This window comes from Carcharodon carcharias, chromosome 21, assembly GCF_017639515.1.
Source record: "Carcharodon carcharias isolate sCarCar2 chromosome 21, sCarCar2.pri, whole genome shotgun sequence".
In the NCBI taxonomy this organism is placed as follows: Eukaryota; Metazoa; Chordata; class Chondrichthyes; order Lamniformes; family Lamnidae; genus Carcharodon; species Carcharodon carcharias.
In genome coordinates, this window is record NC_054487.1 from 90,134,554 (window position 1) to 90,195,501 (window position 60,948).

The 60,948-nt window shown below is 47.1% G+C and overlaps 1 protein-coding gene across 2 annotated transcripts; it reads left to right on the top strand.

Moving 5' to 3' along the window:
* Window positions 1-18,136: 18,136 nt before the first annotated feature.
* On the top strand, window positions 18,137-54,466 carry LOC121293238 (transcription factor E2F7-like). Of its 2 annotated transcripts, none has more exons than XM_041216095.1 (14): window positions 18,137-18,276; window positions 18,942-19,040; window positions 21,062-21,346; window positions 26,609-26,777; window positions 27,743-28,042; window positions 29,795-29,956; window positions 31,490-31,627; window positions 32,738-32,917; window positions 34,735-34,819; window positions 38,234-38,819; window positions 40,486-40,695; window positions 45,034-45,136; window positions 47,748-48,133; window positions 52,103-54,466. In XM_041216095.1, the coding sequence occupies exons 2-14, from the start codon at window positions 18,942-18,944 to the stop codon at window positions 52,262-52,264; spliced, it is 2,865 nt and encodes a 954-aa protein (XP_041072029.1). In that variant the 5' UTR covers window positions 18,137-18,276; the 3' UTR covers window positions 52,265-54,466. The 2 variants fall into 2 exon arrangements, with proteins under 2 accessions (XP_041072029.1, XP_041072030.1); XM_041216096.1 differs by having other exon boundaries at window positions 29,798-29,956.
* The last annotated feature ends 6,482 nt before the right edge of the window (window positions 54,467-60,948 follow it).

The following is a 60,948-nucleotide window of genomic DNA, read 5'->3' on the forward strand; positions in this document are numbered from 1 at the left end:
GGGCATTGAAGCGATTGTTTTGGCTCTGCATTCAAGGACCCAATTATTATTAATTATTCTGTTAAATCATTTTTGGAGTATGCAAATTCTTGTCATATAATGTATTCAATTAAAAGGGTTTTTTTAAATTAAAGAACTTGCATTTATCACATTTCTCAATGATATCCCAAAGGAATGGAATTGTAATGAAATGCCTTAGAGATTTATGCAGACAAATTAAGCTACCTTATATTTTCAACATTTTTTACTGTCTCTTCAGCCAATGAAGTATATTTTGAATATGCTACCCAAGGGGTGCCTTCACTTTGAGGTCATTAATTAATCGTGTCCCATTGCACAATACCAGGTCAAGTATAGCCTGCTCTCTGTTTGGTGCCAGAATTAAGTTTTTATTTTATTCATTCACAGGATGTGGGCTTCACTGGCTGGGCCAGCATTTATTGCCCATCCCTAATTGCCCTTGAGAAGGTGGTGGTGAGCTGCCTTCTTGAGCCGCTGCAATCCATGTGGTGTAGGTACACCCACAGTGCTGTTAGGGAGGAAGTTCCAGGATTGTGACCCAGTGACAGTGAAGGAACGGCGATATATTTCCAAGTCAGGATGGTGAGTGTCTTGGAGGGGAACTTCCAGGTGGTGGTGTTCCCATCTTTCTGCTGCCCTTGTCCTTCTAGATGGGAGTGGTTGTGGGTTTAAAAGTTACTGTCTAAGGAGCCTTGGTGAATTCCTGCAGTGCATCTTTAGATGGTACACATTGCTGCTACTGTGTGTTGGTGGTGGGGGGAGTGAATGTTTGTGGATGTGGTGCCAACCAAATGTGTTGCTTTATCCTGGATGGTGTCAAGCTTCTTGAGTGTTGTGGGAGCTGCTCTCATCCAGGCAAGTGGGGAGTATTCCATCACACTCCTGACTTGTGCCTTGTAGATGGTGGACAGGATTTGGGGAGGTGAGTCACTCTCCGCAGGATTCCCAGCCTCTGACCTGCTCTTCTAGCCACAGTATTTATATGGCTAGTCCAGTTCAGTTTCTGGTCAATGGTAACCCTCAGGATGTTGATAGTGGGGGATTCAGCAAGGGTAATGCCATTGAACATCAAGGGGTGAGGCTGAGATTCTGTCTTGTTGGAGATGGTCATTGCCTGGCACTTGTGTAACACAACTGTAACTGGGCACTTGTCAACCCAAGCCTGGATATGGTCCTGGTCTTGCTGCATTTGGACATGGGTGGCCTCAGTATCCAAGAATTCCTCATCTAGGCTATCTTTGCCCATCTGATTTTTCCAGTATGTAGATTAAAATCCCCCATGATTATTGTCATACCTTTCTGACAAGCTCCCATTATTTCTTCTTTGATACCATATCCTATTGTGAGGTTACTGTTGTGGGGTCTGTACAGGTCTCCCAGAAGTGACCTCTTGCCTTTACCATTCCTCATCACTACCCAAACCACTTCTACATCCTGCTTTCCTGAACTTAGGTCATCCCTCTCTAGTGTGCTAATACCATCATTAATTAACAGTTCATCCATTTTGTTTCGAATGCTTTGTGCACTCCAATACAGCGCCTTTATTTTTGTCCATTTATTATTTTTGTAACCTCTTTACCCATCTGGTTCACTAATGTACTTTAAGGAAGGAAATCTGCTGTCCTTACCTAGTCTGGCCTACATGTGACTCCAAACCCACAGCAATGTGGTTGACTCTTAAAATGCCCTCTGAACAAGGGCAATTAGGGATGGGCAATAAATGCTGGTCTAGCCAGCGACGCCCACATCCCTTTAATGAATATTTTTAAAAAGCCTTATCTGCTGATTTACTCTTAGATTTATGCTCTCTGTTGCTTCCTGTCATGGTCTGCTTATCATTTCCCATATTAACAACTTTCTCTCTTGCCTTGTCTCTACTCTTTGATTTACCGCATCTTCCCAAATTTGACAGTTTAAAACAGTGAGAGGAGAGCCGGGATTTTCACAGTTTAAAACAGGGAGAGGAGAGCTGGAGTATTTACAGTTTAAAACAGTGAGGGGGGAGCTGAGATTTTCAGTTTAAAACAGAGAGAGGAGAGCTGGAATATTTACAATGTAAAACAACGGGAGGGGAGCCGAGATTTTCACAGTTTAAAACAGAGAGAGGAGGGCCTGGATTTTTACAGTTTAAAACAGCGAGAGGAGAGCTGGGATTTTTACAGTTTGAAACAGTGAGGAGAGAGCCGGGATTTTTTCAGTTTAAAACAGAGAGAGGAGAGCTGGGATTTTTACAGTTTAAAACAGCGAGAGGAGAGCCGGGGTATTTATAGTTCAAAACAGGGAAAGGAGAGCCAGGATATTTACAGTTTAAAACAGAGCGATGAGAGCTGAGATTTTTACAGTTCGAAACAGTAAGAAGAGAGCCAGGATTTTTACAGTTTAAAACAGTGAGAAGAGAGCTGGGTTATTACAGTTTAAAACAGTGAGAAGAGAGCCGGATTATTACAGTTTAAAAGAGTGAGAAGAGAGCCGGGTTATTACAGTTTAAAACAGGGAGAGGAGAGCCAGGATTGTCACAATTTAAAGCAGTGAGAGGGGAGTTGGGAGCACACAGAGAGCGGACTTGTGTGAGAAGGGCAACAATGGCGGGAGGTAAAAACCAGCGGCAGAGAGCCCTTTCAACCTGTTCCTACCTGTCAGAGCCAAAGTGCAGGACCACGGGAAAACAGGTAGGTGATTGGTGGGTATTTCTTCTGTGTCTCTTTTGACTGACCAAGTGGGTTAAATCAGGAGACATTATAGCAGCTGTAGAATACAAATAAATATTCACTTTTAAAATATTTAACATCCAAATTAATTAATTAAATAGAATAGGGATGGCTGGGCAGGTGATGTGTTGCAGCTGTGGTATGTGGGAGCTGGTGGGCACCGGTGTGATCCACGGTGACCACATCTACAGCAAGTGTTGGCTGTTCGAGGAACTTCGACTCAGAGTTGATGAGCTGGAGGCCGAGCTGCGGACTCTGTGACACATCAGGGTGGTGGAGAGTTACCCGGACACTCTGTTTCAGGAGACAGTCACACCCCTTTACATCAAATTTGGACCTATGTCAGTGACAGGAGGGTGTGACTGCAAGTGAGGCAGGTATGAGGATCCAGAATTTAGCTTTGCAGGAGCCTCAGCCAGTGCCCTTGCCCAATAGGTACGAGGTTCTTGCTCCTGGTGTGGATGAGGCTGCAGGGAGGATGAGTAAACTGACTACAGCACCGTGGTACACAGCGCCATTCAAGGGTGGGGGGGGGAGGGTTATTGGGGGCAGAGAGTCCCGAAGGCTGTGTTGCCTACCTGGTGCCAAGGTTAAGGACATCAACTCTCGGCTGGTGAGGATCTTGGATTTGAAGGGGAAGGATCCAGTTGTTGCGGTCCACGTAGGACTAGGAAAGAAGTTCTGCTGAGGGACTACGAGCAGCTCGGGGCTAAATTAAAAAGCAGAACCACAAAGGTAATAATGCCTGGATACTACCTGAGCCACATGCAAATTGATGCAGGGTAAATAAGATTAGTGAGGTAAATGCGTGGCTCAAAGATTGGTTTGGGAGAAATGGGCTCTGATTCACGGGGCACTGACACCAGTACTGGGGAAGGAGAGAGCTGTTCCATTGGGACGGACTTCATTTGAACCGTGCTGGGAGCAGTGTTCTGGCAAATCATTTAACTGGGGTTGTAGTTAGGACTTTAAACTCATTAGTTGGGGGGAGGGTTCAATTGAAGGGAAGCTCAGAAAATCAAAAATAAACGAGAGAGCAGAGGTGCAGTGTAAGAAGAGGCGAACGATAATCAGAGTGTGACAGGAAGGGGCAGAAAATATTAGCAGAAGAATGCACCAGAAATTAGAACCAGAATGAGTAATAATGATAAAAATTCAAAGCTTAAGGCTCTTTATCTGAATGCACACAGCATTTGTAACAAGATAGATGAGTTGACGGCACAAATAGAAATAAATGGATATGACTTGATAGCTATTACAGAGATGTAGTTATAGAGTGACCAAGACTGAGAACTCAATATTCATGGGTATTTGATGTTTCAGAAAAATAGACTAAAAGGAAATGGAGATGGGGTAACTTTGTTAATAAAGGAAGGCATCAGTGCGGTGGTGAGTAGTGAAATAAGTGCAATAAATCATGATTTGGGTGGAAATAAGGAATAGCAAGAGGAAGAAGTCACGGGTGGGAGTTGCCAATAGGCCCCTGAAGAGATGCCTCACTGTAGGACAAAGTATAAATCGGGAAATGATGGAGGTGTGTAAGAAGGGCGCTACAGTTGTCATGGATGATTTTAATCTGCACGTTGACTAGACAAATCAGATTGGCGGGGGTAACATGGAAGATGAATTTTTGGAGTGCATCATGGATTGTTTCTTAGGGCAATACATTGCAGAACCTACTGGGGAACAGACTATTTTAGATCTAGCAATGTATAATGAGGTGGGATTAATAGGAGATCTCATAGTTAAGGATCCTCGAGAGGGTGGTAATCACAACATGGTAGAACTTCAAATTCAGTTTAAGGGCGAGCAACTCAGGTCTCAAACCAGTGTCCTCAACTTAAATAGGGGCAATTACAGAGGTATGAAGAAAAAGTTGTCTAAAGCAGACTGAGCAAATAGACTAAGGGGAAGGTCAGTGGATGAGCAGTGACAGACATTTAAGCAGATATTTCATACTGCTCAGCAAAAATTTATCCCAGTCAAAAAGAAGGACTCAGTGAGAAGGATGAACCACCCATGGTTAACAAAGGTGGTCAGGTAGATTATCTAATCAAAAACTAAGGCATAAAAAGTGGCATAAACTAGTGGCAGGCCAGAAGATTGGGATTTCTTTAGGAACCAGCAGCGGATGACTAAAAAGCTAATAAAGACAGAGGAAATTGACTATGAAAGTAAATTGGCAAGAAATATAAAAACAAACAGCAAGAGCTTCTATGGGTTTATAAAACGAGAGTGGCTATAGTGAGTGTGGGACTCTTGGAGGATGCGACTGGAGAATTGATAATGAGGAACAGGGAAATGGCAGATAATTTAAACCAATATTTTGCATCGGTCTTCACAGTGGAGGACACTGTAAACACCCCAAAGATATCAGATAAGCAAGGAGCTAATGGGAGGAAAGACCTTGTGACAGTCTCTATCGTGTGGGTCAAAGTGTTTGAGAAACTAATGGGGCTAAAGGCAAACAAGTCACCAGGACCTGATGACCTGCATCCAAGGGTTTTAAAGGAAGTGGCTGCAGAGATAGTGGAGGCATTGGTCAAAATATTCCAGAATCACTGGATTCTGGGAGGGTCCCAACGGATTGGAAAACCGCTAATGTGATGCCCCATTTGAGAAGGGAGGGGAGACAAAAAGCAGGAAACTATAGGCCAGTCAGCCTAACATCCATTGTTGGGAAAATACTAGAGTCCAATATTAAGGAAGAAATAGCACATTTAGAAAAGCTTAACCCAATCAAACAGAGTCAACATGGTTTTGTGAAAGGGAAATCATGTTTGACAAATATTCTAGAGTTCTTTGAGGATATAACAAGCAGAGTTGATAAAGGGGAACCGGTAGATGTAATGTATTTGGATTTCCATATCTCATTCGATAAGGTATTGCGGTAATGTATTAGCATGGATTGAGGATTGGTTAACACGCAGAAGACAGGGTCAGGATTAATGGGTCTTTTTCAGGTTGGAAGGATATAACTAGTGAAGTGCCACAAGGATCAGTCCGAGATCCTCAAATTATTTACTATCTATATTATGACTTGGAGGAGGGGGCAGAGTGTAATGTATCCAAATTTTCTGATGATACAAAAATAGGTGGGAGGGCATGGTGTGATCAGGACATAAGGAATCTGCAAGGGGATATAGATAGGTTGAGTGAATGGGCAAAAACTTGGCAGATGGAGTTTAATGTAGGAAAGTGTGAGGTCACGCACTTTGGAAGGAAAAATCAAAAGGCAGTCTAAAATTTAAATGGAGAGAGACTCCAAAAAAGTGCGGAGGGATCTGCGTGTTCTTGTGCATGAAACACAAAATGTTAGCATGCAGGTGCAGCAAGTAATTAAGAAAGCAAATGGAATTTTGGCCTGTATTGCTAGGGGGTTGGAGTTTAAAAATAGGGAAGTCTTGTTACAACTGTACAGGGTGTTGGTGAGGCTGCACCTGGAATACTGTGTACAGTTTTGGTCCCTGTATTTAAGAAAGGATATACTGGCATTGGAGGCAGTTCAAAAGAGATTCACTAAGCTGATTCCTGGGATGAAGGGGTTGACTTATCAAGAACGGCTAAACAGGTTAGGCTTTTATTCATTAGAGTTTAGAAGAATGAGGGATGATCTTATTGAAGATTCTGAGGGGGCTTGATAGGGTATGTGTTGAGAAGATGTTTCCACTAGTGGGGGAATCTTGAACCAGGGGACATAGTTACAGAGTAAGGAGACACTCATTTAAAACTGAGATGCAAAGGAGTTTCTTCTCTCAGAGGGTAGTGAACATTTGGAATTCTCTACCCCCAGAGAGTCGTGAAGGCTAGATCACTGAAAGTATTTAAAGAGGAGGTAGATAGATTTTTGAAATATTGGGAAGTTGAAGGCTATGAGGAGCTGGCAGGAAAGAGGAGTTGAGGCCTGGGGCAGATCAACCATGATCTTATTGAATGGCAGGGCAGGCTTGAGGGGCCAAATAGCCTACTCCTGCTCCTATTTCTTATGATCTTATGATCCTTGCCCCCACTATTCAATTTAAAACCTTCTCTATTTCCCTAGTTATATGACTCACTAGAACACTAGCCCCAGCCCAGTTCAGGTATAGACCTTCCCAACGGTCCAGATCCCACTTTCCCCAGTGCTGGTGCCGGTGCCCCACAAACCTGAACCCACTTCTCTCACACCAGTTTTTGAGCCATGTATTCATCTCCCTAATCTTACTTGTCCTCTCCCAATTTACACGTGGCTCAGGTAATAATCCAGAGATTATTGCCTTTGAGGTTCTGCTTCTTAATGTAAGGCCTAGCTCCTCATACTCCCTATGCAGAATCTTTTTCTACAAATGTTGTTGGTACCTGCATGGGCCACGATGACTGGATTCACCCCTCCCACTGCAAGTTCCTCTCTAGCCCTGAGCGGAGGCAACACAGCTGTTTGGACTCTCACTCTTTGCTACAGAGATCAGTGTCAATTCCCCCTCACTATCCTGTCCCCTAATACAACTACATTCCTTTTTTCTCCCCTACACCTGAATGGCTTCCCATGTCACAGTGCTCTCATCCACCCCGCAACCCCCACCATCATCCAAACAAGCTGAGAGAACTTCAAACCTATCGGACAATTGCAGGGGCTCACACTCCTGCACTCCTGACCTCTGGGTCCCCTTACCTGCCTCATTTGCAGTCACACCCTCCTGTCCCTGATCACTGTCCAAATCAGAAGACCCTATCCTATGGGGTGTGACAGCCTCCAGGTATAAAGGGTAACTTTCCCCCTCCCTGATGTGTCACAGTGTCTGCAGCTCAGCCTCCAGCTCAATGACTCTGAGCCGAAGTCCCTCAAGCTATCAACGTTTACTACAGATGTTTTTGTCCTGGATCACAATGTTATCCAGGAGCTCTCACATGCTGCAACCTTGACACATCACCTGTCCTGCCATCCTTAATGTGCATTAATTAATTAATTATATTATTCAATTAGTTATTTTCTTTTGTATATGTTTTATTAACCTTACCACCAGTTCCTGTACTGTTTTAAACTTTAGGAATAGAAAGGACCTGAACCACTTACCAGATATTCACCAAACAGCTAGCTCCTTCCTCTGTAGTAAAGTAAGAACCAATTTGTACAGGGTGAAAAAGTTAGAAAAAGCAGAAGGAAACGAATACCTCCTTCCTCTCCCCAACTAACTCCCCCACTCACCAAACTACCAGGTAAACACTCAGTTCCAAGCTTCAGTCAGAGCAGATTCAAGGGGCCAAGTGGCCGACTCCTGCCCCTAATCCGTATGTTTGTTTGTGGTACCAATGTGGACCACAACCTCTGGCTGTTCACCCTCCCCCAGGAGAAAGCCTTGCAGTACCACTGTGACATCCTTGACCCTGGAGCCAGTGAGGCAACAAACCATCCTTGAGTCATGTCTACAGCTGAAGAAATGGCTGTCTGCAGCTCTAACTAATGAATCCCCTATCACTATTGCCATTCCATTCTTCTTCCTGCCCTCCTATGCAGCTTAGTCACCCATGGTGCCATGGAATTAGCTCCTATTGCACTTCTCTGAGGAACCATCGACTTCACCAGTACCCAAATTGGAAAACCAGTTAGTGAGCAAGGTAGACTCAGGGGACTCCTGCCTGGTTCTCTTAGGCTGCCTGGCGGTCACTTATTACCTTTCTACCTGTATGCTCCTACTGCGACATGAGAAGCTCCCTAAATATGGTATCCACGTAGTTTTCTGCCTCACAGCTACACCACAGTGGCTCCAGCCACTGCTCGATCTCCAAAAGCCGGAGCTCAAGCTCCTGCAGTTGGTGACACTTCCTGCAGATGTATTTGTTTATGACACATGGCACAATTCAAATTAGTAACAATACTGTAGAGGAGGAATTCCTGGAGTGTATACAGGATGTTTTTCTGGGCCAATACATTAAGGAACCAACTAGAGAACAGGCCATCCTAGACTGGGTATTGTGTAATGAGAAAGGAATAATTGGCAATCTAGCCGTGCGAGTCCATTTGGGGATAAGTGACCATAATATGATAGAATTCTTCATCAAGATGGAGAGTGACACAGTTGATTCTGATACTTGGGTCCTGAATCTTAATAAAGGAAACTACGATGGTATGAGGCGCGAGTTGGCTATGATGGATTGGGAAACATTACTTAAAGGGATGACAGTGGATAGGCAATGGCAAACATTCAAAGAGTGCATGGGTGAACTGCAACAATTGTTTATTCCTGTCTGGCACAAAAGTAAAACAGGAAAGGTGTCCAAACCATGGCTTACAAGGGAAATTAGAGATAGTATTAGATGCAAGGAAGAGGCATACAAATTGGCCAGAAAAAACAACAGATCTGAGGATTGGGAGCAGTTTAGAATTCAGCAAAGGAGGACCAAGGGATTGATTAAGAAGGGGAAAATAGAGTATGAGAGTAAGCTTGCGGGGAACATAAAAACTGACTGTAAAATTTTCTATAGGTATGTGAAGAGAAAAAGATTAGTGAAGACAAATGTAGGTCCTTTGCAGCCAGAAACAGGGGAATTTATAATGGGGAACAAAGAAATGGCTGACCAATTAAATACATACTTTGGTTCTGTCTTCACAAAGGAGGACACTAATAACATACCAGAAATGTTGGGGAACACAGGGTTTAGTGAGAGGGAGGAACTGAAAGAAATCAGTATTAGTAGGGAAATGGTGTTGGGGAAATTGATGGGATTGAAGGTCGATAAATCCCCAGGGCCTGATAATCTACATCCCAGAGTACTTAAAGAAGTGGCCCTAGAAATAGTGGATGCATCTTCTGAGATTCTATAGACTCTGGATCAGTTCCTACAGATTGGAGGGTAGCTAATGTAACCCCATTATTTAAAAATGGAGGCAGAGATAAAACTGGGAATTATAGACCAGTCAGCCTGACGTTGGTAGTGGGGAAAATTCTAGAGTCCATTATAAAAGATTTAATAGCTGAGCACTTGGAAAACAGTGGCAGAATCGGACCGAGTTATCATGGATTAATGAAAGGGAAATCATGCTTGACAAATCTACTGGAATTTTTCGAGGATGTAACTAGTAGAGTTGATGAGGCGGATCCAGTGAATGTGGTTTATTTGGACTTTCAGAAGGCTTTTGACAAAGTCCCACATAAGAGATTGGTGTGTAAAGTTAAAGCGCATGGGATTGGGGGTGGTGTATTGAGATGGATAGAAAACTGGTTGGCAGACAGGAAACAAAGAGTAGGAATAAACAAGTCTTTTTCTGAATGGCAGGCAGTGACTAGTGGGGTACCGCAGGGTTTGGTGTTGGTACCCCAGTTATTCACAATATATATTAATGATTTAGACAAGGGAATTAAATGTAATATCTCCAAATTTGCAGATGACACAAAGCTGGGTGGGAGGGTGAGCTGTGAGGAGGATGCAGAGATGCTTCAGTGTGATTTGGACAAGCTGAGTGGGCAAATGCATGGCAGATGCAGTATAATGTGGATAAATATGAGGTTATCCACTTTGGTAGCAAAAACAGGAAGGCAGATTATTATCTGAATGGCTATAAATTGAGAGAGGCAAATGTGCAACGCGATCTGGGTGTCCTCGTACACCAGTCGCTGAAGGTAAGCATGCAGCAGCAGCAGGCGGTAAAGAAGGTAAATGGTATGTTGGCCTTCATAGCAAGAGGATTCGAGTACAGGAACAGGAATGTCTTGCTGCAATTATACAGGGCCTTGGTGAGACCACACCTGGAGCATTGTGCGCAGTTTTGGTCTCCTTATCTGAGGAAGGATGTACTTGCTATAGAGCGAGTGCAGTGAAGGTTTACCAGACTGATTCCTGGGATGAAGGGACTGACATATGAGGAGATTGAGTTGGTTAGGATTATATTTGCTGGAGTTCAGAAGAATGAGGGGAGAATCTCATAGAGACCAATAAAATTCTAACAGGATTAGACAGGTTAGATGCAGGAAGGATGTTCCCGATGGTGGGGGAGTCCAGAACCAGGGGTCACAGTCTGAGGATATGGGGTAGACCATTTAGGACTGAGATGAGGAGAAATTTCTTCACCCAGAGAGAGGTGACCCTGTGGAATTCGCTACCACAGAAAGTAGTTGAGGCCAAAACATTGTATGTTTTCAAGAAGGAGTTAGATATTGCTCTTGGGGTGAAAGGGATCAAAGGATATGGGGAGAAAGCGGGAGCAGGCTATTGAGTTGAATGATCAGCCATGATCATAATGAATGGCGGAGCAGGCTCGAAGGGCCGAATGGCCTACTCCTGCTCCTAGTTTCTATGTGCATCCAAAACATCCCACATTCCACAGGATGCACATTCCACTCAGCCGATCTGCCCTGCCATACTTGGACCAAGACTTTTTCTTCTGTTTGCTGAAAGCTGTAGGCTTTATGAATGTAGAAAATATATTCACACGGACATCATAAAGTATCCAACCCGAAGGTCAATTTTAATGGTCCAGTGGCTTCATAAACATGTGTGTGTGAGAGGGATATCTTTACTCAACAGAGGTTACGCTGACAATTTCTAAACAGCCAATTCCATCACTTCCTGACTCCAGTGATTTTAAAGACACTTTCCACTTTCTCCCGTCAAACCAGCAGCTTCATTGGATATTTTCCGAGCGGTCGAAGCAGCTCATCTGGGAAGGGAGTCAAACTGCTCACTCTGAGCTGCAGGAAGCCGCTGGGGAGGGGGAGAGGCAGAAGAGGAGGGTGGAGGAGGAAGAGGGCGGAGGGGTGAGGAGGAAGAGGGTGGAGGGATGAGGAGGAAGAGGGCAGAGGGGTGAGGAGGAAGAGGGCAGAGGGGTGAGGAGGAAGAGGGCGGAGGGGTGAGGAAAAAGAGGGCGGAGGGGTGAGGAGGGTGGAGGGGAGGAGGAGGGGGGGGGAGGGGAGGAGGAGGGGGGAGGGGAGGAGGAGGGGGGAGGGGAGGGGGAGGTGGGGGTGGGGGAGGTGGGGAGGGGGAGGGGGAAGGTTAGGAGGGGGCAAGGGGGAGGGGATGAGGCACATAAAGGGGAGGGACATGAGGGGAGGGGGATGAGGGGGAGAGATATGGGGGAAGGGAGAGGGATTAGGGGGCAGGGGAGAGGGATTGGGGGCAGGGGAGAGGGATTAGTGGGTGGGGAGACGGATGAGGGATGAGGGGGAGGGGAGAGGGTTGAGGGGGAGGGGAGAGGGATGAGGGATGAGGGATGAGGGGGAGGGGAGAGGGATGAGGGGGAGGGGAGAGGGATGAGGGGGAGGGGAGAGGGATGAGGGAGGCATGAGGTGGGAGGGGAGAGGCATGAGGTGGGAGGGGAGAGGGATGAGGGGGAGGGGAGAGGGATGAGGGGGAGGGGAGAGGGATGAGGAGGAGGGGAGAGGGATGAGGGGGAGGGGAGAGGGATGAGGGGGAGGGGAGAGGGATGAGGGTGATGGGGAGAGGGATGAGGGTGATGGGGAGAGGGATGAGGGGGAGGGGAGAGGGATGAGGGGGAGGAGAGAGGGATGGGGGTGATGGGGAGAGGGACGAGGGGAGAGGGACGAGGGGAGAGGGACGAGGGGAGAGGGACGAGGGGAGAGGGACGAGGGGAGAGGGACGAGGGGAGAGGGACGAGGGGAGAGGGACGAGGGGAGAGGGACGAGGGGAGAGGGACGAGGGGAGAGGGACGAGGGGAGAGGGACGAGGGGAGAGGGACGAGGGGAGAGGGACGAAGGGAGAGGGACGAAGGGAGAGGGACGAGGGGAGAGGGACGAGGGGAGAGGGACGAGGGGAGAGGGACGAGGGGAGAGGGACGAGGGGAGAGGGACGAGGGGAGAGGGACGAGGGGAGAGGGACGAGGGGAGAGGGATGAGGGGAGAGGGACGAGGGGAGAGGGACGAGGGGAGAGGGATGAGGGTGATGGGGAGAGGGATGAGGGGAGAGGGATGAGGGTGATGGGGAGAGGGATGAGGGTGATGGGGAGAGGGATGAGGGTGATGGGGAGAGGAATGAGGGGAGAGGGATGAGGGTGATGGGGAGAGGGATGAGGGTGATGGGGAGAGGGATGAGGGTGATGGGGAGAGGGATGAGGGTGATGGGGAGAGGAGATGGTAGAGAGGGTGATGGGGAATGAGTGATGGAGAGGGATGAGGGGATGGGATAGGTGAGGGGATGGGGAGAGGGATGAGGTGAATGGATAGGGTTGATGTGAGGGTGAGGGAGAGGGATGAGGTGATGAGAGGATAGGGGGATGGGAGAGGGATGAGGAGAGGGATGAGGTGATGGGGAGAGGATGAGGGTGATGGGAGAGATGATTGAGGGAAGATGAGTATGGGGGAGAGGAGGAGGGAGAGGGATGAGGGTGATGGGGAGAGGGAGAGGGGAGGGGAAGGAGGATGTGGGGAAAGGATGAGGGTAGGTAGGAGGGAGGGGAGAGATGAGGGTGTGTTAGGAGGGTAGAATTGTGGAGGTGGGGTTTGAGGTGGGGTAGGGTTGTGAGGGAGAGGGTGAGGGTGATGGGGAGAAGGTTGAGATAGGGGATGGATGGTTGTGGAGTTTGGTGTGGGTGAGGGGTGAGCGATGTGTGTGTTTTTGGGTTGTTGTGTAGTGTGGGGAGTTTGGGTTGTGTGGGTTAGGAGGTGTGGGGATGGTGTGTGGGTTTTGTTGGTTGTTTGGGTGGGGATTTGTGGTGGGTTGTGGGTGAGGGGTGGGTGTTGGGATTGGAGTGGGGGGGTGTGGGGATTGGGTTTTGTGTTGGTGGAGTGGTTGGTTGAGGGGTGGGGTGATTGTGAGGGGTGGGTGTTGTTGGTTGTTTGGTGGTTTGAGTTGTGTGTTGAGGGATTGAGGTGGTGGGAGGAGGGTGTGTGTGGTTGGTGTTGGGTTGTTGTTGTGGAGGTTGGGAGTGGGATGTAGGGAGGTTGGATTGGTGTGGGTGAGAGGATGTTGTGTGTTGTGGATTGAGTGAAGGTGGAAGGGAAGTGGTGGAAGGAGGGGTGAGGGTGATGTGTGGGGATGGAGATTGTGTTGATAGGATGGAGAGGATGTGGGAGTCGGGATTGTGGAGGGTTAGATTTTGTGGGTTTTTTGGGGTGGGTGTGGTGGGGGAGGATTGAGGGGTGGTGGTGAGGTTGTGGGTGGAGGGGGTGGGATTGTGTGATGAAGTTGTGGATGGATGAAGGAGGGAAGGGTTAGGGGGAGGGAGAGGATAGGGGGAGGAGAGGGATGAGGGGATGGCGAAGATAAAAGAGGGAGGGAGAAAAGGGAGGAGGGAGAGGTATAGGAGGGAGAGATAGGGAGGGAGGGAAATAGGTAGAAAGATAAGGAGGAGGGAAGAGGGAGGGAAGAAGGGAGAAGAAGGGCGAGGGGAGGGAAGGGAGAAGAGAGGGAGGGATGGAGAGGGATAGGGAGGGATGGAGGGGGATAGGGAGGGATGGAGAGGGATAGGGAGGGAGGGAGAGGGATAGGGAGGGAGAGGGATAGGGAGGGAGAGGGATAGGGAGGGAGAGGGATAGGGAGGGAGGGAGAGGGATAGGAAGGGAGAGGGATAGGGAGGGAGGGGGAGAGGGAGGGAGGAGGGAGAGCGATAGGGAGGGAGAGACGGAGGGGGTGGGAAGGATAAAGAGGGGGATGGAGGGAGCAGTGCTGGTGGTGGGCAATGGGGTATTTACATCACCTCCACCGTCATTAATACCCCTGGACCTCACTGCAAAAAAATACCCTCTCATTCCTCCCCACCTCTCTCCCTCTCCCTCACCTTCCCAATATCTCTCCCTCTCCTAACTCTCTCCTTTATCCTCCCCCTCCCCTCCCATTATCCCACCTCTCCCCCTCCCACTACCCCCCTACCTCCCCTCTCACTCTCCCCCTACCTCCCCTCCCTCTCTCCACTTCACGCCCCCCCACTTCTTCCCCTCTCCCCCTCCCGCCGCCCCCTCCCCCTCTCTCCGTCTCCCCCGGTCCGTCTCCCCCCTCCCTCTCTCTCTCCCTCTCCCCCTCCCTCTCTCTCTCCCTCTTCCTCCCTCTCCTTCTCCCCCCTCCTCCCTCTCCCCCTACCTCGCCCTCCCTATCCCTCACCCCCTTCCTCCGTCCCTTTCCCCCATCCCTCTCTCCCTCCCTATCCCTGTCTCTCCCTATCCCTCTCCCCCTCTCTCCCGCCCTCCATATCACCCTGCCCCTCTCTCCCTCCTTCTCTCTCTATCCCCCTTCCTCCCTCTCTATCCTCTCCCTCCCTCCCTCTCTCCTTCCCTATACCTCATCCTCCCTCTCTCCCTCCCTATCCCCCCTCTCGCTTCCTCCCTCCCTCCCTATCCCCTTCCCTCTCTATTCTCCTCCCTCTCCTTCCCCTCCCTCCCTCCCCTCTCCCTCCCTATCCAACTCCTTCCCTTCCCTCTCCCTATCCCCCTCCCTCCCTATCCAACTCCTTCCCTTCCCTCTCCCTCCCTATCCCCCTCCTTCCCTATCCCCCTCCCTTCCTATCCATCTCCCACTCTCCCTATCCCTCTCCTGATCCCCTCCCTCTCTATCCCCCTCCTTCCCTCTCCGCCTCCCTCCCACTCACTCTACCCCTCCCTCCCTATCCCTCTCCCACCCTATCCCCCTCCCTCTCCCTCATCCCCCTCTCCCTCCCTTTCTCCCTATCCCTCCCTCTCTCCCTCCCTATCCATCTCCCTCCCTCTCTCCCTCCCTATCCCCCTCCCTCTTCCACTCCCTCCCTATCCCCCTCCCTCCCTCTTCCACTCCCTCCCTATCCCCCTCCCTCCCTCTTCCACTCCCTCCCTATCCCCCTCCCTCTTCCACTCCCTCCCTCTCTCTCTATTCCCTTCCCTCCCTATTCCCCTCCCTCCCTCCCTATCCCCCTGTCCCCATGTCCCCTCCCCTCCCCTCCCCATATGCCCTCCACCTCACCCTCCCCTTATTCCCTTCCGTCCCCTTCCCCATAACCTCTCCCCCTCCTCATATTCCCCCCATATCCACTTCACCTCCCCATATCACCTTCCACTCCCTCACCCTCTCCCTCCCCCTCACCCTCCCCATATCCCCTCCCTGTCCCCCTCCTCATATCCTCTCCCTCTCCCCATACTCTCTCCTCCTCTCTTTCCCCTCCAGTTCTATCCCCTCGCTTCCATTTCATTACCCCTCCCCTTTGCCATTCACTCCCCTCCCATTCCACCCTTTCTCCATCCATTGTCCCCCTCTCACATCCTCCTGTCTACTAGTAACTCGTGCTCTCTCTCTATTGCTCATCTTCTCTGTCACTCTCTCCCCTCTCTTTTCCCTCTCGTCTATCTCTCAATCTCCACTCTCTCTCTCTCTTCTGTGTCCCACCATCTCTCTCACCTTTATCATCTCCCTCTTTCCTCTTTCTCCATCAGTGTCTTTCCCCTCTCTTTTTCTCTCATCTCCTCCATCTCTCTCCTCTACTCCCTTCCATCTCTTTCCTCCTCCATCTAGCTCCCCACCCTCTCTATTCCCTCTCTCCATTTGTCTCTCTTCATTCTCCCCTCCACTGTTGTCTTCTCCTCTCCCTAACTCCCTCCCTCCCCCTCTTTCTCTGCGTGTCTCTCTCTCTCTCAGATCTGTCTGTCCCCCTTCTCCGCAGTCCCTCTATTCTGCTTCCTCTCTTTCCCACTCCCTCTAGCTCCACTACCTCCATGTCTCTCCCCTCCTTCTCTCTTGCCCTTCCTTCCTCTGTTTCTCTTTCATCTCTCACTCTTTCTCCTGCTCTCTTCCATTTTTTCTCTCTCTCTTCTCCTCCCTTTGTGTCTCTCTCCCAAGCCTCCCTCTACTTCACTCCTCCCTCTAACACATTATAAATCTCAGTATCTCTCCCAGTTCTTCTCCTCCCCTCTCTCCCCTTCTGCCTCTCACCCTCACTGATTCTCTAACCACTCTCCCTGCCTCTTCTCATTTATCCTTCTCTGTCTCCCTCTCTCTCTTCCTCCCTTTCCCTCTCCCCCTCCTCCCTCTCCCCCTCAATCCTCCCTATCCCTCCCCCTCTCTCTCCCCCTCTCCCTTTCGCCCTCCCTATCCCCCTCTCTCCTTCCCTATCCCCCTCCCACCCTATCCCCCCCGTCTCCCCCCTCCTCACCCCCCTCTCTCTCCCTTTCTATCCCTCTCCCTCCCACCCTCTCCCTCCTAATCCCCCTCCCTCCCTATCCCTCTCACTCCTTCTCTCTCCCTCCCTATCCCCCTCCCTCCCTCCCTCCCTCCCCATCCCCCTATCTCTCCTTCCCGTCCCTCTCTCTCTCCCTCTCACCCCCCCTCTCCCTCCCACCCCATCCCTCACCCTCCCTCCCCCTCCCTCCCTATTCCACTCTCCCTCCCTCCCTCCCCATCCCCCTATCTCTCCTTCCCGTCCCTCTCTCTCTCCCTCTCACCCCCCCTCTCCCTCCCACCCCCTCCCTCCCCCTCCCTCCCTATTCCACTCTCCCTCCCTATCCCCGTCCCTCCCTCTCCCCTGCCCCCTCTTTCTCCCCTCCCTCTCCCCCATGTCACTCCCCACCCCCACTCGCCCCCCCCCATCTCTCTCTCCCCCACTCCCCCTCTTACTCCCTCTCCCTTCCCTCACCCCCCACTCCCTATCCCTCTCCCCCTCCCTTTCTCCCTATCCCTCTCTCTCTCCCTCTCCCTCTCCCTTTCTCCCTCCCTATCCCTCTCCCCGCCCTCTCTCTCCCTCCATATCCCCCTCTATCTCCCTCCCTGTCTCTCCCTCCCCCTCTCCCTTTCGCCCTCTCTATCCCCCCTCTCCTTCCCTATCCCCATCCCTCCCTCTCTCCCTATCCCTCCCCCTCTCTATCCCCCTCCGCCTCTCTCGCTTCCTCCCTCCCCATCCCCCTCCTTATCCCCTCCCTCTCTCTCTCTCCCTATCCCCCTCCCTCCCTATCCAACTCCTTCCCTTCTTTCTCCCTCCCTATCCAACTCCCTCCCTATCCCCCTCCATCTCCTACTCTCCCTATCCCTCTCTATTCTCCTCCCTCCCTCTCCATCCCCCTCCTTCCCTCTCCGCCTCCCTCTCCCTGTACACCTCCCTCCCTGTCAAACCCTCTCTATCCCCCTCCCGCCCACCCTATCCCACTCTGTCTCCCCCCCTCCTCACCCCCTCTCTCTCCCTCCCTACCTATCCCTCCTTCCCTATCCCTCTCCCTCTATTTGGTTATTTCTTTTCTCCCGCCGATTAACGCGCCAAACAAACCCGGAAATGCGCCGGCTGCTCGAACGCTATTGGTCACCTGCTCGGAATGTATCCCCTGCCTCTGAATCCCATTGGCCGGCGGACCCGTGACGTCATTGGAATATCGGAGCGCGCCAGAATTTTCGATATTCCGCGGCTCAGAGACGGAGGAGGAGATGGGGAGAGAGATAGGATAGAGTGAGAGGCAGAGAGAGGGAATAGGGGGCTTAGAGAAAAGGGGATAGAGAGAGACAAAAGGGGAAGACACTGGGATAGAGAGAGACAGAGAAACAGGGAGAGAGAGAGAGAGAGACAGGAAGAGGTCGGGCACAGGGAGAAGGGTTGGGAATTGGATGGGATGCAGTCATTGCAGATTTTATAATTAGTTGGAATTCCTGTTGCAAGTCCCAGTCCGCGGCAAAGGTGAGTCCAATTCAGTCACTAACACTCTCCAGAACTATTCACATAAAACCATTTGTCCTCCTGTGTCCAGCTGTTTCTCCTTAGATTTTCCTGTAATTGGTTTAATTTTGGGGATCGCAGTGAAGAATGAAGCTCATTGAGACTCAGGGACAGGGACACTTGGGGATTCCGCTCGCTGCTGAGGCTCTGAAATCCCTGACCCGCTGGGAATGATCCTTCCTGAGCGGAGTTCCTTCAGGAATCGCCCTGCCCGTCCACCGTGCGGCTCGACCCTCTGACTTTGCGCCAATTTTAAACATTAATTTAAAGGGGTTAAAAATGATCCAGCCCTTTAGACTTTCCAGTAACATTTAAGGCGGGGATTTCAGAGAAACGCGGTAGTGGGGTTTTTTTTTAAAAAAAAAACAAAATCCGATTGATATTAGAGGGGGAAAGAAGGATTTTTCCAAAGGTTTGCTGGAGATTTCGGCAGGAATTGGCTGGTGCTGGAAAATGGGAATGTGAATATTCCCAAAAGCTCCTGCCTGCGTCAACTCTCCCTACACCAGGGAATGAATTGGAGCAGGAAGACTTCACCATCCTGTGCCCAAGTGACGGTTATTGAATTAAGAATGAGTTTGACTTTTTAAAGTGTGTGTTTGTGTTTTAATTTCATCTTTTTCTAGATGAGCTGTTTGAAACTGAAGGATCTCGTGAGTCCACGAATAGGAAAATGTGACACTTGGCCAGAATCGCTCAGTGAAGACAAGAGGGCAGCTCGGAAGGTAAAGGAGTTGTTAATCTGCCGATTCCTTCAATCAGTTTTATTTAGAATTAACACGGAGGGTATATAAAGCAGGTCAGATACTCACCCTCCAGATCAGTAGTTTAGTCAATAACCCGACCTTTCCCAGTATTATAGGTAATTTTGGCATCAAGCATTGTCTGTGTTTTTTTTGTTATACCTGTGGCTTCAACTGTTACAGGAACAGGAGGCCATTCAGCCCCTCTAGCCTGCTGCACAGGAACACGAAGAGGCCATTCAGCCCTTCAAGCTCGCCACTATCCAGTTAGATTCTAGCTGATGTGTCTCAAATCCATTTACCTGTCTTTGCTCCCTCAACAAAAACTGATCAATCTCAGTATCCAAAACTCCAAACTGTCTCCCAACAGCCCAGCCTTTTCCTGATTTCCACTACCCTTTGTCTGAGAAGGTGCTTCCTGATTTTTTTCCACAGCTGTTGTACAAATTTACTGTCGCTGGGTCAAAGTCCTGGAACTCCCTCCCTAACAGCACTGTGGGTGTACCTACACCACATGGACTGCAGCGGTTCAAGAAGGCAGCTCACCACCACCTTCTCAAGGGCAACTAGGGATGGGCAATAAATGCTGGCCCAGCCAACGATGTCCACGTACCATGAACGAATAATAAAGAAATCTGCCCTGCCCAGAGCTCCCTCCAGGTCTGTTCTTCCTGAATTCTGGTATTTGGGAGTAACTCTGGAGAACTGCCCCACTGCTCACACCACAGTGCAGTTCTCTGTTTAGCTGGTGCGTAACTGTTGGCAAACCCCCTAAGAACCCACCAAAATAATGAGGTAGTATGAGAGGGATTTGGAAATTGTGTCCACTGTGTTTTGATTTATTAACGAGTGCCAACTTTGAAAAGACTAGGACTAAAATGTGTACTATCTGATTGCGTGAATTATTGTGATGTACATTGTGGGGAAAAGTCAAATTGGCCTCTCACAAGCATGTGTTTTCCAACTGGCCATTTAACAGTGACTGATAATTGCAGCAAAAGTATTTGGATGCGCAGTAAATACTTTTGTGCCAAAAATTTAATTTGTTACAACAGCTTGCATTTATATAGCACCTTTTAAAGTAATAAAACATCCCAAGGTTCTGAACACAAGCGTTTTCAAACAAAGTTTGACACCGAGCCATGTAATTAGATATAGGGTAAAATTCTGTGTTGTTCCCCATGGTGAGTTGGTGTAGGGGAGTCGTTTAACCAGTTGGGAGGGTGGTGGGTGGGGACCCTGCCTTAGGATGACCTATGGGCAGACTTTCCACCCCACTACCAATCGAGGCCCTTAAATGGGCAGTTAATGCCCACTTCAGTGCCTCATCTAGTGCCACCACTGTTGGTATTAACCCAGTAGCGTCAGGGGCTAACCACAAGTAAACCCCGTGCGGGGCTGTGGTGGGTAGGTGGGGTGGTCCCTCGTTCAGAGGCACCTGGCATCAGAAATGGGGTGGCTTGCGGAGAGACGATCCCCCTGCCCCCCACGATCCCCCTGCCCTTGGCCTGGAATCCAGCGATTATCCTGGATCTCTGGTGGGTGGATTATTGGCAGCAGCAGCCTCCGTCTCCCGGCGATGCCGCTGTCAGTGGAGTTACCAGCCTCTGATTGGCTGACGGTTTTTGATGGGTGGATCTCCCATCCCCCAGGGTCCTTGCTCCTGGGCGAGCGGCTGCTACTGGCTTGAGTGGGACAAGGTGTTGTGAAAAGAGGTAACGTGGAACTTTCACTGGCTCTCCAGCTGGCAGACAAACCACCCCCACCACCTGTCACCTCCACAAGATCCCCCCCATCAGGGCCGATGGCCAAAAGCTCGGTCAAAGAGGTAAATTTTAAAGGAGAGGGGAGAAATTTAGGGGTTGAATTCCAGAGCTAAGGGCCCAAGGAGATGAAGGCACAGCCACCAATGGTGGAGTGGACTTGTCTTTGGCTAATAATACAAAGGGTAGAGTTGTTTCTCCTTGATCAGGTGATTTGTGAATCTCTTATTTTTGGTTTAGGAAAATCTCTTCATGGAACCGAAGAGGATATCACCCAAAACCCCGGTGAAAAACGAATTGACGCCGAGTGTGCTCTCGTGGCGCAAGTGCTGCACCCCAGATCGAGTTCCGGTCACTCCCGTTAAACTCACCGACAAGTTATCTCCTGAGCCCTGGTCACCCACCGCAAACCTGAAGATGCTGATCAGCGCAGCGAGTCCGGACATCAGAGACAGGGAGAGGAAGAAGGAGCTGTTCCGCCAGATTGAGAACGAGACTCTCGGAAGCGTCGGTGGTGGTGTTCAGGTACCAGGCTTCTCGCTTCACTGAGCCTGCTCGTTCCCTCTCCATCCCCCTGTTCAAATCCCACCGCCATGGCCTCTCCTCCTCCTCCAGCCTTAGCTGCTCTAGCTCTAGCTCTGGCACTTGGCCTTCCCTCCCTCCATCCCCCCCCCACCCCCCTCCCGCCATCCCCCCCCCCATTCATCCCCCTCCCCCTGCCATCCCTTCCCCTTCGTCATCCCTGCATCACCCCCCCTCACTTGAATCCTGATGACAGTAATCTACCAAAGCCTGGACTAATGACCACAGCAAACTGAGTTCAGACCCCCACCATGACAGCTGGGAAATTTAAATTTAATGATTTAAAAGCTGCTCTCAGTAATAGTGGCCATGAAACTACCAGATTGTCGTTTTAAAAACCCACCTACTACACTAATGTCCTTTAGGGAAGGAAATCTGCTGTCCTTACCTGGTCTGGCCTACACGTGACTCCAGACCCACAGCGATGTGGCTGATTCTGAACATGTCACTCCCAATGTCTCAAATTGAGCAACGGGATAGGATTAATTGATAAACTCCTACTGAGGTAGGAGGTAGCAGCCATCATAATCTGATTGAATTTTACATTCATTTTGAGGGAGAAACGAGTGCTTCCAAGACTAGTATATTAAACAAGAGCAATTATGAGGGCGTGAAAGCAGAGCTAGCTAAAGTAAACTGGCTAATGAGGTTAAGGGATAGGTCAATAGAGGTTCAGTCGCAGATATTTAAAGCGATATTTCAGAATACACAATATACATTCTAATGAGAAAGAAAAATCTAAGGGGAGGGCCGACCATCCCAGGCTAACTTAAAAAAGCTAAAGACGAAAATCAGGACAAACCCAAGCCAAGCAATTACTGTCCCATCAGTCTATTCTCCATCATCAGTAAAGTAATGGAAGGGGTCATCAACAGTGCTATCAAGTGAAACTTGCTTAGCAATAACCTGCTCACTGATGCCCAGTTTGGGTTCTGCCAGGGCCACTCAGCTCCTGACCTCATTACAGCCTTGGTTCAAACATGGACAAAAGAGCTGATCTCCCGAGGTGAGGTGAGAGTGACAGCCCCTTGACATCAAAGCAGCATTTGACCGAGTGAGGCATCAAGGAGCCCCAGCAAAACTGGAGTCAATGGGAATCAGGGGGAAAACACTCCGCTGGTTGGAGTCATACCTTGCACAAAGGAAGATGGTTGTGGTTGTTGGAGGTCAGTCATCTCAGCTCCAGGACATCAGTGCAGGAGTTCCTTATGGTAGTGTCCTCGGCCCAACCATCTTCAGCTGCTTCATCAATGACCTTCCTTCCATCATAAGGTCAGAAGTGGGGATGTTCGCTGATGATTGCACAATGTTCAACACCATTCACAACTCCTCAGATACTGAACCAGTCCACGTCCAAATGCAGCAAGACCTGGACAATATCCAGGCTTGGGCTGACAAGTGGCAAGTAACATTCACACCACACAAGTGTCAGGCAATGACCATCTCCAAGAAGAATCTAACCATCGCCCCTTGACATTCAATAGCATCACCATCACTGAATCCCCCACTATCAACATCCTGGGGGTTACCATTGACCAGAAGCTGAACTGGACTAGCCATATAAATACTGTGGCTACAAGAGCAGATCAGACACTGGGAATCCTGCAGCTGGTAGCTCACCACCTGACCCCTCAAAGCCTGTCCACCATCTACAAGGCACAAGTCAGGAGTGTGATGCAATACTCCCCACTTGCCTGGATGAGTGCAGCTCCCACAACACTCAAGAAGCTGTACACCATTCAGGACAAAGCAGCCCACTTGATTTGCACCACATCTACAAATACTGTGGCAGCAGTGTGTGTACCATCTACAAGATGCACTGCAGGAATTCACCAAGGCTCCTTCGACAGCACCTTCCAAACCCATGACCACTACCATCTAGAAGGACAAGGGCAGCAGATAGATGGGAACGCCACCACCTGGAAGTTCCCCCTCAAGCCACTCACCATCCTGACTTGGAAATATATCACCGTTCCTTCACTGTCGCTGGGTCAAGATCCTGGAACTCCCTCCCTAACAGCACTGTGGGTGCACCTACACCACATGGGCTGCAGCGGCTCAAGAAGGCAGCTCACCACCACCTTCTCAAGGGCAACTGGGGATGGGCAATAAATGCTGGTCTAGCCAGTGAAGCCCACATCTCATGAATGAATAAAAAAAACTTAATGAAAATCGTATATAATTACACAAAAACAATAGCAGGTGAGAAGATTGGAAAGACTATAAACAGCAAAGAATGACTAAAAGATTAATGAGGAAGGTAAGGTTAAGAGTATGAGAGAAAGCCAGCTGCTAATTTAAAGATGGATAGTAAGAGTTTCCATAGTTAGTTAAATTAGAAAAGAGTTAACAAAGTGAGTGTCGGTCCTATAGAAAGTGCATCTGGGGAACTGATCATGGGAAGTTGGGAGATGGCAGACAAATGAAACAGGTATTTTGCTTCAGTCTTCATCACAGTAGACACGAGTAACCTCCGGAAATAGCTGTAAATCAGGAAAGGGATGGCAGGGAGGAACTCGGAAAATTACAATCACCAAGTAAGTGGAATGAGCAAATTGTTTGGACTGCGGGCTGACAAATCCCCAGGTCTTGATGGACTTCACCCTAAGGTCTTAAAGGGAAGTGTCTAGTGAGATAGTTGGTGCATTGGTTTTAATTTTCCAAAATTCCCTAGATTCTGGGAAGGTTCCATTAGATTGGAAAATAGCGAATGTAACTCTTTTCAAAAAGGGAGGGAGACAGAAAGCAGGAAACTACAGGCCAGTTAGCCTAACATCTGTCATAGGGAAAATGTTAGAAGCTAATATTAAAGATGTTATAGCAGGGTGCTTAGAAAAATTCAAGACAATCAGGCAGAATCAGCGTGGTGTTGTAAAAGGGAAATCGTGTTTAACCAATTTATTGGAGTTTTCTGAAGGAGACACATGTGCTGTGGATAAAGGGGAACCGGTAGATGTTCTGTACTTAGATTTCCAGAAGGCGTTTGATAAAGTGCCAATCAAAGGTTATTGCAGAAAATAAAAGCTCATGGTATAGGAGTTAAGACTGGCATGGGTAGAAGATTGGTTAGCTAACAGGAAACAGAGTTGGCATAAATGGGTCTATTTCTGGTTGGCAGGATGTGATGAGTGGTGTGTCACAGATGAGCGCTGGGGCCTCAACTATTTACAATTTATATAAATGACTTGGATATTATCTAAATGGTGAGAGATTGCAGAGCTCTGAGATTCAGAGGGATCTGGATGTCCTAGTGCAAGAATCACAAGGTCAGTATGCAGGTACAGCAGGTAATTAGGAAAGCTAATAGAATGTTATCATTCATTGTGAGGGCAATTGATCACAAAAGTAGGGAGGTTATGCTTCACAGGGCATTGGTGAGACCACATCTGGAGTATTGTGTACAGGAGTGATCTTATTTAAAAAAAGATGTAAATGTGTTAGAAGCAGTTCAAAGGAGGTTTACCAGACTAATACCAGGAATGGGTGGATTGTCTTATGAGGAAAGATGGACAGGTTAGGCTTGTATCTACTGGAATTTAGAGTAAGAGGAGACTTAATTGAAACCTTTATGATCCTGAGGGGACTTGACAGGGTGGATGTGGAGAGGAAGTTTCCTCGTGTGGGAGAATCTAGAACTGGGGGGGTCACTGTTTAAAAATAAGGGGTCAGCCGTTTAAGACAGATGAGCAGAATTCTTTTCTGAGGGTATTGAGCCTTTGGAACTCTGCCTCAAAAGGCGGTGGAAGCAGAATCTTTGAATATTTTTAAGACAGAGCTAGATAGATTCTTGATTAACAAGGGGGTGAAAGGTTATCGGGGGTAGGCAGGAATGTGGAGTTGAGGTTAGATTCAGATCAGCTATGATCTTGTTGAATGGTGGAGCAAGCTCGAGGGGCTGAGTGGACTACTCTTGCTCCTAATTCGTTTCTTCATAAGAACAGCTACAAAAATGATAGTTCACATGGACTGCAGTGGTTCAAGAAGGCAGCTCACCATCACCACCTCGAGGACAATTGGGATGAGCAATAAATGCTGGCCCAGCCAGCGAAGCCCACATCCCATAAACAAATTAAAGAAAATGAGTTTGCTTCCTATTTGGTGCACAAGATGCAATGAGCAGCATATCCTTCTGGACCTGGATTATGAAATCCTGCAGCTTTACACTCAGAACTATCAGACACAGGCTATGGTGATAGGGTGAGGTGTTGACTCTTTGTGTGGGCTATCCAATTAATCCCTTCCCCATATCCATATTCACATTCCATTTTGAAATATTTATCCAATTCCCTTTTGAAAGGTATTATTGAATCTGCTTCCACCGCCCTTTCAGGCAGCGCGTTCCAGATCACAACAACTCACTGGGTAAGAAAAAATAAATAAAGAATCTCATTTCCCTTCTGGATTGGTTTGCAGTGTGGGCCATGAGAATGGGTTTGATTATCTGTGTTTCACTTCATTAATAAAAGTAAATAATCAGTAAGTTTGTGTTCATCTAACATCTTGTTTACACTGTTAAATGGATCCAAGCCAGATAGTGAAACAGGAAACAGGACTTAGATCTTTTCCTCATAGGTTTATTTACAAGATACAGTATTACAAATCTCTGCCCCTTGACTTCTAGCCCAGCGTTCCAGCAGCCTTTCTTTGTATTTGCTCTCAGTTCTTAGTCAAAGAATGACCATCACTTGTGTATGTTTAACAACATATTCAACCAGCCATTAACATGTGCTTTATATGAACCTCCTCCCATCCCTCTTCACCTCACCCTATCACCATATCCTTCTATCCCTTTCTCCCTCATGTACTTCAAAGATGTTAGATAAATACCTTCACTTCAGCCATGCCTCTGTGGTGGCGAGTTCCACATTTCCCCCACTCCCTGGGTAAAGTTTCTCCTGAATTCCCAATAGGATAGTCACTAATAAATCCAAAGTTTATGATCCCTATTTTTGGGCTCCCCACAAGTGGAAACCTTTTCTCTGTCCACCCTATCAAATCCTGCATTATTGTAAAAGCCCCCATCTGATCAGCACTGTCCTTTCTCTTCTCCGGGATGGAGAGACTCAGCCTCATCGCCCTTTCCTTATTGGCTGGAATGAGAGTTTGTGAGAAGGAAAAGCAGCTCCTGACAGACAATTGTATGGTTGTGGAGAGGGTGATGGTGGGACTCTTGAAGTACAAACAGCTTCTTTATTTTACCTACAGCTTGGTGCGATCGATGATGGTGTCACAGATGAATTTGAACAGCAGAGGCCAAGCAGAAAGCAAAAAAGCCTGGGCCTTCTCTGCCAGAAGTTCCTTGCCCGCTATCCGATTTATCCCATTTCAACCGAGAAAACAGAGATCTCCCTGGATGAAGTGGCAACTGAACTTGGTGAGCTCGTGGTGAAGGGGGACTGGGGTAAGAATGAAGAAAGTTGGGTGGGGGGAATATATTGGGCCAGATTTTTGCCGTTGGAATGGAAAATCTAACGTTTACCATTAGTTAGACCTCACCTTTCATCTCAAACCAGTTTTGCACAGTTACTGTTAGTTTGAACTGGTAGCAGCAGAGGGGAGTCTGGGATTTGAGCGAACAAGGAGTAACTAAGATTGAAAGATTAGGAAATTAACAGTGCAAGGACTGAAAGTAAAATGTTGTCCCAGCCAATCGTCATCACTCAATCAACAGCAATAAAAACCAACTATCTGGGTCATTATCACAGTGTTGTTTGGGAGTTTGTGGTGTGCACAATGGCTGGTGTGTTTCCTATATTACAACAGTGACCCATAGCTCAGACATATTTCAATAGTAGTAAAGCTCTTTAGAATACCTTGAAGTCATAAAAAATTCTATATAAATTCAAGTCTGTATTTTAAATTAGAATGGGAAGATTTAATATTAAGTAAGAAAGGAACAGTAAGAAAAACAAATTTAAAACTTTACATTTTAAAAAAATCTCTGAAGCCTTAAAACCAGAAGGGCTAAGACTCCACACTTGTAAATAGTTCATTTTTAATACTCATTATGATTGATTGACCATCATTAACTACTATCACATTGTTGAAAGGCTAGTGTTTGTGTCCATTATGCAAATACAGGAACTTCCTGCCACTCGGTGCTTGTCAATGTAAGTTTGGCCGTGCGATGCTGATTCTGTGTAGCAGCTTTTGCCTATTGACATTTAACACTGGATCTGCTTGCCTGAAGTTGCTGCACTGTTTGCAGAGAAATAACCGGTGGGCACCATTAGCCTCACTATTATTGTGACAGCAAATTCTGCAGTCACCAGGTTGGTTTATGGGGGTTTGAGCTATTGTTTAACTCTCTTGGGGTGATTCTGAATTTTACTTTTATAGGAGTGGAACGCAGACGTATTTACGACATTGTGAACGTCTTGGAGTCTCTTCAACTGGTCAGCCGGTTGGCAAAGAACCAGTATTCCTGGCATGGACTGCTCGGTCTCCAGCAGACTCTAGCCGCATTGAAGAAACGTGGAGAGCAGCACAGGTATGCAGAGCAGCTGTCCTACATCCATCACAAAGAACTAGACTTCATTGGAGAGGAAATGGAGAAGAGAGAGCCAGCCCAGGAACCTTGGACCAGCTGCCAGGAGCTGAGCAGGGAAGGAAAGTCTGTGGAGGCTGAGAATAAATCAGGTAAGACTTACTGTGCAGCCATGCAACCTGATAAAGGTTTGACTTCCAAACTCTTTCGGTTTAAACAGCAGTACCCGGCATTGCTGCTTTTATCCTGTGCAATCTCTGTCGCTGTGCACAATCTCTTAGAATTGAAATAGGAACAGGAGTCAGGGCCGTGAAACCTGCTTCATCATCCAATGAGATCCCACTTGATCTTCAACATCAGCTCCACTTTCCTGCCCAAGTCCCATATCCACTGATTCTCTTTCTGTCTCACATCTGCCTGCTTCACTGAGTATTTCCAGCATTTCCTGAATTTACTTCAGATTCCCAGCGTGTGCTTTATTTGCTTTACTTTTGTGACTGAAACATATAAGATGTAGGAGCAGAAGTAGGCCATTCAGCCCATCAAGTTTGCTCTGCCACTCAATGAGATCATGGCTGTTCTGATAATCCTCAACTCCACTTCCCTGCCTTTTCCCCATAACCCTTGATTCCCTTACTGATTAAAAACCTGTCTATCTCAGCCTTGAATATACTTAACAACCCAGCCTCTACAGCTCTCTGCAATAAAGAATTCCACAGATTGATTACCCTCTGAGAGAAGCAATTCCTCCTCATCTCTGTTTTAAATGGGTGACCCCTCACTCTGAGATTATGCCCTCTGGTTCTAGACTCTCCCACAAGAGGAAACAACCTCTCAGCATTTACCCTGTCAAGCCCCCTAAGAATCTTATATGTTTCAATAAGGTCGCCTCTCATTCTTCTAATCTCCAATGAGTACAGGCCCAACCTACTCAACCTCTCCTCATAAGAAAATATCTCCATCCCCGGGATCAACCTAGTGAACCTTCTCTGGACTGCCTCCAATGCCAGTATATCTTCCTTTAGGTAAGGAAACCAAAATTGTTCACAGTTTTCTAGGTGTGCTCTAATTAGTGCCTTGTATAGTTTTATTAAGACTTCCCTATTTTTATACTCCATTCCTTTTGAAATAAAGGCCAACATTCCATTTGCCTTCCCTATTAGCTGCTGAACTTTTAGCTTTTTGGGATTCATGCACAAGGACTCCCAAATCCCTCTGTGCTGCAGCTTTCTACAGTCTTCCTCCATTTAAATAATACTCAACTCCTCTATTCTTCCAGCCAAAATGCATAACCTCACATCTTCCTACATTATATTCCACTTGGCACGTTTTTGCCTTAAGCCTGCCTATACCCCCCGTAGACTGTGTGTCATCTTCACCACTTGCCTTCCCACCTATTTTTGTGCTCAAGCTTCTTATCTTATTGCTATTTGTGGAAGCTTGCTGTGTGCAAATTGATGCTGTCTTTCCTATATTACATCATTGACTGCACTTCAAAACAAAAGTACTTCTGAGGTGGTGAAATGCACTATAGAAATGCAAGTCTTTCCAAAAAAAATGTTAGTAGTAACGGGTTGCTGGCCAAGCAGCTTTTGAGTCCCAGATTTGTCTGGTGCTGGTGTTCAAGGTGTCTCTAGGTCCCAGTTTGCACTGAGCAGTGTTAAATAAAAGTGAAGGTGCCCAGCGAGCCGATTGGCAGTGGCTCTGTCTTGTGCTGTACTCTGCTGCTCCCTTCTGGCTATTCAGTGAACAGCATCTGTTGGAGATGAAGACGATTCCACTCGCCGCCCTCTCCAATGGAATTTGAAAGTATTAAATTTTTTAATGGACATAAATGTGCAGAATCTAAAGAATTAGAAGCTATTGTTCTTTACCTCCTAGTAGTGCTGTCTATTGTTTCTCAGCAGCTATGAACAGCAGGAAAGACAAGTCTCTGCGCATCATGAGTGAGAAGTTTGTGATGCTTTTCCTTGTGTCTGAACCCAAAACTGTTGCTCTTGATATCGCTGCTAAAATCCTCATTGAAGAAAGTCAGCAGGACACGGCCGATAACAGCAAGTTTAAAAGTAAGTGAAACAAAAGCAAAGTTCTCAGCATTACTGCTGGAAGCCTAAAGTTAAAAGCCCAATGTAGGAAAAGATTCAGCAACATCTGAGGAGAGAGGAACTATCATCCCTCTGAAACATTAGCTCTGTTTCTCTCTGTAAAGATGCGGTCAGACCTGCTGAGTATTTCCAGCGTTCTGTTTCTATTTCGGATTCCTAGATTTGGCTGAGCTTTTCCCTACAGTGTTTGTGTTTTGTGTTTCAACATAAATTCTGTTTAGCACTTTAATATCTTTTATCTTCTTTCCAGAATTTCCTGTGTTGAACTCACATTAAAAGTAGAGTTAAGTTTGTAAATTGGACTGCAGGAATTGTTGTTTTATATGAGCTGAGCACAATTTCATTCAAAGTGAGCAATCTCAATCTCTGGCCTTTTCCTCTGACATTGGCCATCGCAAGTATGGACTGAGGTTAAACACAGTGAAGTTCCCTCTCTTCTCGCTCAACAAAGACTGGCACTCTTGTCTCTGAGTCAGGAGATTATGGGTTCAAATCCCAGTTCAGAGAATTGCTGACTCTCAGGGCAATACTGAGGATCATGGCTGATCTATTATCTCAAACTCCACTTTCCCACCTGATCCCCAAATCCCTTGTTTCCCTCAGCGTTCAAAAAAATCAAATTCTGCCTCGAATATATTCATTCACTGAGCTTACACAACCCTTGGTGTGGTGAAGTGGAGTGCTATGTACCTTTAAGAGAACGTAAACGCAAAATACTCTGGATGCTGGAAATCTAAAACAAAAGTACCTGGAAAAACTCAGCAGGTCTGACAGCATCTGCGGAGACGAACACAGTTAACGTTTCGAGTCCGTATGACTCTTCAACAGAACTAAGGAAAAATAGAAAAGAGGTGAAATATAAGCTGGTTTAAGGGGGGATGGGACAAGTAGAGCTGGATAGAGGGCCAGTGATAGGTGGAGATAACCAAAAGATGTCACAGACAAAAGGACAAAGGTGTTGATGGTGGTGATATTATCTAAGGAATGTGCTAATTAAGGGTAGAAAGCAGGACAAGCAAGGTACAGATAGCCCTAGTGGGGGTGGGGTGGGTGGGGGGGGAATCGAAATAGGCTAAAAGGTAGAGATAAAACAATGGATGGAAATACATTTAAAAATAATGGAAATAGGTGGGAAAAGAAAAATCTATATAAATTATTGAAAAAAAAAGGGGGGATTGGAAAGGGGATGGGGATGGAGGAGAGAGTTCATGATCTAAAATTGTTGAACTCATGAACTCTCAAGAGATCCTCAGTTTAAAATTCCTCAGTTTGAATCTCAGCCAGTCCATACTCTGCTGTGCTACCACATCCTATAGAAATACAGTGACTTCTGCCTGACTCTGCCCACACTGAAAGGCCTGTGTGAATTCTCCCCATCTCTCTGAAATCCCCTCTGTCTATTCTACAAGGAGATGATGTGATTTCTTGGCTGCTGATCAGTGAATATTCCCTGTTAAAACTTCACCAACCTTTCTCATTTGTTTTCCTTTTCAGCTAAAATCCGCAGGCTTTATGACATTGCCAACGTGTTGACTAGTTTGGGACTCATCAAGAAAGTCCATGTGACTGAAGAGAGGGGTCGGAAGCCTGCATTCAAGTGGGTTGGGCCTGTCCGTCCCCATGGGCCTGATGGTGAGCATTACTCAACACTGCGTATTAGTGATGTCACAAACACTGGATCGAGTTACGACGTGGGAGCTGACATCTTGTCCCGTTTCCTCGCTCAGGAACTAAAGGGCTTTTCCCTGCTAAATCCAACACGGACAATGTGCAGAGCTCTCTCTGTTTGAACATGTAACCGAGCTGCACACAGGAGATGCTCCAGAATGCCGATTCTGAATTAACAGAACATTGCAGAGTGGCCAGGGAAATAAAATTAAAATCTTTCTTGTTGCCATACAGTAAATTGTCCTCCCCACCCACCTACTCACTAAGGTCATTGTCCAGGGGAGGGGCTGGATGTGGCCACCAGGGGAGAGGCTGACTTGCGGACCCTGGGCAGTCACTGAGAATGTTGGTGTTCTTTCTGACGGTTTTACTGTGCTGGTGGGTGTCAGTGACCAGGCCTCCGTTTGTTGCCCACCCCCTCGTACAGCTGAGTGGTTTGTTGGGCCACTTCATAGGAGCAGCTGGAGGCCATTCCTGCCTATCCTGTCATTTAATCAGATCATTGATTGATCTGTATCTTAACTCCATCGTTCACTGTGACCAAACCTAACAGAAAATCTGTTATCCTCAGATTTCAAATTTCCTATGGGAACCTGGCTGCTGAATGGAAAGACCCAGGACTGTCAGCAGGTTCGGGGGACTCTGTATGTACCTCGACTCTTGTGTAAATCAGTTAGCTTCAGTAACCCCAAATCAAAATGCATTACAGCAAATATGACTATTTCATTATCTCTATTTAATTGCATCGCCTGATTTCCATCACTCGGCTATTGGTGACCCTGTCTTCACTGGCCCTGGCCTTAAACATTGCAATTCCCCTCCCCAAACCTCTCTGTCCCTCCCTCTCTCCTCCTTTAAGATTCTCCTCAAAACCAACCTCTTCAACCAAGGTTTTGGTCACCTGATTAATATCCCCTAATGTGGTCGGTGTTGATGATCGCTCCTATGGAGCAGCTGGGGTGTTTTTTATTAACGGTGTTATATAAATTGTTAGAAGCTGTTGATGTAATTTTCTAACAGTCGTTTCTTTCCAGGCATATGTTGGAATGAAACTTTCTCTTGATTTCTGTGTAGGTATTCCGGATCATTCCGCTGCATTATCAGCATCAGCAAGTTCTGCAGAAGCTGGCTTCCCAGTTACAGTGAACACAAAGGAGCGGTTAGAGTGTCCGTCTTCAATCCATACTCCGGGCTCCTGTACCAGCCAGTGCAAAGCCCAGTCAGCTCCTTGCAGCCCCGCTAAATTTCAAAAAGGTTAGTTTCTGTATAAGGCTTGTAGTAATGAGTGATAACCTGGACTCATCTGCCCCCAACCCCTTCTCCCCACCATCTCAAACTCCCATGGGTTTGAACACCCCCTGTAAATTGCCAATGATGTCGCTTGTGCTCAGTTGATCTGACTTTCCCCAAGTTCCATAAGCACTGACCATTGTGGATCCTAAGTACATGAGGGCCATGTGGTGAGATGCAGCATTGTCTTGGGAACAGTAGGTCATTCACCACCTCCCCACCCCCCACAAACCTGCCCCATCATTTAGTTACAACACAGTTAATCTGCATCTTAACTCTATCCACCTGCCATATTTCTGTAACCCTTAATCCCCTTACAGAATCACACAGTGTAGAAGAGGCCCTTCAGCCCATCGAGTCTGCACCGACACGTGAGAAACACCTGACCTACCTACCTAATCCCATTTACCAGCACTTGGCCCATAGCCTTGAACGTTATGATGTGCCAAGTGCTCATCCAGGTACTTTTTAAAGGATGTGAGGCAACCCGCCTCCACCACCCTCCCAGGCAGTGCATTCCAGATCTACACCACCCTCTGGGTAAAAAAGTTTTTCCTCACATCCCCCCTAAACCTCCTGCCCCTCACCTTGAATTTATGCCCCCTTGTGACTGACCCTTCAACTAAGGGGAACAGCTGCTCCCTATCCACCCTGTCCATGCCCCTCACAATCTTGTACACCTCGATCAGGTCGCCCCTCACTCATCTCTGCTCCAACAAAAACAACCCAAGTCTATCCAACCTCTCTTCATAACTTAAATGTTTCATCCCAGGCAACATCCTGTGAATCTCCTCTGCTCCCCCTCCAGTGCAATCACATCCTTCCTATAATGTGGCGACCAGAACTGCACACAGTACTCCAGCTGTGGCCTCACCAAGGTTCTATACAACTCCAGCATGACCTCCCTACTTTTGTAATCTACCTAACAAAAATCTACCAATCTCAGTTTTGAAACTTCAATTACACCCTCACTTCCAAAGCTTTTTGGGGGGAGTCTGGACCCTCAGTGGGATGGGGTGGGGGGTGTCAGTGGGATGGGGTGAGGGGTGTCAGTGGGATGGGGTGGGGGGGTGGGTGAGTCAGTGGGGAGGGGCGGGGGGGGGTCAGTGGGGCTTGGGCAGGATAGTGTAGTGGTGTGGGGGGGGGGTGGAATATTAGAGTTTATATAGGGTGGGGCTTGTCAAGTGACCTTTAGAAAAGTATCTTCAGTTCATCTGTAAGTGGGTATAAGAATGAAATTCAGTGCCTTAGAATGAGGCCATTCAGCCCATCATGTCAGCACAGGTACAAAAAGCAAAATACTGCAGATGCTGCAAACCTGAAATAAAAACAGAAAATGCTGGAAATACTCAGCAGCTCCGGCAGCGTATGTGGAGAGATAATGTTTCAGGGCGATGACCTTTCACTAGAACTCGAAGAAACTAGTGATTTAATAGTTTTTATGCAAGTACAGAGTCAGGGAAAGACGGGAGAGGGAGGAGGAAGGAGAATGTGTGTAATGAAGCGGAGAAAGAGAGGCTGATTCAATACTAAAGGGACGATGGTGCGAGTGAAGATGGAATGGTAATGAGAATGTAAGGAAATGTGTTTCCCAAATGAGCCCATTAATTCAATCTCCTCCTCGGTCTCTGTGAACCCTTTAATCAGCAACAGTTTAGTTCTCCGCAGAGGCTGTTTAAGATGTGGAATTCTTCTCTGAGTGAAAAGGTTTCTCTTTTGTAACCTCCTTTTAATTTTGTTTCTGCAGCGATGTTAAATTTGTTTCTTTATTCCCGCTGCAGTGAGAAGTATTGGAGCCCGAGAATGTTCCAGTAAGATGGTGCAGCTCGCTGCTGCTTGCAGGCTGCAGTTTGAAGAAGACATGAAGTAAGTTTTATTTGGAGTGAGACACGTTCTTGAGCCTCTATATACAATGCAGCATTTACCACTCGCATTACAAATTGGATTTATTATTTTGAAGATGAACTTCTGACCTTGAGGAACACTTCTTGAAGATATAGGATTGATGTAGAATATTTATGAACAGTTTGTATTTATATAGCACCTTTTGCATATTTTTTTTTTTTACAAATTCCCACGAATCAGCTAAAAATTTGACCCTGAGCCACATTGGGAGGTATCAGCACTGGTGACCAAGGGCTTGGGGAGGGAATTCCAGAGCTTGGGGTCCAGGCACTTCCATCAATGGTGCAGCATTTAAAATCAGGGGGTGCAGAGATCACAGACTCTCAGAATCTTTTACAGGCCATTCGGCCCATCAGGTCTGCACTGGCTCTCGGGAAGAGCATTCTTCCTAGTCCCACTCCCCTGCCTTATCTCCGTAACCTTACACATTCTCTATTTTCAGGTAACAATCCAATTCCCTTTTGAATACCTCAATCGAACCTGCTTCCACCACCCTCTCAGGAAGTTTGTTCCAGACTCAAACCAGCCTCTGGATGAAAATATTTTTCCTCACATCACATTTACTCCTTTTGCCAATTATTTTGAATCTGTGCCCTCTGGTTCTTGATGTTCCCTTGAGTGGGAACAGTTTCTCACTATTTACCCTGTCCATACCCCTCAGGATCTTGAATACCTCTATCAAGTCTCCTCTCAGCCTCCTTTTCTCCAAGGAAAACAGTCCCAGCCTCTCCGATCTATCCTCATAGCTACAGTTCTTCATCCCGGGAATCATTCTTGTGAATCTCCTCTGTACTCTCTCCATTCTCTTCACATCCATCCTCAAGTATGGTGCCCAGAACTGGACGCAGTGCTCCAGATGAGACCTAACTTGTGTATTTTACATGTTCAACATGACCTCCTTACTCTTGTACTCAATGCTCCTATTAATGAAGCCTAATAAGCTTTATTAATTGCTCTCTCAACCTGCCCTGCCATCTTCAATGACCTATGTGTATATATATTAAGGTCCCTCTGTTCCTGCACCTCCTTTAGAGGCTCTCCCTTTATTTTATATGGGCTCACCATATCTTTCCTGCCAAAACAAATCACCTCACACCTCTGCATTGGACTTCATCTGCCACTTGTCTGCCCAACTCACCAACATGTCCATGTCCTTTTGAAGTTCAAGTCAATCCTCTTCACATTTCACAACATTTCCAATCTTTGTATCATTACATTTTTGAAATCATGTCCTGTACACCTCAGTCTAGGACATTAATATATATCAGGAAGAGCAAGGCTCCCAACACTGACCCCTGGGGAACTCCACTACAAACATTCCTTCAGTCTGAAAAACAACCATTTTTCACTACTCTCTGTTTGCTGTCACTCTGCCAGGTTCTTATCCAAGTGCCTGATTTCCGTTTTATTCTATGAGCCAGAATTTTGCTGACTAGTCTGTTGTGTGGCACTGTATCAAATGCCTTTTGAAAATCCATATACACCACATCAACAGCATTGCCCTTATCAACCTTGTCTGTTACCACCTCAAAAAATTTCAGGTTAGATAAACCTGATTTTCCCTTAAAGAATCCATGCTGGCTTCCCTTAATTATCCTGCACCTATTTAAGAGGCTATTGATTTTGTCCCGAACTATAGTTCCCAGGAGTTTCCCTGCTGCTGAATCCAAACTGACTGGTCTGTGGTTGCTGGTTTTGTCCTTGCACCCCTTTTTAAACATTCACAATTCTCCAGTCCCCTGTGTCAAAGGAAAACTGGAAGATTATCACCAGTGCCTATGAAATTTCCACTCTCACCTCCCTCAGTACCCTTGGATGCATCCGGTCTTGGTACCTTGTCTATTTTGAGTAAAGATAGCCTTTCCAACACCACCTTCCCCTCGATTGTAAATTCTCTAGTGAACCAGTTGCCTCCTCTCTCACCTCAGCCTGGGCAGCATCATCTTCCTGTGTAAAGACAGATGCAAAGTACTCGTTCAATATCTCCGCCAATTCTCCTGCCTCTACGTGTACATCTCCTCTTTTATCCTTAATTGTCCCTACTCTTTCTTTTACCACCCTTTTATTATTTACATGCTTATAGAAGACCTTGAGAATTCCTTCTATGTTCGCTGCCAGTCTCTCTTCGTGCTCTCTCCTTGCTTTGCTGATTAGTTTCTTCACGTCCCCTCTGGTCCTTCTATATTCAGCCTGATTCTCCATTGTATTTTCTACCTGACATCTGTCGTACATGCACCTCTTCCTTTTCATCTTCACCTCTATCACTCTTGTCATCCAGGGTGCTCTGGATTTATTTGTCTACCTTTCCCCTTCAATGGAATATATGTTCACATTTCCTGCAATACTTTTTGTTTGAAGGTGGCCCATTCTTCAGCCAGAGTCTTTTCTGCCAACATTTGATTCCAGCTCACTCAACTAAGATGCATCCTCATCCCATCGAAGTTATTATCCCTGCTCTGGATTGTTCTCTGTCCTTTTCCATGATTAACCTAAACCTTAGGATACAATGGTCACTGTCCCCTAGAGGCTCTCCCACCGATACCTGATCCATTTGGGCCAACTCATTCCCCAGGACCGGGTCCAACAGTGTCTCCTCTCATTGGACCGGAAACATACTGCTGTAGAAAATTATTGTGAACACTTTCCAGGAACTCTTGTCCCTCTTGTCCCTTTATACTGTTCCTATCCCAGTATATATTTGTATAATTGAAGTCTCACATTATAATTACTCTATTTCTTGCACCTCTCTGTAATTTCTTTGCAAATTTGTTTCTCTACATCCCTTCCACTAGTTGGTGGTCTATATACTACATCAATCAATGTTATTGCACCTTTTTCATTCCTTACCTCTAGCCAGAGAGATCCTGTCCTTGATCCCTCTGGAACATCCTCTCTCTCAAAAACTGTAATGTCATCTTTAATCAATATTACCACTCCCCCTGCCCCCCACTTCTCCCTCTCCTGTCTCTGCTAAACACCTTGTACCCAGGAATATTCAACGCCCAGTCCTGCCCTCCTCTGAACCAGGTCTCGGACATTGTGGAGCTGGAGGAGGGTGACAAAGATGGGCAGGGCTGAGAACATGGAGCGATTCGAAAACAAGGAAAAGAATTTTAAAATTGAGCCATTGCTTGACCACGAACCAATATAGGTCACCAAGCACAGGCAGTGACTTGGTGGGAGAGAGCACATGGGAAGCAGAGTTTTAGATGAACTGCAGTTTACAGAGGATGGAAATGGGAGACCCGCCAAGAGAGTGTGGGAATAGTCAGATTTGAGGTTACAAAAGCACGGCTGAAGTGAGGTGGAGTCAGGCAATGTTACCGACATTAACATTTGGTCTTGCTTAAAAACAATGCTTTTTTCCTTCCTTAGGAGCTTGGAATCTCCCCGAAATCAGGAAGATCGTCAACCCCAATCCACTCCCTTGGCATCTTGTCCCCTGTTAATTACTAACATGGCCAGTTCTGTTGACTCTCCTGTGAGACCTCTGGCACAGGATGGCTTCTCTCTTCCCCAGACTGAACTATCACTACCGTTCTGCTTTCCTAATGCTGCCACTGGGCACCTGACCCCCATGCCCCCAGCTGCTGTGCCCAACGCAGATGATGGCTACCCTAGCCTCCTGAAGAACCAGCCAATCGTATTCCTGCAGAGTCTGCCCACAGCCCCTGTCTTCATGCTTTACAGAAACAGGGAGTCCATTACTGAACCCTCTCCTCGACCCTGTGAGGCTAAATCTTCAGCACATGAGGAAACGTTGTTGCTCATACCTGGAGAGGTTGAGGTTGGTGCGTCCATGAGGAACTCTCTGAAGCGTAGTCCCACGGAGCGATGTACACTGCCCGATGGACATTGGAAAGATGACAAACCAGAGGCTAAACGAGGGAAAACTCTTTGTTGCCTTGAACATGCCTCTGGAGGGCTTTCTTCCATCTTGTCTTTGTCATCAATGGAGCAGGTATGTGTTTGAGTGACAGGGTTGAGTGAGGAACAGTCTCCTACAATGAGATAGTGGAGATCTGGTACTGCTGAATTCTTCCCCATATAGCTGGGATTAAATTCAGCCCCACACTTGATCAAACCAGGTCCTCCCGAGCAGTAGGAAAGTTGCTAAAAGTGACTCAGTTGGAGAACTGCACTCACCACTGAATAAGATAGTCAGCACTGAGGGAGGGTCGGCGCCGAGGGAGGGTCGGCGCCGAGGGAGGGTCGGCACCGAGGGAGGGCCAGCGCCGAGGGAGGGTCAGTGCTGCAGGAGGGCCGGCGCCGAGGGAGGGCCGGCGCCGAGGGAGGGCTGGCGCCGAGGGAGGGTCAGCGCTGCAGGAATGCTGTTTTCCAGATGAAGTGTTAAATTGAGGCCTTGTCTGCCTCAGTTGAAAAAAAGTTCCCAATGAATTTTTGGGAAGAAAGAGCAATTTTGAAGAAGAGCTGGGGAGCACCCTTGTGTCTTGCTCAATATTTATCCCTCAATGAGATCCTTTGGTGTCTATGGTTCAGGAGTTTCCCTGGCTGCTGATTGCCAGACTCTGAGCTACAAAATGATGATGATGATGTTTGGAGATTTGAGGAGGAAAGTGAAAATTGATTGAAGGTAACCATGGAGACCATTCCCTCACAATAAAGACCACACAGGCTGACTGCCACAGAGTGACCGTGCCTATTTCACCAGAAATTAGGAATGGTTTATTTGGCAACCATGGGAGTTTGGGCACATTCTGGCCTCTGAGTTGGAAGATGGTGGGTTCAAGCCCCATTGCAGAGGTAACTTAAACCAGCATGACTTCACTGCTGTACTGAGGGAGCGCAGGAATGTTTGAGGTGTCAGATGATACATTGAAATTGTGGCCAGTTCAGCTGGTGTTGAAGATCTTGTGGCATCATCTAAGGTGAAGGGTGTTCAGGTGTCCTGACCAACACCCTCAAGCCATATGATTAAACAAATAGATTAATTGTTCTTGTATCTCTCTCTGTTTCTGTGATCTTATTATGTTACCATTGACCAGAAACTGAACCGGACTCAGCATATAAATACTGTGGCTTCACTGTCGCTGGGTCAAAATCCTGGAACTCCCTCCCTAACAGCACTGTGGGTGTACCTACACCACATGGACTGCAGCGGTTCAAGAAGGCAGCTCACCACCACCTTCTCAAGGGCAACTAGGGATGGGCAATAAATGCTGGACCAGCCAGCGACACCTACATCCTGTGAATGAATAAAACAAATGTATTAAATGGTGACTGTTTGGCCACAAGTGCACATCATTGGAACATGGGAACAGGAGGAGGCCTTTCTAGCCCCTCAAGTCTGTTCTGCCATTCACCCCTGGTTGGTATCTCAACTCAAGCTACCCACCTTGAAACCCCTTACCCGACAGAAACGCATCAATCTCTGTGTTAGTTCCAATTGACCCGCAGAATTTGGAGTGAGTTTTGAATTTTGGAGTAACTTGCTGTATGTGAGGAGTTTCAGAGATGTGATAAGACACTGTATTCATATAAATCTTCCTTTTCTTTTGTCGCATACAAGGGAATGAGGTGCAAGACTTAAATAAAAAGTATATGATTAGCATATAAAAGTGTTGGCTTTTAATCTATAACTTCAGTCAATATTTATCTTTTTTTAGCAATCTTCTACCCAACACAAAACTACCCTGAGAAATCGCACCCAGAGTCTTGACCATATTTCCGATGCTGCTGCCAGTGTCCCATCTCAAACCAGCGACATGAACCTGGAGTCTAACGTTCCCTCCACACAAACCCAGATGGACAACTGTCACACGGAGCCGGGGAATGCTGAAAAGTGGAATCATGTTGGAACAGTCGAGAAGGGGCCTGTAGGTTTATCCTTCACCCACACTAACTCTTAGTGAACGAGGGTAACTCCCCCCCGCCCTCCTCCCCCACTAACCCGTCAGTGAACGAGGGTAACTCCCTCCTGCCCTCCTCCCCCACTAACCTGTTAGTGAACGAGGGTAACTCCCCCCCGCCCTCCTCCCCCACTAACCCCTTAGTGAACGAGGGTAACTACCCCCTGCCCTCCTCCCCCACTAACCCCTTAGTGAACGAGGGTAACTCCCCCCTGCCCTCCTCCCCCACTAACCCCTTAGTGAACGAGGTTACTACCCCCTGCCCTCCTCCCCCACTAACCCCTTAGTGAACGAGGGTAACTCCCTCCTGCCCTCCTCCCCCACTAACCTGTCAGTGAACGAGGGTAACTCCCTCCTGCCCTCCTCCCCCACTAACCTGTCAGTGAACGAGGGTAACTACCCCCTGCCCTCCTCCCCCACTAACCCCTTAGTGAACGAGGGTAACTCCCCCCTGCCCTCCTCCCCCACTAACCTGTCAGTGAACGAGGGTAACTCCCCCCTGCCCTCCTCCCCCACTAACCTGTCAGTGAACGAGGGTAACTCCCCCCTGCCCTCCTCCCCCACTAACCTGTCAGTGAACGAGGGTAACTCCCCCCCTGCCCTCCTCCCACACTAACCCCTTAGTGAACGAGGGTAACTCCCCCCCTGCCCTCCTCCCCCACTAACCTGTCAGTGAACGAGGGTAACTCCCTCCTGCCCTCCTCCCCCACTAACCCCTTAGTGAACGAGGGTAACTCCCTCCTGCCCTCCTCCCCCACTAACCCCTTAGTGAACGAGGGTAACTACCCCCTGCCCTCCTCCCCCACTAACCCCTTAGTCAACGAGGGTAACGCCCCCCCTGCCCTCCTCCCCCACTAACCCCTTAGTGAACGAGGGTAACTACCCCCTGCCCTCCTCCCCCACTAACCTGTCAGTGAACGAGGGTAACTCCCCCCTGCCCTCCTCCCCCACTAACCCCTTAGTGAACGAGGGTAACTCCCTCCTGCCCTCCTCCCCCACTAACCTGTCAGTGAACGAGGGTAACTACCCCCTGCCCTCCTCCCCCACTAACCCTGTCAGTGAACGAGGGTAACTCCCCCCTGCCCTCCTCCCCCACTAACCCTTAGTGAACGAGGGTAACTCCCCCCTGCCCTCCTCCCCCACTAACCCTTAGTGAACGAGGGAAACTCCCCCTGCCCTCCTCCCCCACTAACCTGTTAGTGAACGAGGGTAACTCCCCCCTGCCCTCCTCCCGCACTAACCCCTTAGTGAACGAGGGTAACTCCCCCCTGCCCTCCTCCCCCACTAACCCCTTAGTGAACGAGGGTAACTACCCCCTGCCCTCCTCCCCCACTAACCCCTTAGTGAACGAGGGTAACTACCCCCTGCCCTCCTCCCCCACTAACCCCTTAGTGAACGAGGGTAACTACCCCCCTGCCCTCCTCCCCCACTAACCCTGTCAGTGAACGAGGGTAACTCCCCCCTGCCCTCCTCCCCCACTAACCCTGTCAGTGAACGAGGGTAACTACCCCCTGCCCTCCTCCCCCACTAACCCTGTCAGTGAACGAGGGTAACTACCCCATGCCCTCCTCCCCCACTAACCCTGTCAGTGAACGAGGGTAACTCCCCCCTGCCCTCCTCCCCCACTAACCCCTTAGTGAACGAGGGTAACTCCCCCCTGCCCTCCTCCCCCACTAACCCCTTAGTGAATGAGGGTAACTACCCCCTGCCCTCCTCCCCCACTAACCCCTTAGTGAATGAGGGTAACTACCCCCTGCCCTCCTCCCCCACTAACCCCTTAGTGAACGAGGGTAACTCCCCCCCTGCCCTCCTCCCCCACTAACCTGTCAGTGAACGAGGGTAACTACCCCCTGCCCTCCTCCCCCACTAACCTGTCAGTGAACGAGGGTAACTCCCCCCCTGCCCTCCTCCCCCACTAACCCTGTCAGTGAACGAGGGTAACTCCCCCCTGCCCTCCTCCCCCACTAACCTGTCAGTGAACGAGGGTAACTCCCCCCTGCCCTCCTCCCCCACTAACCTGTCAGTGAACGAGGGTAACTCCCCCCTGCCCTCCTCCCCCACTAACCTGTCAGTGAATGAGGGTAACTCCCCCCTGCCCTCCTCCCCCACTAACCTGTTAGTGAACGAGGGTAACTCCCCCCTGCCCTCCTCCCCCACTAACCTGTCAGTGAACGAGGGTAACTACCCCCTGCCCTCCTCCCCCACTAACCTGTCAGTGAACGAGGGTAACTACCCCCTGCCCTCCTCCCCCACTAACCTGTCAGTGAACGAGGGTAACTACCCCCTGCCCTCCTCCCCCACTAACCTGTCAGTGAACGAGGGTAACTCCCCCCTGCCCTCCTCCCCCACTAACCTGTCAGTGAACGAGGGTAACTCCCCCCTGCCCTCCTCCCCCACTAACCTGTCAGTGAACGAGGGTAACTACCCCCCTGCCCTCCTCCCCCACTAACCTGTCAGTGAACGAGGGTAACTACCCCCTGCCCTCCTCCCCCACTAACCTGTCAGTGAACGAGGGTAACTACCCCCTGCCCTCCTCCCCCACTAACCTGTCAGTGAACGAGGGTAACTCCCCCCCTGCCCTCCTCCCCCACTAACCTGTCAGTGAACGAGGGTAACTACCCCCCCCACTCTCATCCCCCACTAACCTGTCAGTGAACGAGGGTAACTCCTCCCCCACTCCTCCCCCACTAACCCCTTAGTGAATGAGGGTAACTCCCCCCCGCTACCCTCCTCCCCCACTAACCTGTCAGTGAACGAGGGTAACTCCCCCCCTGCCCTCCTCCCCCACTAACCCCTTAGTGAATGAGGGTAACTCCCCCCCGCTACCCTCCTCCCCCACTAACCTGTCAGTGAACGAGGGTAACTCCCCCCCTGCCCTCCTCCCCCACTAACCCCTTAGTGAATGAGGGTAACTCCCCCCCGCTACCCTCCTCCCCCACTAACCTGTCAGTGAACGAGGGTAAATTCACCCCCGGAATCCCATTGGTGAAAGAGGATAATCAGGTGACAGGTTTGGGAACCCAATTACAGTTGGAACATCTTTTACACTTGGATCCAGTTGAATCCGGGGCCTTGGTGTTAGAGACAGAATTTCAAAATTCCAGATAAAACAAAACTTGGAAATGTCATCAATCGGGAGGCAGGGAAAGGAGGAGGCCATTCAGCCCCTTGAGCCTGCTCGACGTTTAGTGAAATGGCTGAATCACTCCAGCTGCCGTGGGTGTTGATGCCCTTGAACTCCCCCCACCAAAGGGAAATGTTCTCTCTATCGAGGAGACGTGACTGAAACGCTGGCCAAGGAGATGAAGGGTGGGATCAGGAAGGGAATTCCACAGCTGGGAAGCGCCACTGAATGAAAGCAGGGCCATCAATGGTGAGATGATGGGAGGAGGAGGCAGCTAGAATTGAAGCGACTGAGAATTGAGGGTGGGGGAGGGGGAAGGGGGTGGTGTTGGTAGTAAGGGCTTGTAATGCTGTAAAAGGTTAATAGAATCCACATTTACCCCATACCTTGTCTAATCTGAAATGTAAACAGTGGCTCCTGGAAGCAATCCTAGTCCAGGTGTTGTAACAGCTCCTGGTGCAGTTCTCCTCACTTGCTAGAGTTGTGACTGCTCTCCCTCCTGATAAAGTCGTTCACTGTTCCCAGTGCTTTAGACGCAGTTGGTTCTATAACTGAGGGAGTCAAAAAGCAATTATCTAAAAACACTAATTACTGCGGTAGGTTTGGTCAAAGTCTCAATTTGACTGGGCAGAGATTATGTTCAATTTAAAGCCTGGGTATAAAGTGCAGCCGCGATTATTGATCTTAATCACTCTCGTATCAAGTTGTTAGGAAGATGCCTTTTAACTCCCTGCATCCATTTCCTTTCCCTCACAAGCCTCCTATTCTGTACAAAAACAGCTTGCATTTATATAGCGCCAGTCACATAAGAGGTATTAGGACACAGGACCAAAAGCTTAGTTTAAAAAGGTCGGTTTCAAACAGCATCTTCTGACGGGAATTCCAGAGCTCAAGTCCTCAGTGGTGCCCATGGTGGACTGATTAAAACTGGAGGTGCTCAAGAGCAGGGTTGAAGGAGGGCAGAGATCTCGAGGGTTGTAGGGCTGGAGGGGACAGCACATGGAGGGACAGAGGCACTCCATTTAAGACCCATGACTTTTTTTAAAAATCACTTGTGACCAAGTTTATGGTTTCTTGTCATCTTTACTCATTTTTCTTTATATTTTGTGGTGAGAGTAAGTGGGTGAAGGAATAGAACATGCCTAATGTTACCCTGGATGACCTGCTGCTCTTTCTCCTAGCCCCTGATGCCCTCTGTAAATCTTGTACAGCCTCCGTTTGTTATCCACGGTCCGAGTGGATCAGCTGAGAAAAGCCAGAGCTACCATTTGACAGCCTCTCCCGGTGAGTGATTTCCTATTGCATCCAAACACCAGCATGCCCTGTGGCATGCTCTGTGTTTCTCTGCAGGATATCGACAAACTCATTTGGTCTCTAGAAAATACCAGAAGCTTCTCTCTTGGTGCCTGCCCACAGATTAGCAGTTATTTTTGGGTAGGTGGGGAGTGTGGTGTGACAGCCCCATTTTTCATCATATCCACCGTTTGAGTTCAATGCAAATAAACAGATCAAGGGCAAACCCAGCAGGAAACGTTTCCTTCATCTTACCCAATCCTTCCCCCAGCTGTATCCCACTCCATTTAAATTCAGTTTTATGGTTTTTCATTATCAGATTTAAGTTGTGACCTCTGGGCCCAGTGTTTAATCTTAGTGGAATAACACATTTCACTTTGATCTCACACTTATACCCTTTCGGAATCAATGAATCCATCGTGCTCACTGCGAACAAAGGTGATGGGGACCTGCACCCTTTACACTCTGGCTATCGTGTGTCACTCTTAATGCTTAGATACACAATAGAAAAAGCCATTAATTTTCAATGTACAAAGCAATTTCTAATCAATGAATTGCACAAGAGGCCAAACTGGGAAGAGGAATATGGAGAAAGGAAAGCTAAGGTTCCTGTTAACCTGTCCTGGAGTAATTGGTCTTTACGTGACCCACCAGACCCAGCGATTCTGATCCTGCCTGAAACACTTTTGGACCCAGTTTCCTCTTTTACTTTTCAACATTAACTCATCCCCAGGTGAAAGGCAGACAAGGGCCTCTCCCATTGAAATGGATGTACAGAAACTCGAAGCTATCGCCTGGCATTTTCTCCCCACCTGAAATCCCTGTGCACCTTCGGAGTACGATCTGTGTGTTAAATGATATTACATCCTGCTCTTTGTGATAACCCTGTGCCCACCTATTTGGCATGAAGCCAGTAGTGAGTGAGTGCTGAACTGTTGGAGGTGCTGTCTCTTGGATAAGGCATCAAGCCAAGACTCTGTCTGCCCTCTGCAATGGATATATAAGATCCTGTGGCATTACTAGATGGAGAGCAGGGGAACCAATCAATTAACATCACTTCAAAAAAGAACACATTGTCTGACCATTTATCAGTACAAATTGGCTGCCACATTTTCAACGTTAAACAACAGGGATAAGAAATTTCTGCCATTTGGTGGAATTCCGACTTTTGGATCGTGGAATTCTGCCCTTTTTAGTTTTGTCCCCACCTCCACCTAGCCCAGGGGAGCTGTTGCTCAGCCTGTCTGTTTAATCCGCTACCATCTGTAGCTTCATTACCAATGGAACGATTCAGCCCTGATCAAAGTGCAGTTCACCACTCTGGCACCGACTCTAGTTTCAGAGGGAGGGAGATTCCGGTCTCGGCTATATCCCACCCTTGGCAGCTTTGCGCCCCCTCTGGCTCAGCTAATTGGGACTTCAGTAATACCCAATCGTCGAGGGATAAGAGATGGCACTCCCAGTGCACTGGAGCCGCTGCTCCCAGGGTCCGAGCTCCTATACCCCGGAAAGGCAGCTCACTCTTCCCCAGCTGTGCTGGTCCATGTGGCACCAGCCAAGGAGCATCCACACAACTGGCAGCTGACGGGCAGCGATGAGGAGCTGAGTCCAGGCAAGGTGGAGAAATCAAGGTGGGAGGGAGGATGGTGAAGGAGATGGGGACGTGTGGCTGAGTGAGTGAGAGGAAGGGGCTTAGAAAGGGGACAGCTATGTGATTGTGCAGGGGGAGATGTGTTGAGGGGTCAGTGGGAAAGAGGGGCTTCAGTGAATCTTCTGTCACCAGGGAGTATGGTGAGATTGGCTGAAACCTGAGTTGATAAAATATAACAATTTTATAAAGTGCTTAAAATACATGTTTTCACATTTATATGTATCATATGTTGATCTATAATACGCAAACTTTAATAATTACATATTGAATGTCACTGTCAGCTTTATTGCTGTTTTGTTTTGGCTGGTGTCTGGGATCATGTTAATTTTCCAGTTTTTATATAAAAATCTTGCCCATCCCTAACAGCCCTGGAGAAGGTGGTGAGGGTGAGTTAAAATGAGGTCACATTGGAGGATAGTTTGCCAAAGTCCTTCTCATATAACGTAATCCAGCAAGGCCACCTTCTGTTGTTAGTACTGACTTTGTCCTGTATTACGTGCACTAACTGCATCGAGTGCTGTAATGTCGAGGTCCTGTTGGTGATTTTATAGAAATGCCTTCATCCAATCTGATGGTAGTAACAGAAAAAACTAATGTTTCTGGCCACTTGAAGTCTAATAACTCTGCCCTTTTGAAGCATTTACATTTCACTACAGATAATAACTAGTGTGAAAATTACATGATTCCTTGTCACAAAAATGTTCAGACCTTTTTGCCTTGAGCCACTTTCACCTCTACAACAGTGACTACGCTTCAAAATACTTCATTGGCTGTAAGTGCTTTGAATGTCCTGAGCTGGTGAAACCTGCAATATAAGTACCCACCGCCCATGTCCAGGCACACTCTCACTTGCTCCTTTTCCCTTTCTCGTGTTTCATAAGCCAACTACTGAAGATACTTCAACGTTGCTTAAACAGCGACTGTTTTTCTGTCCATTGCCCTGTTTCACAGGTATGAGCGAACTGAATTTGTTACTTTCCGCTAATCGGAGCCTCGGTGGAATTGCTGTACCCCCAGGTCAAGTGGCATCGGTGAGTCTCCCCTATCAGCTGATGGTACCAGTGATTTGCCAGCCTGTTCCTCCGACAGAATCTGCTGGGAACTCCATTCACAACTCCGGCCTAGTGCATCTCAGCTTACAGAATGTCAACCTGCTACCGACTGCCCAGCTTATAATGGGCAGGGGCTCAGTGCCCACACCAACCAGAGCCAATATGAGATCCTCCTCACCAGAACAACAAATCTATTCTCTGCTCACTCAGGCCTCTCAAGAAGATCCTGCCAACAAAATTGAGCCTCTCACTCTGCAGCCCGGCACTGTCAAACTCCAGGAACAGGTACGAGTTGGGGAAAGAGGAGCCAGGGACTATAATGTTTAGTGTTACCACTTGGGCAGTAAGTGGTTGGCAGGGTCCCAAATGTTTCAGAACCCACATGTACTTCATCCCATTGCATTGCAGCGAATACAGAAACTCTAGTTCCCTGTCCCGTTGGTTAAGTGAAAATTCCCATTTATTTCAGTTCTTTGGGGATATGTTTGCAGAAAAATCAAAATGTTTGTTTTATTCCCAATGGGAGGTCGTAATACAGAGTTTGTTGAAATATAAAAACAGAAAGCACTGGAAATACTTGATGTCTGGCAGCATCTGGGAGAGAGAAACAGAGTTAATGTACCAGGTCAATGATCTTTGTGTCAGAACTCCTGAGTTCCTTTCCAAAAAAATACCATGTTGACTCTGTCCAATCCTGTTGTGATTTTCTAAGTTCCCCGTTACCCTGCCCTCAATAATAGATTCCAGCATTCCCCTGCTGACTGATGTCCGGCTGCTTCCTCTCTCCCTCCTGTCACGAACAGAGGAGTTACATTTGCAACCTCCCAATCTGCTGGGATTGTTCTAGAACCTAGGGAATTTTGGAAAAGAATAGCCAGCACACCCACTATCTCTGCAGCTACCTCTTTTAAAACCATCAGGCCCTGGGGATTTGTAATTTCTGGTCCATTAATTCCTCCTCTAATTTTTTTCTCTCCTGATATTAGTCACTTTAAGTTCCTCACTCTCATTAACCCCTTGGTTCCCAGTATTTCGGGTGTGTTTTTGTGTATTCCGTTGTGAAGATAGACACAAAATATCTCTTTTCCCGTTTGCATCTTCCCAGTGTAATTTCTCCTCCGTCTTTAGGGACTCAGGTTTACTTTCACTCATCTCTTCCTTTTTTTTGTACATGCTGCTTTTTATATTTCGTTAGTTTGTTCTCATTTTATTTTCTGCCTCTTTCTCAATTTTTTCTGGTGTTTATAAAATTCATCTCTTTTTAAGATGCTCAGATCATTAAGACTGCCTATTCCCACCTCCATAACCACCTCACCTGCCTCAGCTCATCAGATATTGAAATCCTCATTCTTATCACCGTGACCTCTAGACTTGATGATTCCAATATTTTTTCTCCTCAGGTTCTTATCCAATTCCTCATGTCACCAATGCTGCTTTTGTCATTGACCTTAAATCGATGTCCCTCTAGTTTGCAATCCTTCCACCAATGGGAACTGTTTCTCCCAATCTCCAAACACTCTATCAAATCTCCTCTCAACCTTCTCCTCTTCGAGGAAAACAAACTCCAGTTTCTGGAACTTATCCACGGAACTGAAGGTCCTCATCCTGGTAACCATTCCCGTGGCTTTGTGTCAGATTTTGTCTTTAAACCCTTGTGATAAGAAGTGTCACTGTACAAATGCACGTTCTTCTGATTGGAAGAATGTGTTTGAATATTACAGACACTGGTCATTTGCAATGCTGGAAATGAAGACAAATCACATGTGATTGATCACCTGCTTAGAGGGAAGAAAGAACTTGCATTTATATAGAGCCTTTTACAAATTCAAGACATTACAAAGAGTTCTAAAGTCAGTGTGATAGTTTTAGAATGTTGTAAATAGGAATTTACGATTTCAGTCCATTCTTTGGAGTTCCTTACCCCAGAGAGATTTACCCCACTGCAGCATTATGGCTCAGAAGGATGCTTTTCGGCCCATCGAGCTCATGCTGGCTCTCCGCAGAGCAGTCCAATCAGTCCCACTCCCTTGCTCAGTCCCATAGCCCTGCAAGCTTAATTCTCTCCAGTGGCCATTCAACTTCCTTTTGAAATCATTCATCGTCTCTGCTTCCACCAGACTCATGGGTAGGAAATTCCAGATATTATCACTCGCTTCCTCCCATTCCCACTGCATCTCTTGCCCCAAATCATAAATCTATGCCCCTAGTGCTCGTACCATCAGCTCATGGGAAGAGTTTTTTTCGTCAACCTTATCTAAACCTGTCATCATCTTTTACACCTCTATCAAATCTCTTCTCTATCTCTCTGGCTCCAAGGAGAACAGCCCCAGCTTCTCCAAATGAACCTTGTAGCTAAAACCTCCCATCTCTGGAACCATTCTGGTAAATCTCCTCCACACCTTCTCAAGGACCCTCACATCCTCCTTAAAGTGTGGTGACAATACTCTAGTTAGGGCCTAACCAGAGCTTTATAAAGATTCAGCATAACTTCCTGCTTCTCTACTCAATGCTTCTACTTATGAAGTCCAGGATCCCATATACCTTGCTAACCACTCTCTATATGTCCTGCCACCTTCAAAGGTTGATGCACATGTACCCCCAGGTCCCTTTGACCCTGCACACTCTTTAGACCTGTGCCATTCAGTCTATATTGTCTCTCTCTCTATCCTTTCTGCTAAAATGCATCACCTCTCACTTCTCTGTATTAAATTCCACCTGCCACTTGTCTACCCATTCTGCTGGTCTATCTATGTTCTGTTGCAGCCGTATGGTATCATCTTCACTGTCTGCCACTCCTTCAAGTTTGATATCATCTGCAAATCTTGAAATTCTATTCTGTATTCCCATATCCAACTCATTTATATAAATCCAAAAAAAGCAGTGGTCCTCGCACTGAAACCTTGATGAGCTCCACTGTCCACCATCCTCCAGTCTGAAAAGCACCACCACAACTCGCTGCCCTTTTCTGCCCTTAAAACAATTTCTTAACCAAGCTGACACTGACCATCCTATTCCATGAGCTTCAATTTTGTTACCCGGCCTTTTATGTGGTACCTTATCAAATACTTTCTTAAAATCCATATAGACAACATCCACTGCATTCCCTCCATCAACCTTCTCAGTTACTTCATCAAAAATTCAGTTGGATTAGTCAAGCACATTCTGCCTTTCACAAATCCGTGCTGGCTCTGCGTCATTAACTCACCAAGTTCCTGGTGAATTTTCTCTGACTATTGTTTCTAAAACCTTACCCACCATTGATGTTAAACTGACCGGCCTGTCGTTACTCACACTGACCACACACCCTTTCTTGAATAAGCGTGTCACATTTCCCACTCTCCAATCCTCTGGATCCTCCCCCATATCCAGAGAAGATTGAAAGATTATGCCAAACCTTTCTGCTATCTTTTTCCCACTTCGCTTAGCAACGTGGGTTACAAGACATCTGGACCAGGCGACTTATACGCTCCAAACGTAACCAGCTGTTTTTGTACATCCTCCCTATCAATTTTCACCCCATCCATTACCTCCTGTCTCCACTCCTACCAATACTTTGTCAGTAAAGACTGATACAAAGTACTCATTAATTATTCTAGCCTTGCCCTGTGACTCTTAAACATATATCATCCCTTCTGTCCCTAATAGGACCCATTCCACCTCTTACTACTCACTTACTGTTTGCAAGCCAGTAGAAGATTTTTAGGTTCCATTTTATGTTGGCTGTTGTTCTATTCTCATGTTCCCTCTTTGCCTGTCTTATTTTCTTCAACTTTTCCCCTCTCAACCTATTGTATTTAACCTGGTTCTCACTTGAAGAACTCGCCTGACATGGATCATACATCCTCTTTTTGTTCCGATACATCATAACCTCTTTCTTCCTCATCACCCCAAGGAACCCTCCCTGTTTGTGGCTCTCTTTGCTTTTGTTGGAATGTACCTTAGCTGTACCGAAAGCATCTCTTTCTTAAAGATCATCCATTGTTCTGTTTAGTTTTTCTGTCAGTCTCTGTTCCATTTAACCCTGACTGGAAGTCCAGTTGTTGAATATATTCAAGGCTGAGATTGTTAAATTTTTGGAAATCGAGAATAACGGGGACGGAGTGGGAAAGTGGGTTGAGGAAGAAGATCAGGAATGATATTGAGTGGTGGAGCAGGCTCAAGGGGCTGGATGTCCTACTCCAGCTCCTATTTCAAATGATGCATGGGATTTATTTGGGAATAGAATTCTACACGTGGTTTCTATTTGTTTTCCAGTCACTGATTCCGATAACACCTAAGGATGATCAGCCATTTGGGGAAGGTTATTTCCGCACACCTGTTCCCACAGTGCAGGGCAAGAAGATGGAGGGGCTGCAGACGAAGATAGCATCCCCAGCCCAACGCAGGCTGGAAATTGAGAACAACGCGACTAAATAATGGATTATAGCAACATCTTATTGACTCTTATCAGTGGGAGATTAACGGCAGTTGGTGAAGGATGTCCGGATTGTTAATGTTTCCTCCAGTGCGAATGTAACTCGCCGATTTGTTTACAAGCCCACATGGAGTAATCGAGGTGAATGGCTGTATGTCTAAGACGTCCTGAAGCACTAAGCATTTTCAATAATTTTCCTTTTTTTTTCCTGCAGTTTATGGGAGAGGTTTTATAATAATGTTACAATTTACATTTTAATATATTACAATTGGCAGAACAATTCCGAGCAGGCAACTGGACTTTTCTGGAGCCCAAAAACAGCAAATAGCTTTCAACATAAAGGTGTGAACTCTTATAGAGGTCAGGGAGAATGTAAAATAAACACTGGTTAACCACAACACAAAGAACTGTTAGAATTCCATTAATAGCTCTTTATTATGCGAAAAAAAACTTTAAATGTAAATACAAGCGACATTAATGTCCAGCCCTATCACTGACGATGGTGGGCATTGGTAATGTGAGAGTCTTAAATGACTGCAGAATACTGTGACTTGTATAATTGTACTGAATATTAATCCTTGTTGACTGGCAAGTTTCAATATCCCTGCCCCACCTGAAACCAATAGCAATGGTTAGAGCAAAGGGTTTCTAGTAACTATACTGGACAACACATTCACGGCCACAGCATGGGGGGATCTTTAGTTTAAGAGCTGCAGCTAATCATTCACATTAACTTCAAAGCCATTTCCGATCCAATCTGTGGTCCCTAATTGTCCCAGTATCCTAGACTCTCCCCATCAATGCAAACAAGCTGCATTCTTTCATTTAAAAAAAATTCATTTCAAAGAGATTGGGTCACAGTTTAACAATAAGGGGTCACCCATTTAAAAACGGAGATGAGGTGAATTTTTTTTCTCTGAGGGTTGTGAGTCTTTGAAAAGTTGGTGGAAGCAGAGTCTTTGAAGATTTTTATTCTTGGTAATAATTGGTTGAATAGATTCTTGGTAAGCAAGGGGGCGATAGGTTATCGGGAGGTAACGGATGCAGATTTGAGGTTACTATCAGATCAGCCATGAATTCATTAAATGGCAGAGCAGGCTCGAGGGGCTGAATGGCCCACTCCTCCTTATTTGTATGTATGAGTTAGTTATTGAAAAAGGTCTCCAATTTACTAGCTATGCTGTTATACCACTAAAGGTTACTCTTCGTTCCTTTAAAGGTTTAAGATCGTTTTATTCCTTGTGGCCCTATGGAGGGAAGAATTGTTCTGAGTGGTAATTCTTTAAAATAACCAGCCCTCTGAATATGGACGTAGCCTCCGGGGCCCACATTTAATGACCTTTGATGTTCCTCTTTCAATTCTTCCACAAATGAGGTGCTTTCCTAAACCCCTTTCATCCCAGGGAACACAATTCCGAATTAGACAACCCAGCGAAGAAGAAAAGGAAGCTACGCCGAGCACTTGAGGTGGTTAGTCTTTGAGGGCCTAATTGATGGGAGTTGGAGAGGGGTCCAATATAAACTTGAGTCACCGTTTGGACACTCGCAGCCCATTGTATTCACATAGCAACAAAAAGGAACAGTAATAGGTCATTCAATTAGATCATGATCTACCTGTCAGCTGCCATTTTGCTGCCTCTTGTCTCTTGATGCCCTGAGGCAACAAAAACCTTCCTGACCTCCAGCCTTTAAGCTCTGATTCACATTCTTCAAATAAACCACACCCAGATAACGAGGAAGATTTTTTAAATGTATTCCTGGGTGGTGGGTGTCACTGGCAGAGCCAGCATTTATTGCCCATCCCTGGTTTCCCCACGAGAATTTGGTGCTGAGCCGCCATTTTAAACAAAACGGAGAGACTTGCCAGCAATTGGAGGACAGTTTAGAGTCGGCCACATAGCTGTGGGTCAGGGGTCAGGTGTAGGTCAGACCAGGTACAGGTGGCAGATTTCCTTCCCTAAAGGAAGTTTGTGAACCGGATGGATTTTTACAAAATCCAAGTTTCCTGGTCACCATTTACTGAAACTAGATTTTTATTCTAGATTTATTTATTCAATTGAATTTGAATTTCCCAACTGCTGGTGGTGGGATTTGAACTAGTGTCCCAAATAATTTGTCGGGACCTTTTAGTCCAGTAACGTGCTGCAGAAGCTCCTAAACATGTCAGCTCATTTCAGTAGTTACGTAAGCTTGGAATTATCCTGCAGACGGTATTGGGGGGTGGGGGAGGGGGTTTAAAATGAACATTATGGCAAATGAAATGGCCTTGTATAAAATGTCCATGTGCTGGTTTATCTTATTATTGAAAATACATTTAAATAACAATTTGCACTTGTTATTTCTGTAGGATTGTCAGTGAGGATTAAGTGTAAATGATTCCTGCTGGCTGTTGGGACTCGATGCTTTCATACTGAGAGGCCAGTGCAAATACATGACATCCCCTCCTTGTCCTCCATACTGAATTGAGATACCTTACAATAGAAAGTTTTTATGAAGTGACTTTTAGCTCCCCTATTGGCAAATACTTTTTTTTATTCATTCATGGGATGTGGGTGTCACTGGCTAGGCCAGCATTTATTGCCCACCCCTAACTGGGGATTGAAGAGTCAACCACGTTGCTGCAGGGTCTGTAGTCACGTAGATCAGACCAGGTGAGGACAGTAGATAATGAACCAGACGGGTGTTTACAACAATCAGCAATGGTTTCATGGTCATCATTAGACTTTTTATACCAGATTTTTGTTGGATTTAAATTTCACCATCTGCCATGGTGGGATTTGAACCCAAGTCCCTGGACAATTACCCTGGGTTTTTTGGAATACTAGTCCAATGACAATACCACTCTGCCACTGCCTCCCCTGACAATATATAACTGTGCTGTAAGATTCAATAATATTGACCAGAAATTTCCAGGTTAGTCTGTAATTACTCTGAGTTCCAATGGCCTCTTGTGTTCCTGGCTTTGTGAGGGATAACGTTGAGAGTCTAGCCCCATGAATTCACACTGGAAAGTACCGACATGGATGTTTGGTGAGGACTGGTGCAGGTTTTGTTCCCACCCTGTGGTCCAGTAATTGCTATGCATGTATCATCCCAACACCCAGGTGAAGAATGGCCATTGGAAGAGGTGTTGGTGAGGTGGTGGGTTAGTGAAGCACTACCCCCATCAATTAGTGCTGTCAGGAGAGAATGAGCGCATAACAAATAGGAGTAGACCATACAACCTCTTAAGCCTGCTCCTCCATTCAATACGATCACTGCTGATCCTCTACATCAATTCCACCTTCCCACCTGATCCCCATAACCCTTAACTCCCTTTGCTGAAAAATCTAGCAATTTCCGCCTTGAGTATACTCAATGATGGGGCTTCCATAGAAGTCTGAGGTAGAGAATTCCAAAGATTCACAACCCTCTGAAGAAATTACTCTTCATCTCAGTCCTAAATAATTGAAGTCTTATTTAAGAGTGTGACCCGTGTTCTAGAACGTGGGATGATGCAGTGGGGTAATAGATTAAAACAGTCTTATTTTAACAGTGCCTTTTGATTCATCTGTAAGTGATGCCTGTAATGGCTCCCTACGTATTCACCCTTTCAAAGGAATGTTGAGTTATTTTACAATCAAACCTGATCTGCAGTGACAAGCTCTTCATGCCTTTGGGTTTGATGATATAGTAAACATGGGAACAAGGGAAAGTCATTCAGCACCTCGAACCTTCTCTGCCAATCAGTTAGATTGTGGCTGACCTTCCTTACTTGAACTCTATTTACCCATCTTTGCTCATTTAATCCCTTGTTACAGTGATTATCCAAGAAAAAATCTGTTGATCCCAAGCTTAAATGTCAGTGTCCTCCTGCCCCCACCAATATCGGTGGCCTCCTGTAGGGGACAGCACACCAACTGTGGCCTTGTTTGCCCTGCACTTTCTTGGGCTCTTAAACTTTTATTTTTGCAGAGGCAAGGAAGCAGAATAGACTTTCTGCCCATTTGCTGCTGACGTTCTTGACCCCCATCTTGGGTCTGGCCCTTCTGCGGCACTGCTTCTGATGGGGAAGAGGGGTTTTGCTTTGGCATCTTGGAGTGGCCCCCCCACTCCTCCTGATCTGGGAGGGAGGAATTTTTGGCAGTGGTATTATCCTGGGACTGTATTGTGGTCCCCCTGCCAGAATTGCTGGGAATTTAGCTGCCTGTGCGTCACTGAAACCCCTCCCTCCCCTAAGAATTTTGGGGGCCAGTATCTTTGTGGTTAAAGTGGGTTCTAAGTCGTGTTTTGGGGAAGAAGAATGAAGTCAGTCCCATAGACTTTATCCATTCATAAGTGAAAATATCAAATTATGATACTTGACAGTTTTTAAAACTTGTTTACAATGTAATACATACAAAGATGGTGCTGTTTTTGTATTTAAATGCTGGATTCCTTTAATTTTGATGCTGCTCACTGCAACGTATGTATATGGATGTATGTGCACCTGCTAGTTTGTTAAATTAGTATTTCCTATTTCTTCAAATTGTTTTTAAACTCTTTCCACCATGTTGTAGTGATGAGGCTTTATATGGAAAGATCTTTGTACTTCTGGAATGGTTAGTGATGGGTGATATGATAAAGTTGTTGTTTTCTGGTCATTTCATCGTTTTGTCTGTGCTACAAATGTCATCAAAACCCAGGAATTCTGGGAGAGAAATGACCTCGATGTCCAAACCGGAACCTCCTCACTCAGTTCCTCGATGCACATTCCTGCTATTGGTGCAGGTCCTGCGGAGAGTGATTGGCCGTGCTCTTTACACTTTGAAGTGGCCTTTTTTTTAAAAACAATACCAGCCTTTTAATCCAGCCCCTGAACTCATTGTTGCTGGGTTATCAGTTGATGGGAAATATCCTGTAATTTCTTTCCCTTCACTTCAATGTTGTCACATGGCCATTCACAAGGTGGGGATCACACAACTAGTGAAATATTTGATGGGGAGTCTATGGTGTGAGGACTCTCACCACGTTCATCCCAAATTTCCTTAGCTTTTGATTTCACAGTATGTGGTCACCACTGGCAAGGCCAGCTTTTGTTACCCATTCCTAAATGCCCCTTCAGGAGGTGGTGCTTGCCCACATCCAGTCCATTTGGTGTAGATACAGCCACAGTGCTGATGGGGAGGGAATTCCAGGATTTTGGCCCAGCGACAGTGAAGGAATGGTCGATATATTTGCAAAGATGGTGAGTGACTTGGATGGGAGCTTCCAGATGGTGGTGTTTCTGTGACTGCTGTCCTTGTCCTTCTAGGTGGTAGTGATCATGGTTTTGGAAGGTGCTGTCAAAGGAGTCTTGGTGAGTTGCTGCAGTGCATCTTGTAGATGATTCACACTGCTGCTGCTACTGTGCGTCAGTGATGGGGGAGTAAACGTTTAAGGTGGCAGATGGGGTGCCAATCAAGTGGGCTGCTTTGTCCTGGATGGTGTCAAGCATCTTGTGTTGTGGGAGCTGCACTCATCCAGGCAAGTGGAGAGTATTCCATCACAGCTGAAGATGGTTGGACCTAGGACACTACCCTGAGGAACTCCTGCAGCAATATCCTGGAGCTGATGTGACTGACCTCCAACAACTACAACCATCTTTGTGCTAGGTATGACTCCAACCAGCAGAGAGTTTTCCCCCTGATTCCCATTGACTCCAGTTTTGTTAGGGCTCCTTGATGCCACACTCGGTCAAATGCTGCCTTGATGTCAAGGGCTGTCACTCTCACCTCACCTCGGAAGTTCAGCTCTTTTGTCCATGTTTGAACCAAGGCTGTAATGAGGTCAGGAGCTGAGTGGTCCTGGCGGAACCCAAACTGGGCATCAGTGAGCAGGTTATTGCTAAGCAAATGCCGCTTGATAGCACTGTTGATGACCCCTTCCATTACTTTACTGATCATGGAGAGTAGACTGACGGGTAATTGGCCGGGTTGGATTTGTCCTGCTTTTTGTGTACTGGACATACCTGGGCCACTTTCCACATAGCCGGGTAGATGCCAGTGTTGTAGCTGTACTGGAACAGCTTGGCTAGAAGCTGCAGCAAAATAGCCTTAAAGGCTTATTCTTATCCAAAGATGTATCTCAAAAAGTACAAATAACTCAACTACAGGCCACATCATTATGATTAAAGTTGTGTTCAATAGTATTTGTCAAATAATTTATGCTTCACGTTTCCATTGAACTGTAAGTAAATATTTTGGTCGATTTCCTTGCCCTCGTTTAATATTCTGCCATTTCTGAAGAGAGTGCAGCTCGTGCTGTGATGTCCTGGAATAACATCCTGAAGTTCCGGGTCAGAGCTATAAACTGAACAGAACAAGCGCTTATCTTTCTATGGGATGTGGGTGTCACTGGCCCATCCCTAATTGCCCTTGAGAGGGTCATTCACTCATTGAACATGTGTATCACTGGCAAGGCTAGCATTCATTGCCCATCCCTCTCAGACTCCAAACTGCCACACATAAAATAAATCATCTTGAAATGCTGTCATTGTTTGCTGGGTTCACACATCACTTATTTTGGACAAAAAATTTTGAACATCGCATCATGTGTTAGCCTTGGCTTAGTCAGTAATGCTTTTGATTCTGAAGGCAGTGGGTTCAAAAATCATGCCAGGAGTTGAGCAGATAATTGATTTAAGTGGACACGGAGGTTGTTTCCCCTGGCTGGGGAGTCTAAAAGCTCAGGATAAGGGGTCAATTATTTAGGAGTTCTTGTTTAATTCATTCACGGGATGTGGGCATCACTGACTAGACCAGCATTTATTGCCCATCTCTAGTTGCCCTTGAGAAGGTGGTGGTGAGCTGCCTTCTTGAACCGCTGCAGTCCATGTGGTGTAGGTACACCCACAGTGCTGTTAGGTAGGGAGTTCCAGGATTTTGACCCAGCGACAGTGAAGGAACGGCGATATATTTCCAAGTCAGGATGATGAGTGACTTGGAGGGGAACTTCCAGGTGGTGGTGTTCCCATCTATCTGCTGCCCTTGTGCTTCTAGATGCTAGTGGTCATGGGTTTGGAAGGTGCTGTCTAAGGAGAGAAGGCTGAGAAGAGATTTGATAGCGATGTTCAAAATCTTGAGGGGTCTGGACAGAGTAGATAGAGAGACACTGTTCCCACTCATGAAAGGATTGAGAACAAGAGGACACGGATTTAAGGTAACTGGCAAAAGAAACAATGGTGGCACAAGGGAAAACATTTTAACGCAACAAGTGGTTACAATCTGGAATGCTCTGCCCGAGAGCGGGATGGACGCAGGTCCAATTGTAACTTTCAAAATGGGATTGGATTATTATTGTAAGAGAAACTTTTAAGGGGTACAGGGAGAGTGGGACAAGGTGAGGTGTTCTTACAGAGAACCGACATGCTAAATACTTTACAGTGAAAGGAGTACTTTCTGAAGTGTAGCCACTGCTGTAATGTAGGAAAGGTGACAGCCAATCTGTACACAGCAAGATCCCACAAACAGCAACGTGATAATGGCCAGATCATCAGTTTTTATGAATTGATTGAGGGATAAAATTGGCCAATACATGGATGAGATCTCGCGTGCTCTTCAAAACAATGCCATGGGATTGCTTACACCTACCTGAGAGGGCAGACATTCAACATTCATCATCTCTTCCAAAAGATAGTACATCTGACAGCACAGTTCTCACTCAGTACTGCATTGGAGTGTTGGAGGGCAGGCTGGCATACTGGTAATCCAGAGGCCCACGCTAATACTCTGGGTACGTGGGTTCAAATCTCACCATGGCAGCTGGAAGTATAAAGCTACTCTCAGTAATGGTGACCATAACAACTATCATCAATTGTAAAAAATCTATCTGGTTCACTAATCAGTGAATGAAATCTACCATCCTTACCCTACATGTGACTGACTCCAGGCCTACAGCAATGTGGTTGACTTTTAACTGCCCCCTGAAATGGCCCAGTAAGTCGCTCAGTTCAAGGGTAATTAGGGATGGGCATTATATGCTGGTCATGCCCAAATCGCAAGAAATAAGTAAAACTAAAACAGCCTAAAGATAATAAATAGGTGGAGTAGACCATCTAGCCTGCCAAACCTGCTCTGCTATTCAAAACAATTCAACTCCACTTTCCTGCCTATTCCCCAATATCTCTTGCTTTCTCGAGAGGCCTGGAGGGGTTGGTTGGCTGGAATGTGATGCCGAGTGATGCCATTGGTAGGGGATCAATCCCCAGGCGGGCTGTGGTAATTCATGGAGGCCTGTCTCCTCACCTTGCCCCTCAGGCTGTAGAACCAATTGTCTTATCTCTCTATTGGAGGGAGATTCCTATGGAACTGTGTGGACTATGGTTAATTCACTTACCGGAGACCCCAAAAATCTGTTCATCCCAGCCATAAATCTATTCAACCTATGCCCTCTGGGGTAGAGAATTCTAAAGATTCACAACCCTTTGAATGAATTTCATCTCATCTTAGTTCTCTCATCTCATTCCACAACCAACAGATCAGATCTACGCTCTGCAGTCCTGCCACATCCAGTTGTGAATGGTGGTGACAATTAAACAACTCACTGGAGGAGGAGGCTCCACAAATATCCCATCCTCAATGATGGAGGAGCCCAGCATGTCAATACAAAAGACAAGGCTGAAGCATTTGCTACACTCTTAAGCCAGAAGTGCCGAGTGGATGATCCAATGATTCATCTCAGCCTCCTC

Coding starts and splice junctions, on each gene's coding strand:
- LOC121293238 (XM_041216095.1), top strand. CDS start 18,942: ATGAGCTGTTTGAAACTGAAGGATCTCGTGAGTCCACGAATAGGAAAA. Junction 26,778..27,742: donor TGAAGTGGCAACTGAACTTG/GTGAGCTCGTGG, acceptor TTACTTTTATAG/GAGTGGAACGCAGACGTATT. Junction 34,820..38,233: donor CAGTTTGAAGAAGACATGAA/GTAAGTTTTATT, acceptor TTCCTTCCTTAG/GAGCTTGGAATCTCCCCGAA.